At 32.4% G+C, this 72089-nt stretch overlaps 2 protein-coding genes and 2 long non-coding RNA genes across 4 annotated transcripts; 1 reads left to right on the top strand and 3 right to left on the bottom strand.

Annotated features, from left to right (window-relative positions):
• Nucleotides 1-30123: 30123 nt before the first annotated feature.
• Nucleotides 30124-31418, top strand: LOC139502544 (uncharacterized). The gene is made up of 3 exons (XR_011658876.1): nucleotides 30124-30228; nucleotides 30427-30657; nucleotides 31320-31418. It is a non-coding gene; the product is annotated as an uncharacterized lncRNA (long non-coding RNA).
• A 659-nt stretch (nucleotides 31419-32077) lies between these two features.
• LOC139502421 (proline-rich protein 36-like) lies at nucleotides 32078-46964 on the bottom strand. Its single transcript, XM_071291874.1, has 10 exons — nucleotides 44540-46964; nucleotides 43218-43332; nucleotides 41380-41537; nucleotides 40131-40281; nucleotides 38879-38950; nucleotides 37618-37783; nucleotides 37203-37249; nucleotides 36571-36630; nucleotides 33067-34242; nucleotides 32078-32609 (listed from the first exon to the last, which is right to left on the bottom strand). The coding sequence occupies exons 1-10, from the start codon at nucleotides 44618-44620 to the stop codon at nucleotides 32452-32454; spliced, it is 2184 nt and encodes a 727-aa protein (XP_071147975.1). The 5' UTR covers nucleotides 44621-46964; the 3' UTR covers nucleotides 32078-32451.
• Nucleotides 46965-53636: 6672 nt separating this feature from the next.
• Nucleotides 53637-60987, bottom strand: LOC139502995 (fibrinolytic enzyme, isozyme C-like). Its single transcript, XM_071292664.1, has 7 exons — nucleotides 60866-60987; nucleotides 60252-60316; nucleotides 58770-58924; nucleotides 57899-57977; nucleotides 55976-56150; nucleotides 54897-55051; nucleotides 53637-53852 (listed from the first exon to the last, which is right to left on the bottom strand). Exons 1-7 carry the CDS (start codon nucleotides 60906-60908, stop codon nucleotides 53679-53681), a joined length of 846 nt encoding a protein of 281 aa, XP_071148765.1. The 5' UTR covers nucleotides 60909-60987; the 3' UTR covers nucleotides 53637-53678.
• Nucleotides 60988-68505: 7518 nt separating this feature from the next.
• On the bottom strand, nucleotides 68506-71547 carry LOC139503304 (uncharacterized). The gene is made up of 2 exons (XR_011659077.1): nucleotides 71256-71547; nucleotides 68506-68711 (listed from the first exon to the last, which is right to left on the bottom strand). It is a non-coding gene; the product is annotated as an uncharacterized lncRNA (long non-coding RNA).
• Between the last annotated feature and the right edge of the window lie 542 nt (nucleotides 71548-72089).

Here is a 72089-nt window from a genome sequence, read left to right as displayed (position 1 = left end):
AAAAATAAATTTTCCTTTGAGATATCAAGAGACCCTTGTGAACACTAATGTGTTATTACTCCGAACAAGATTGATCTTAGATTGGTACGACCTATTTAAATACTTGTTCAAATCTCTAAATCTGCCGATTTTTCATTTAACTTCCCAAGTCAGGTACTTTGTGATTGTTTTTTTTTAATTTTGTATTTACCCAGCTTTGTGTGTTTTAATGATAACTTGTTTTATACGTCATATCTTTCTTTTTTTTCGTTTAAAATAGATCCGAAAGTATGTTTCTAACATGTTACATGATCATACCGACTTAGTTTTTTGCATCTCTTAGGACTGTATGATAGACAACACATGATTATATAAAACATCTCTATCATGTATATTGTGAGTTTAACCAGCATGGATAATGTATATACAAAAGACTGAAGAAAACAGTAGCTCATATTAGGTGACTTAAAAGGGGAAAAGTTGAAGTCAGTCGCAGTTGTTGATTTTGGATGATGATTTTGTGAATGAAACCTAAAACGTCAGCCGAAAAGAAAAGAAAGGTCGCCTGCTATTTAAAAAAAAAGACAACTATAGTATACCGCTGTTCAAATGTCATGCATAAATAGAAAACAAATTCAGGTTACAAACTTAAACTGAGATAAACACATTAAACCTTAAGCGGGGAAAAGGAACATCAGGAAGACTGAAGTGCAACAAAAACAAACGTCAACATACATAGAAACGAACTATTTGAACAACAGCTACCATATTACTGATATGGTACATGACATTCAAGAAAAAAATCTAATTTTACCGACAAATCGACAGGAACAAGAATAAAGGGCAAAACTGTTTTGATTCAAGAATGTTGGTGTTCATATGTCTACTCCGAGATACATCTCAAAATATAGATCAGAGAAAAGGGAAATTGTTGTCATGTCTGCTCTCGTATACAAGTTATATAATATATGGTGTTTTTCTGTAAGATCGAACAAAATATGTAAATTAATTGACATACGTCAATCAGCATGTTGAAACCTTGCAATGTGTAAATCAAATTTGTCTAGCCTTACTCCAATCAGCTATGCAGAATTTCAATTTGTTTGCTGATGTCTTAACACTATTTGTCACTGTGAGATGAAATTAAAACGAAATCAATCTGAGTTAGCTTATTACAACGTATTTGACCGTTTTTATAAGGCAGTTATATTATCGAAGTTGATACACTTTTGACCTTCGGTTTTGTATTTCATGTTCACATACAAAATGTGGTTTGTCAGCATAATTTATATCTTCAACATCAATGTTAAAAACTTGTACACGGTTGATAAAAACCAAATCAGAAGATCGAAGATATACGGTTATATAGATATGAACAGATGTGGTATGAGTACCAATGAGACAACTCTCCATCCAAGTCACAATTTGTAAAACGAAAATAAGTATAGGTCTTCAAAACGATACCCATTTCATCACTCCAAATTTTTGTAGGGATTCATTTTGCTTAGTTTGTAGTTTCTTTTTTGTGTTTTCTATACTATTATTTGTCTATATGTATTTTCTTGTTTAGCCATGGGGTTGTTAGTTTATTTTCCATTAATGAGTTTGAATGTCCCTCTGGTATCTTTCGATCTCCTTCATATAAATTATGCATCATCATTAATCTGAAATTGTTGTAGCCTGCTATCTTTTCCTATTGGCAAAATATATTTCTCGTATCACACTGCACGTAGTACACGAAGTGTGAAAAAAAAAGATGAAACAAAACAAAATCGTTCATTGATTGGCTTATGCAGTCTAAAGAAACGATATTGTTATATTTCATTCGGTTATTCTTTAGGCCATAGGCGATGTTCAAAGTTAAAAAAAATATATACGTTCCCTTAATGTAAACTGATATCTGTGATTTCTCTGATAATATACAAAGGATAATTGTTCACCAGAAAATATTGTATGTCATTTTGTGTGGATACTGAAGCGTATAAATAATAATTATAATCTATGACGCCTATATCCTACTGAAATATGCACAAATACAAGATCATCTAATCGGAGACTTTTATTTTTAACAAACTCTTTATTAAGTTTAAACAGTAAGAAAAAAATGGTCACATTCTCGTTGATTGCCTTAATATAATCAAAATTAAATAATTATATTTGAAACCAAAAGATATCCAAACAATGCTTGCTATGGAACATACATCAATATATATTCCACAGCTTCAGTTCTATTCACTGAAAAACAATAAATGGTATGTCGGTATTATATTATTTATATTGTTCATAAGCTACAATGTAATTGGTTATTTATTTGTCATATATCTTTCAACTTTAGAAATAAACTTAATGAGAACCTGTTATATTCTTTAATGTTAATGCCTTTTCATATGATTACTAAAAATCATTTTCTATTTAATCCCAATCATACAACTAACTTCTTTATAAATCTGATCAAATTATTTTTGCTAAAGAATTTGAACATTGATAAATCACACAGTATCGTATGTTAATCTATTATGTGCGTTTTTGTATTGCTCCGACCTAGATGAAAGGTCACTTTGCTTCAATTTGAATTTAGAAGCGAAATCAACCATAATTTTGTAAAGACAAAATTAAAAGATGGCTTCTTCTATATTCCAATTACGACCAACTTAAACCAATATTAAAAAAGGCTTCTATAAGCTTTAGTAATTTTCATAAATTATCCTTTAATTTGTGATCAATGATGCTAATGAAACGTAAGAATACCAGAGAGTGAAAACTAATGAAACAATCATCTCCAAGGAATGTGATTGATGATTTACTCATTTATGTCACTTCTAAACTAGTTAACTTCTTTATAAAGAACCCGTTTTGCAATAAATGCATTCTTAAAGGTCATCAGTAAGTATATGCTCTTCTTAATGACTTGAAATATATATGAAAGTACATCTAAGTTGAAGTTTAAGCCACCAGAAGCCCATGTCCGAGGGGAAAACGTGATTTCAGAATGTAATCAAACCTGTACTGGAAAGTAAATATTTAAACTAGATCCTTTACTTATTATGCATGGGAACGTATGGAAAATTTTACCTATTCTGATCTATTCTGTGTGGTTTTTTTTATCAATGAAACGATCTGATATATTCATTACAAACCAGAAGGTTAATAAACATAAAATGAACAATACCTCAATAATTATTATGAGTCTAAAACACGTTATAAAGTTATTTATGTTTTTAAAACATGCATAAAGATCTATTTTAGTATATACATGATATGTGCATGCTTGATATAAATTGAAAATTTCTGTTAAAGTTTTCCATTTCCATTTCAAAAATCGAACGTACGTTTCCCTGTTTTTTTCTATTAATTTATTGGTCATATGTTTTAAAAGAAAGTAGTTTATTTCTGACTTACTGATACATATTGATGTGTAATGCAAAATGTTTTATCTATATATAACCATTGCACAAAAAGATAAATGTCATGATATCTTTTTTTTATCATTTCAGTCATAATTGGTTATTATTTTGTTAATCACTTTGTTAATTAATCAAAATGTTTTTATACATTGTTCATGTTGGTTTATTTTATAAAGAACTCCCACATGGCTTCAATTCATGTTTTACCTCAGAAATAGTAAACAGTATGTATACAGGTCTAATAAAATCATATCGTATATTCTCCATTATTTTTCTGACCAAAAACTTTTCTGAGTGCAAAAAACAATTTGAAAAATGTCGTACCTTGACCTATAATGGTTGACTTTTATAAATTGTTACTTTGATGGAGAGTTGTTTTATTGGCACTCAAACCACATCTTCTTATATCTATTTGTTGTTGATCATCGGTCATAACTAAGACTGACAAATTTAAATATAGATTCATCAATACTCAAACTGTGCAAACTGTATGCCCGTTTTATTGCCCCTTCACCGAGTCCTAAATTATAGATTCTTAAGTGTTTCTTTGTACATATTCTTCTATAACTAGTATTTAACATGTGCGTTTAAGTCAAACAGTTTGTGTTGTATTATGTAAGTTGAAAAATAACAATATCGTTGAAAATATAAATCAAACTGATATGTTTACATTTAATTTTATATCAAATTACAAAGAACAGAATTTATTTGAAGGACAAATTAAAACCAAAGAGTGATACTTTAGTGAAATTAATTACAAGAAAAAAGAATTGAGCCTTGTGTTACTTAACTTTAACATAAAAGCTAAGATGCCCTCAGCTATAATATTTGTTTGGATATATCATATATGTTATTATAAATTTGAATCTGAATCTTAACGACAAAATCCCTCTAGCAGAAAAAAGAATTTTATTACATAGACAACTTACTTTTTAGATCAAATACGCATAATTCAAAAATCGGATTTAAAACCAGTGTTGATTTTGCTGTCGAGACATCATTTACACAAAATTTAAGAATGGAACAGTCACGTATTGTGCTCTTGTGTGTTATTGTTCAAGGCATAAGTAAGTTATCATTTTTTTCTTTATATCAGTGTTTTTTCAAAAAAGAATCTTTTACACGTTAAATTTTAATAGAACTATTTAAACTTTCATTTAGTTTTATATTATACCTTGAGACCCGGAAAGGTGAATATATAAGCAATACGACAATACGTGGATATTTTTCATCAGAAAATTAGCAGAACCATTAATAGGCGAGTGACTTATTTCAAAAAGACGCTTAGTTAACGACTTTAATGCACCCACCTAACACACGGCTATATTATATATCATTCGAAAGCTGTTAATCTGTACTTTCTGTTTTGCCCGGTCGTAAAAAAATCGTACGGTGCAATTTTTGTTAAATCAAGGTCAAAGGTCATGAAAAAACATTCCAATTTTTGCGATTACTAAATAAAACGCCATTTTCTAATTCTTGTACCAGAAAATTTTCCAAAAGATCATATGAACTTTATGGAACATGATACATAATTTCCAAATCAAACAAAAAATAAGAGATTCGATGCTAAAAATTTCCCGAAAAATTGAAATTTATTACAAATCCTAAAAAAATGAAAAATTATTCAAATAGCAAAATATATCTTGGGGAATCGATATTTGTATGCTAAAAAAATAGATAATTGTATATGTTTTTGGTCAAGGAATATTTGTTTTGTAATTTTAAGATGCAATTATTAATTATTGTTCATGGAACAGCCTTCTATTGAAGTATTTGCAGTTGCCCAAAAATCTGCCATCTGCAAATAGCGATCATTTTGTTAATCTATGTTAAAATAGCACATCGCTAATTGTGAATATCAGGGAGGAGAATGATTTTCCATAATAAAAGAAGGGGTCTTTAAAGTAAGAAAAGAATATATGCGAGGTAATTGAGGTTAAAATATGTTTTTTACGAAGTCAAACTTTTTTACTTTTTGTAATCATGTTTAAATGCAAACATTACTTTGCGACTAAATCGTAGGCAACATTGAAATAAGTAACCTTGTTCAGAAACACTTGGTTGTTTAAAGTGGGATGTAAACGAACTAAATAAAATGCGGCTGCTTCTTGTTTAGTTTAAAATCGTGTTATAGTAAGTCAAATTAAATGTGTTTAGAAGTTTAATCGCTTTCATTATTTGAATAAAAGATGCTTTGAGTATTTTCTACATAAGCTTTAAAAATACAAAATCATGTCATTGTGTATGTAAAACACTATAAGCAGTTGTGAAATAACAAAATGAAAAAGTTAAATACCCATCCTGACCTCATAAGATAATTCGCTGTTTTAGGAGTGTTCGTTTTCATGGTATGCTGTCTTTTTTAGACTGTTGTTCGTCTCTTGGACTTTAATTTTATTGTGTTCATGGTTTTAATTAACTTTATTTGATTCATGGTTTGAGATGTTGATTGTCCCTTTGGTATTATTTTACTTTAAAGACATTAACTTGCAGTAATGAAAATCGGCCAAAAAATACCCTCAAAGTAAAGTGAAGAAGATTAACGCAATAAGACAAATATCCGCGAAAATGACTTAATTTGCTCACGGTGATATATATATATATATATAGAACCAAATCGTTATCATGATACATTTAGCTACACTGATCTGTAATTTTTAAACCTACTACTACTTGAATAGTGACGAAATATATCAAAGGGACATCAAACTCATAATTAAAAACGAACTGACAAAGCTGGGCAAAAAACGAACAAGACAAGCAACAGTATACAAAACATAACATATAAAACTACAGATTGAGTAACACCCTCCCCCCCAAAAAAAAACAAATTGAGTGAACTCAGAGGCTGCCAAAGGGTAGGCAGATCATGTTCCACATGTGACACCCGTCTTAGTTTAAATATATTTATTTATAGTGGATTGTGAAACAAGTTTTGCAATTTAAATTAATCGCTTTCCACTTTGCGGGTGCGAGTGCTGCCTTATAGCGGTATTAGCCTGCTCTTTTTCGAAATCTACAAAGGTGTGTTTAACGTGCAAGAGATATGGCTCTCTCTTAACACGGGTCAGACCATACTCACAAATGGTGTCAAGGAAGAGCCGAAAATTCAGTCCCTGAAATTTTCATCACGGAACGGGAATCGAACCAGGAACCTTTGTGTTAGTAGTCCGATTCACGAACCACCACACCACGGCTCTCATTGACCCGTCTTGTGGCTCATGTAAATCCTAACTCGGTGCCAAGCCTTATTCGGTTGGTGACATTCACGGCAGAAATGACGGCAATTTGGTTACGTCGATGGAACTTATTAGTCGTCATCTGGCGAAACAGATAGCACATAATTGTCAACCAACTCGTAGTGGCGTCCATGAAATTTTCAAAGGGATGATTTCAACTTTGCATTTGAACTCTGGTTTCAAACATGCTTAAACCACCATTTTTCTTCAAATGTCTTGTACCAAGTCAGGCATATGGCAATTGGTATCGAATAATCTGTTTCTTTGTATGTTGGCGTTTGTTTTTGTAGCAGTTCTGTGTTTCTGTTATATCGTTGTGTTCCTCTTATAGTTGATGCGTTTTCCTAGTTTTTGCTTTGTGACCCGGATTTATTTCAGTTACTAGTAAATCGATTGATGGCTATTGAATATCGGTATACTATAGTTGCCTTTATTTCAGAGGAGTTGAGGCTCAATGAAATCGGTCTCCTCCTTTAGTAGTATAGATATGCAGGCGTTGCTACAATGTTGTTACATAGAAATGAAAAGTTTATAATTTGGTAGTAAGGGGTGGTTTTATGGGTTGTTTTATGCTCATCTCTTTTGTCGTAAAACTTGTTCTCTTAGAGTAAACTATGTCTGTTGAGTCTTTTATTTTCAATTTCAATGGAAAATACGAGTCCAACATTGTCACAAATTTTGCACTATTCAGTGAGATGACATCATCTATATAATGGAAAGTCAAGTTTCAAGATAATGATAGCTTCTTTTCAGTCGTCATCAGAAACTCTTGCATGAAGTCATCCTCGTATGAAAAATGAACTAGTCATTCAAGCTATTCAGGAAGTCAAGTTGTAAATAGAATCGTTGCGTATTAATGGATATTTTTTCTTCAAAATTATTCTTATTTGATGAATTAATGCATGTAAACAACGAACAACGCAATTTAAGCAATGAAGTAGTCAAGTTTTATAATGTGTTTACTAGTTTTTTGAAATTCTTTGAAATTTCAATTTTCATCAATTTATTTTCTATTTATTTTGGTCTAAATTTTCAATTCACATTAAATAGATAAAAGGTCTTTTCACTACATCAATATTTATAATGAAGCTACAAATCAAACAATTAGAAAAGTCGAAATATGTTTATTTTAGTCTGGTAGTTACAATGCAGATTGCAATCTCTTATTTTCACCCCCTTTATTTCAAGCAATAAGATGATTCGCGCACATATTTTTTCACTCTAAATTTTTTAGATTCTTAAGAATTTGTTTATTAAATCTTATATTGACCACATACAATGTTTAAATAGGAAGAAATGCTTAAAAGCTGTTTTTTCGCAGATGGCGGTATTTTGGGCAACTGTATGAGTTGTTATGATTTGCTGTTTGATTAGAAGTAAGCATAATTTTAGGAAATTTTATGATGTCAAAAACTTCTTTGATAGTCATTACAGGGTTTTACTTAGTTTTAATTGATTAGCATTTGCACGAGAAAGAAAAATTTGGGTTTTCACACATTTTGTTCACTTTTACTCGAATTTCAGCAAACATGTGCTCTCTGTCTAAAAAACACTTTAAATATTAAAAAATGCATTTGAATAATGACTGTTAATCTCTCTGCTAAAAATTTAAATTGTTTGCATATGTGAATTTAGTATATAAAAGTCATATTATGAAATCAGGCTGAAATCTTAGAAAATATGCAATTATTCGTCCTTGGCCTTTGATCTTGATTTGACGGAAATTGCACCGTACGATTTTTTTACGACCGGGCAAAACAGATAGTACAGATGTGTAGCTTTCAAATGATATATAATTTAGCCGTGTGTTAGGTAGGTGCATTAAAAATTTAATTTTATGGTTAAAGTCACTCGCCTATAACACATTACACAAGTTTTCAATGAGACGTTGTTAAAGCACTAAGTGATCTTTTTTATACACTAAATAATTGGTAAATTGGTATATTACTAAAGATATTGATGAAATAATTTCCATATCGTAAAGAATAGTCCGTTATGTACAATGTCAACTACTTCGGCGAGTAGGCTCAAAAGAGCTCAATCTTCACAATTTGATGTTCACGATCTTTTCGATCTTTCTTAACATCTCCTTTCCTTAGATAATTCGTAATTTGTTTCTTCAAACTGATTTCTATTATGTATGTTCTGCTGTATTTTTGTGACTCCGATCTGTGATATTCTTTCCAACACAGCTACTTTTGCATAGGTACTATTTCTGTACTAAAAATCTGTAGTACTGGAAATTTACTTTTAATATTCAGTACTATTTTGTTACTTTAAAATTATTGTAATATTTAGGTACCTGTATTTTACAGTACTTAATTTGTACTTGAAATTTAGGTACTACATATTTTTGGTTACTACCGTTACGTTTTCAGCATTTTGAAAGTTATTCTATTTCAAATCTCTTAAAATTATGATTTTCAAACATGGAATATTGTATTTTTTCTGTACCAAAATATTTAGTACAAATCAAGTACTGTAAAATACAGGTACCTACATATTACAATAACTTTAAAGTAAAGAAATAGTACTAAATAGTAAAAGTAAATTTCAAGTACTACATATTTTTAGTACAGAACTAGTACCTATGCAAAAGTAGATGTGTAATATATAACATTCCTGATAAGTTCTGCATACACATCAAAGCCGGAAACAAATGAACAATATTATGTCAGTGATAAAAAAAGTCCTTAAAACGACCGTTGTTGCTACTTTCTAAAGACAATATTGGAACTGATATTGAAATCCCCCTTTCTGAAGCTGCGAAAGATTCACAGACAGAAAACTTAGTAGCATTTCAGAAAAGTTTCTGTTTTCTGTTTCATTAATTTGTATTTAAATCATGTTAATAATTTCCCAAATTTTTCGATATAAAAGATCAATCAAACTTTATTTTTTGTTCTATTACTTTATACATTTTAAGTGAGACTGGCGGGATATTTGCAACGACAATTATAATACATATATCCGTAATCCTCTTTGAGAACAATCTAACCTCAGTGTTAAAACTAGAAGTAACGCTAACATTGTAACAAAAAGGTATTTTATTCTTTTTATATATATAATGATTTGATATTTGACACGTCAATACTTATTCAAATCAAAACAGTCGGTGTACAATGGTCCTTTTTGTAAATAATATATATTATATATATACATTATGTATTATATGTTCTATGTTATAGGCGTTGAAAAATACTTTTTTTAAAAGAGATAGTAGAACTTTTCAAAACTGGTGTGTCGTAATTTTTAGACAAAGCGAGGATTTACATAGAGTTTTATTTGTTCAAAACTTGTATATCATTCTTTTGTTAGATGATGTGATAGCAAACACACATGCAGGAGTTGATGCAAATGGTGATAATGATCTTTACGTCAATGGAAGCTTTCCTATCATTAGTGCTGGTGTTTTTATATATGATTTAGGTACGTATGAAAAATAATACAGAGCAGTTCCGTTACACCAGATCAAAACACAGAATATTCGTCAATGCTTTGATTGTACAAGATCTGTGTTAAAATCAGTTGACAACACCATGACAAAAGAAAAACACAAAATACAAACATCAGTACACAAACACAAACTAGAAACTTTAGACCGTGCAACAAAAAATAAAACGAACCCCTGAAATAGATACCACAACAAAGTTGTCATTCGAGGATTTCAAATGAAGGACAACTCCTACGAAAAAGAAAGGTAGATATTATTTTAGTGAAAGTGAAGGTTGTGGGCTATCTAATAGTAATCATTAATAAGACATTAAATGGTTTATATAACCGGTACATTAGTCAACACATGTACAACCTTTAGTGCAAATATGTTGAGGTAATCGAAGACTACACCCTTTATGATGATTGTTCTGTACTTTATAATAACAAGCTTTTTAATGGATTATTATGATAACTTGATAGTATAGGAAATAATATAGAAAATTTATTGGTCTGCGGAAATGTTTTTGAGAAATTGGCCATTTAATATATGCCAAAAAATGATTCTTTGTTTGTTTATACATCTAATTGTGACAGCTCTTTGTAATAGTTTGCACTAAATATGGACAATGCAATTTCCCACAGGAAATCCCTTTTGTGCCTCAGGCATTACCACTTATCCTATGAAATTTCGTAAAAATATATGATATGCACTACTTAAGTGATTAAAAATCAAATCATACTGCTGTGCGACATTTTTTTAACATAAATATACCCCTATGAACTTTTAAGAGTTTAAACTTATCTAAAATTTTGTACTACCCCTACCTTCAAGTTGAGTCTACCTATTAAGAATTTAAATTTCTACCGTGCCATTTGCTTTTATGGTAACATTCACAAGTTATTACTCTATAACATTAAACACATATATCATAGCTTGGGACCATTACATAAACAAAAACACCATTAATCAATATTACTTATCTCCCCAACAGAGACGTGTCGAGTGAAACAGCTGTATTTACAAAGTGCAATCCAAAAAAACTTTTGAAAATAAGAAGGATTTTATCATATTTTCGAACGTGGGGTTCGTGTTGCTTAGATTTTAGTTTTCTATGTTATGTGGGGTGTACTATTTTTATGTGTTTGGTTTTTTTTCTTTGTTAGCAATGCATGGCGTTGTCAGTTAATTTTTCATCTTTGTGTTTGAATGTCTCTCTGGAATATTTGACTTTTTTAAATGAACGTCTTTTGTCTTTAAAACAACACTAATAAAAGACCATGACTTGATTGCACAATTTCAATTAACAGTGTATAATCTTACAATATAGATCAGGCATCGGAGGTTTGCATACACGTATCTGAAAACGCCTTTTTACTGTCTCTTTTAAAGACATTTCAAGTTCTTCTTCAGATATATACATACATTCAAGGCTAAACTTTCATTATATGTTGTGATATTTTCCAGACTAGAACATACTCGTAAACAAGATTGTTGACATATTAATGTGTACAAACCTTGGAAACATGACCTATATTCTTTTTTTTTTTCAGTTTCCTGTCCAAATGAACTAGGACCGTTTATATGTAGAGAAGGTCGATGCTTTCGGAAACTTGAGTTCTGCTATAACAATTTTGATTGCAGAAGATTGGAAAATGAGATGCATGCATGTGAGATTTTACATTTGATTAGAAAAAAATATAAACATCTTAGTAATCAGAATACAACAATTCATAAATTTGAAACCCTAAAATACCTCTGTCACTTATTTTTAATGATGTAGTCATCAAATCTAACTTGTTATTTTGTTTGTTTTTTAATTTTTTTCTAGCTGTAAGTCCAAGTTATAAACCAGTATTTATATATATACAAAGTCTTCATGCATGTTATTTCGTTCAACGATAGCAAACATTTTGTCGATGTTTTGGTTGTATAGATAACATGGATAAGGCAATAGTAGTATACTGCTGTTCCAAAGTCATAAACCGATTGAGAGAAAACAAATCCGGGTTACACACTAAAATGAGGTAAACACATGAACCATAAGTGGAAAACAATGAAACAATAGAAACACTGAAATGCAACAAAAAACCAAAACATTCATTTAGATCAATGTCAATTGTCATATTTCTGTTTTCTATTATAATTAATATTCTGTATTGGAGAAAAATCTTTGTTTTCATTAAGATAAAGTAAAATGCAAGGTTTAGTTCTTTATCTTCGTTTTCTCTTGGTTTTTTTCTAAGTATCCGGGCGATATGGTACTCTTTTCATTATTCTTGACTTGAATCAGAAATTTCAATATTGGAACAAGGTTGGAGCGAAGCTCGAATCTCCGTATGGAATTAACTGACCCCATATATATCGTATAAGGTCAATAGCACATGATATACGGGGTCAGTAAATTCCCTATGGGGTGAGAGCAAAGGCCTAATCTCTATATGGAATTTACTGATATATATGATTGCATTAGGTCAATATCACACTATGTCACGAATTTATCTTACCTGATATTAGTTTCATTGATCTATACAAAAGCAAATGCCAACAATAACAACTTTAAATGTGTTTTATGTACGTATTTTCATCAGTAATTATTAATTTCATCGTCTGTTTAAACCTTTAAGATTAGGGTGACCAAGCAAGAAAAGCTTGTCCATCATAGGTAAACTTAAAGGTTAACTTTGCCTTGTCTAATACGTTTTCCTATTTTGTATTATAGTCCTGTAATATTATGTTGTCATTTCTATGTTATATTTAACATTGCCATTAAAGTGCGAGGTTTGGCATGCCACAAAACCAGGTTCAACCCACCATTTTTTCCTTTAAAAATGTCCTGTACCAAGTCAGGAATATGGCCATTGTTATATTATAGTTTCTGTGTGTGTTACAATTTAACGTTGCGTCGATTGTTTTCTCTTATTTTTGAGTGTAAATTTACATTGCGATAAGACGTGTCACGGTACTTGTCTATCCCAAATTCATGTAATCGGTTTTGATGTTATATTTGTTATTCTCGTGGGATTTTGTCTGATGCTTGGTCCGTTTCTGTGTGTGTTAGTTACATTGTAGTGTTGTGTCGTTGTTCTCATCTTATATTTATGCGTTTCCCTCAGTTTTAGTTTGTTACCCCGACTTTGTTTTTTGTCCATGGATTTATGAGTTTGAACAGCGGTATACTACTGTTGCCTTTATTTGCATTCACTATAAAATTAAGAAACATACAGTTCAGACATGTAGATGCAGTCGGAGAATATATTACAATATTGATATCTGCATTCTCTAATTCGTACTAACAGAAAAGAACGTCAAATCAAATATCCAACATCTGTCATTCATCTTTTACGGTTGCGCGTACATTTTTGTAGCATTAATTATGAATTGATGCCATGAAAATCAGTAACAATATCCAATCTAAATAAAAATGCAATTGCTGTGGCATTATACTTTGGATAATCTTTTAACATTATTTGATGTTAGGATAAATAGCCATATTTCCTGCTCACTACGTCTGAATCAAATTTGATTTACTGGATATCCAAAACATGAGTTCCTTTTGAAAGTTGTTGTTTCAAAGAGGAGATTGAAAAAAAATTATTTTTGCTATGCAATTGCATTAATGTTTACACAGGTAAAGTAATCCAATGTTATGATATCGATTGATTTCCATTATTTGATTATTTGATTTTGTTATATCTGCAAAAATAATCGAAAACTTACACACCTCAAAAATAACACGCTATACGGTATGATTATGCAGAAAATGGTCTTCTTATCCCAACACTGTATATATATTTCTGAAGTTATCATAGAATATTTGTGTAAAACCAAGAATCGGACACGGTTTAACGGACTAGCCAGGATCTTAAGTATTATCACATTTTTTTTACCAAAAAGGTGATTGCTCAGAAGACTTCCAATGTTCTGAGATTTGCATGGATATGAAAGAGCCCTGTATACTGAATGAACATTGTTCCGACCCATCCCGATTTCCTGATTGTAAGTGAATAATAAATGAACGATATTTGTCGGATAGAAATCAGAATTTTGCAAGTTCACGTTTACATGCACATTAAGACTTCGTTAGAATTTGGCATATAGAAATATCCTGAAAAAATGAAATGTGTATTGTGTTGTATGTTTTCCTGAAATAAGAGATCAATTTTCAAACATTTTCATGATTTCATACATTTTGTTTGCAAACTCGAAACAGGTTAACAAAATAATTGATAATCTTTTGCCTACGGTAGATTCCATCCGAGATAGCTCATATAATAAGTTCCATGGGACATTATTCCTGACTTTTTAATTGCTATTGGTAACTTTGAGATAGATCTGTCATTTTCTATCTCAGTAAATAATTGTATCTTATGAATAAAAAAAATATAAGTATACATTTGTAAGTACCTGCAATTAAGATATGGGCATTTGGTCAAATATTAACAGGAAGTTTTGATAATATTGAAAATCTACTCGAATAAAAAAAAGAACAATGTCAATATGTTCAGGCGTAAATTAAATCTTTACTAATGTAAGTTGATGCAAAAAGTAACATCATAAAAATACCTAACGCTGAGGAAGTTCAAAATGGAAAGTCCCTAATTCTATGTGATCTTTGCTGTCTTGAACTGTTATTGGCATATAACGTTTACGAACCATATTTTTTTTATTCGAGCTTTATAATTCTAGTAGTTCGTGTATTGTTCAGAGTAGGTTTAAAAACATTTACAATCAAATATTCTGTACTCTAGATAAGCATTTATTAGCTGTCCCTATCCTTTAGATTAACAACTGTTAGTTGTATTGAAATTTAAGAACCTTCATTGACACCGGAGCACGAATTTTGAGGTAATGATGTGTCATTTGTAAGCAAGAATGACAACCATTTGTACTAAGCGTTCATTGTCAGCCTTGAACAGGTTCATAATTTAATTTTAAGAATAGTCATAATATCTTGTCTCAAATATATACAAAATTTACAAATTTTATAGGTCTAAGTAATAAGCATTTGTTTTGAAACGTTTAAACAGGTATATAGCAATATAAAGAATATTTCATAATTTTCTATATATTATTTAGTTAATTATAAAGTTTATTTTTACTACCGATCTTGCAATGGCCCTTGTCTTCAAGATATACTAAATGTGAATATAGCAGTCTATGATGTAAAAATACTGTAAATACCGATAGTACCTCTGCCTCAAAATAATCTTGATATTGCAAATTTCTAATGCTGTATTAAAGATAATACATTAAAAAAGTTATTATGTCTACTCTTTATTTGAAATGAACTAGCCAGGTGAATAACACATATTTTATTTTGCTGTCAAAAACATAATTTCATGTTGAATTTAATAACTTACATTTTTAGGCAATCCTTGTGCTGATCTACAGTTTACATGTGTCAACAATACGTGCAAACGCTATAATCCACAAGTTTGTCAGCCAGGCCATTGTTCATATGAAGGCATTAGAAGCTGTAAGAATTTGTAATGCATAAGACTAATATCTTAATGTGGCTCTTCGTCTGAATATAATGAAAAAAAAATAGTATTTGGTTTTTAAGGATAGCATTAATCCTGTTATTACATAAAAAGGTATTGTATTAGTATTCCATATTGTCGATAAAAGATCCAGATTGTCTTTTTTGAAATTATTTTAAGGCACGAGAAGCTGTTCATGGATTAATATTTTTATGGGGGTCTTCCTTATTTCCTCTGATTATAATGGACAAAAATTGCTTTTAAGGATGTCATTAATCATGTTATTACCTAAGACCGTATTGTATCAGTATTCTATATTGTCGATAAAGGATCCATATTGGTTTTTTTTTATTTCAAATTATTTTTGCTCATTTAAAATGTCATAGATCGATCAATAATACTAATGAAACAAAATGTAAATTGTTTTCTTAAAACAGAAGACGATGTACACTTGTACACTTGTAATATAAACAACTCCAAAAAGGTAGGATCAAAATCAAAAAAAAGAATCAATGAAGATGGATATTATCAAATAAAATGGTACTAAACATTGCATTAGCGTATAAAGGTGAAACTAAAATAATACAAAACAAACAAAAATGCTTAGCTTGGTAGAGGGATTTGATATTAAATAGTTTGATTTGTAAAACTACATGCAGACGATCAATAAGTGTATTCGAAATAAAGAAGTAATTCAAAATGGTGCAATAAGTAAAAGATGAATTTATGAATGAATTTGAAACAAAATATGTTTTGAAAGAGGGAAGAAAGATACAACAGAGACTGTCAAACTCATAGATCGAAAATATACTGGCAACGCCATGGCTTAAAAGGAAAAAGACAAACACACAAATATTAGTACACAAGACACAACATAGAACACTTAAGACAACGCAACACGAACAAATGACGAACCCGACCAAAAACTGGGGTGAATTTGTCAAATGTCATTAAGATACCTATCATGTTTAACTCTGCATGATATAATCGATAAGAAGATCAAGATGACTCGACAGGTTTCGCCAAAAGGCTTCAGGACAAGTATTATTAGATATATTTCACTTGCCTTGGCGACGGGATTCAGAAGTTCGTTCATTTAATATCAATCCATCTATTTACAGGAGTTTGAGGATAAACTCGAATTAAGTGTCCAGTTATTCGTCTCATATCATAAACTTAATTCTTGTGTATATGCATTTGGTGACACTGATAGGTGATTTTAATTTAATAATGATTATAACGGCAATCATCCTTATCACACTCATCTTCAAATAGACTGTCTTTATGCAACCTGAAATATAAGCTCCGCCCGATCAGTTGAAATAAAATTGATAATATACATATGAAACCAAACAGTAAAGGATGAATGATTTGTGTTTTAGAATATAAGATTTATTTCAACGTACAAATTGGATAAAGCAGATATATGTAAAGTCACTTTATTTAGTTCTAAAAACATCACACCTATCATGGTACTAAATTGTCTTGTTACCTCATGTCGTTTTAAAATTTCGATTTAAAAAAGCAGATGTGGTATGATTGTAAAGAGACAAGAGACCAAAAGACACAGAACTTAACTTTGCCTTTCAAATCAATTTCAGGTGATGACGAAACAACAAATGGGTCGCTGCAACTGGCATCAAATGATCGACCAAATCCGCAATCATCCAATCCTAATCTTGATAACGGTAAATGTTTTCGATGTATAACTGTTTCGGTTCCAATACATCTTTGGTTTTCAAAAATTATTAAAGTGTTTGTATCGATTCTTTGATTGGTGATGCTAGATATCAATAAAATATGGATTTTTACCAAAATATCAGTCCGAGTTTCGTTACATGTTGATAGTGAAGAAGAAAAAACGGTCCTTCCGGGTCATTAAGTTCTTCGGCCGTTATTACAATTTTTGAAAATACTTGTATATTCCTAATGAATTCTTAATGTTTTACGGAGGAAGTTACATTGTGACCTACAAAGTTCAATTCTCGATTATCGGTATATCCTGTAGTTTTTTTTTTATTTGTTTACTCTGACTTTTAATTGCTTGGATTCACATTGTTATCTGGTGGATAGTATCTCATATTTAATTATACACTACCTCAAATATTTTATATTATTAAACTGAATTTAAAGTCCTTAAACGAACTGCATCAAAAATGCATTTAGTTATCATGAACATTTTAAACAAACTTTGAAATCGAAGTCAAAACATCTCTTAGTATATAACAATGTCAAAAATACACTGACCTGTTTTGCACAGCAATACTACAATGATAATACAATTCCAGCGTAATGAGTATTTTGTTCTTCTAATTTCACTGTATTAGATGCCTATTCTGTAAAATCATTATTATCAGCGGGATACTAATTAATAAACGTTTATTCCTAATGTTAATGGAATATCCAGTTCAAATGATAAACATGATAAATGAGTACACCTTTTTCTTTAGGCCAGTGTAGAGACCTTAAATTATTACTAAATTCCCGTTTTGAAAAATATTGACACTACATGTATAATTGATAAATAATGAGAGTTTAAAATAAAACCAAAAAAGACCGGTAATAAATTCGATGTCTAGTTATTCTGCATTTGGTCTAGAATTCTCGTGACACCTATACATTAAAGAAGATAACAATAGATAATGAAAACGAGAAATGTATTTAATACTTGCATAATTCAAACAATTTTGTTCAGGAGCAGTATTTCTATTTCAATTTCGTAAAAGAGAAATAAAACAAAGCCAGTACATAATGAAACGTATAAGAAATCGAAATAAACTGCCAATGCCATGGCAGTCAATAAATTAAAAAAAAACTAAATGACAATTAAAACCTAATACACATAATATAACACTACAATGCTGAGCAACACAAACTCCATTTTGAGCCGGTATGCTCTCAGACGGTACGGATAAACTTAAAACTTAAAACCTTTCATTATGTGAATTCTTTTAGATTCTTAACTTTAAATAAATTCACAAAAACACATCATTTATTACCCTAAGTGTATTATGAGCTACACGATTAGGAGATTTGATAGTAGTTCAGGATTGTATTAGAAAAATATCACGGGGAGATAATTTGTTTAACAGTATATAATGAAATATGCACGATGATATTTTGAACATTCAGTACCAATGGTATAAATGCTCAATATGACATAGAAACATTTCATTAACACAAATATTTGTTTATTAAATCTCGTAAGTTAATGTTAACAATTGCAATGATTATTCTGCTATATTTTTCAGGTGTTGGTTATGTGGAAAAGAACAGTTTAACCACTAAAGTGTTTTTATTTGCAATATTTTACAGGGTTACCCTTATTTTCTTTTCAGGTTAGAACGAAAAGATAATATGTCTTTGTGGCCTCAATTTCGCTTTAATTGACTTGTCTGACTGTCTGGTGTCGTTGTTAATATATTATGTTTTTAGTACTAATACAAAATGGGTTCTCGGACAAATGGTTACAATTATGAACTTAGTATTTGTATGGGCAATTTAAAAGTTCTAAACTATGTCTATATCTTTGTCAATGTATATATTCAACCATCTTCAATATCATCTTCCAAGTCAAAACTGCTTACCTTACGGGGAACTTTTTTTTTGTGTTTTCTTAGTGTTAACAAGCGGGGTAATTATATATAATCTATGAAGAAATTGCTGAAAATATCGGGTGTTTTAATTAAAAAAAAATTAAAGATAGAGCAGGATATTGTCAAGTTTTCAAACGTGTTTTGCATCCGGTTATGTGTTCATGTTTTTCAAACATTGTTTTGCTCATTGTTGAAGGCCGTTCGGTGACCTATAGATGTTAATGTCTGTGTCATTTTGGTCTCTTGTGGACAGTTGTCTCATTGGCAATCATACCACATCGTCTTTTTTATATTGTTGTTTTGTGGTTATTAACTTTTGTATGATATTGTTTTTTATGAGGTTTCTCATTTTGCAATGGTGTAGTATGCCTTCTTCTATTGATAGAACTTTTTTCTTTTACAACCGATTCAATAGAGTTTGACACAGAGACCGGGTTTCAGAATGACTGTTCTCACATTTTTTACCATCAAATCTGCCACTTGATATTGACGTTATAATAGAACACATTAAAGTTATAAATGAAATAGAATATTGGTCTGGTAAATAAAGATCAAACGTGAATCGTTTAAAATTATTTATTTAGTATGTATATTTTTGCAATGGTCGTTTTTCCTTCATATATTGTACAATTAACCATTAAACTGTGTTACTGTACACTTTTGTTTTATTACTATTAAACATCTACTAAAATAGTTAACGTACTGCACTCACAGAAAATATCGAAAAACAATGAGGGGTCAATATTGCATTACATTATGACAGAACAAGAAGTTTTACACGGTTAACATATACTGTTGATTCATTAATAGTCATGGTTACCTGATGGAATTTTCGTTTATTTTGTCTGCATTCCAGTCACGTAAAATTTTAATTTAAGCGGCATTTTTAATATTGCCGAATAAGCGGGAGGTTTGGCTAGCAATAACTTCAGGTTCGACCAACCATTTTTTCCTGATTGATTTATACCAAGTCAAAAATATGGCAGTTGTTTCTATATATGAATCCTTTGGTTTTAATTTAAAACCAGAATTTGTTTCAGTTGAATTGATTGATGACTATTGAACAGCGGTATACTACTATTGACTTTTTCACCCATTATTGTGAATAAAGGAACAATCGTATTTTCGTAAATATTTAATTACATGGTTGTGTAAACATTTGTACACAAACCTATAGTGCATTAGATCTTCTTAGTTCACAAAATAAAAAGTTTGTAATAACGAAAAATAATGACCCCACAATATTCCTAATATCTACTTTTTTTTCAAAACCTAGACTCCGCTGAAGAGAAAAAAAGCATAACAGATTCAGATTCAGATTCAATAGTTTATTAAAGTCTCACCACATACAACATGATTAAAACAAAATACAATTATAAAATTAATTATACAGTAAACATAGTTAAAACAATTAAATACATGTATGTGCCATTCTTAAAAGAATTATGAATGACTATTAAATTACAAATAATACTTATTCGTTTTATAAAATACTACAAATACAGTAGTTAATGATATAAAATACTGCTTCTCCTTGTTAAAATGTTATTGCAGGTTTTGGCAACAATATTACAAATATTGGTATTTTTAAACATATATATAATTTTTTCTTCATCAGACAAGTTTAAAAACATATCATTATGACACAATATATCAATAAAAAGTGCATGTCTTAGATCTTCATACAAGGGACAATTTAAAAGTACATGTTTTTCATCCTCTAAAATATTACAGTTAAAACAGACTCTTTCGTCTAGATTTTTTCTTTCATATCGACCAGTTTCAATTTTTAATGGTGCTACACCACATCTAAACTTTGAAAAAGCGCTATGGCATTTTCTGTAGCAAATATTGCTCAGTGTTATAAGTATGTTTAAAAAATTATATGTTCTCAATTTACAACCGGTACTATATGAAAAAATTCTTGTACACCAGTCTTTTTTATATTTATCAAACATTTTCTCTTCTAACTGAGATATACTATAACTATCAAGAAAATTTTGGTTAACATGATAACAGTCCTATAAATTAAAAAGGTAATTCATATAATTCACAAATAACGATGAATAGGGACAAACAATTGTCTAGAAACCCAAAAAGAGAAATCTAAAATTCCTTTTTAAATCGTCTGTAAGCACTAGTAAGTTTGAGAACCCTTCGATTTCCGAGGATACAGTCCGTTTTCACATTCTCTCAATACTAATTGATGTATCTTACCAAATTGTATCAAACCAATTACCTGGAAAAAAAACCAATCCAATAAGGAATGTTAGGTCGTCAAGGGGGACTGTTATTGTGTACTTTATTAGAACTAATAGGCTTCACGTCGGGTAGAGATAAGCCAGAGAGATATCTACAGATTGGTCAACAGGTCCAAATCAGGGACCACTTCGGCCAACCAAGGCCAAAACAGTACTCATTCTAGTTTAAAAGCCAGTATGGCTACATCGGATGTGTGTTGGAGAGTGACACCACCCTGTCAATGCACTGCAAAATGTATAGATTAAACCTGGGCCCCTCGGTACGGTAGCCATTGACTCTACATACTAGGCCACGAAACCTCGTGTCTTTTGTTCTAAACTTAAGTTTGTCTTGAGGTCCTTTTGATTTGCTGTGGAGGTGTCAGTATATCTTCGACTTGTGAGTTTGAATGTCTGTTGGTATCTTTCGTTTCTCATTTTAGAGTAAATACGTTGTCATTGTAATTCAGATACTTTAGTATTCCATAACGATCAATCAAATCGCGCTCACGTGCGTGACATTTTTAAACGAATGATTTCAACGTAGAACTATGGGTTTAATAGCTTCCTTGTTACCAATCACCATCTTTCAATAAATTCATGGTAGGGAACACATGCACTAGAATATCAAATCAACTAAAAAAAATACTTCAACTGCATACGATGCTCGGAAGTTGCTACATAGAAATGAAACGTTCATAATCAGGAGGCTGGCATCATCTCTTGAGTAGTAACGTTGGTTCTCAACCGACCCCCATTGTCAATAGTTAGATTAAGGTGAACTTATTGTGCCGACTAAATCGTATCCGATAAGTCATTTATTTCAAGTTCGATGGGACATATCTAGATGCGATCAACTCGGACAACCGTTTTTAATTATTATGGAATGGAAAATATTTGTGTAAATTGTAGAAAGGTCATATATTCGAATATACCATTACAAGATGAAATGTCTTTTATATTACGTTTCTTAGTATCCACAACGAAAAACGAGTTTGTATTATATTCAACTTTAATATCCGAGTTAAATGGTTTCAATTTGTAAAGCATTTGCATTTTATATCTGATACACATATATGTGTTAAGTTTTTTGAAAAAAAAACAATTTTGATAGGTTGTTTTGTATATGGAGTGGCCAATGAAACAACATGTTTGCATAAGAATCTAAAATTAATGACCCGACAAAAACAATTACAGTCGACTCTCGTTATCTTGAAGTTAATCGGACAATACAATAATGTTGCAAAATCCGTAGTTTGACTCAAACAAATACCGAAAGTTTGGCAGACCAAGAGACGCAACTGTTTTCAAATATCAAGTTGAACATAACCTACAACTTTGTCACAATATTTCTTTACATGTATCTTCATTAATGTAAAAAAAAAAGATAAATATGGGTTCATGCCTATTGAATTATGGACGTCATGTAATTTAAGGTTTATTGCGCTTATTCATGTTGGAGTTGAAAAAGATAACAATTTAGATTACAGTTGCACAAATTGTTAACGTATGGGCAGTTAAACATACCTTATATATACCTCAACCACCCGACGTCAGCTGCAGATTCCCTGACAAAGAAACTAAAAACAATTAAGTTTGTGTATATACTACGGTATAATGACATTAAATTACTAATTTTACTGTACCAAACATTTAGACAATCAATGACTTTTCAGTGATGCTGATAAAATGCTATTGGTATTTATTTCATTTGTGATAATTTGATCTTAAAATATAAAAAAAGGAGGGTTTAATCACATTTTCACATGCATTTGCTTGAGCTTTTTGGTAATTATTGAAAATATTTTCATATTTGAGTCTATTGAAGACTTTGGTTATAAGGGCATGATATGTAAGAAGGATAAAATAAATTGAAAAAAAACATCAGTTTTGATTGATATTTGTTAAAAACATTTCGACACATTCGTCTATTAATGTGTTTATACACTAAAAGTATGGTTCACATTTTAAAAGGTTAAATAATTTGATAAAGATTTTGATTTAAAAATAAGAACAGAAGTTGAAACACACAATCCAGAAGCTACAATAATGATTTAAAAAGTAAAACATTTATTTTCCCTAAATGCAACGATATCAATCTAATTTTAATCGGTTTTTCGAAATATTGTGGCATGTCCATTGGCTGCTTTTTTTATTAAATCAAACATGCAGGGAACAAGTGATCTTCCAACAAATTAGATGACAATATATAAATGTCACGTAATCAGTTGATCTTGTGAATTTTCTGTAGATAACCTTAATACTTTGCAAACATGGCATATGTCGGTAAGTCAAAAACGTATTACTTAAATTTATAACTATTATAGACCAAAATGGCAAGATGTTTTACTTGTATACAAAACAAACATATTCAAAAGTGTCAATTATTGTTCAATGTATTTCATTTTGGTAATGTTTTGTTTTGTATACAACGAATTCATTCTTTTAGGCATTGATATATTAATGGCTGGAAATTTTTCGATTTATACTTAGATTGTAATGTGCCAAAATACAAGTTATAGCATGTACGAAAGTACCTCGAACACGTTATTATATGTACAACATATTGCTTTAAAATGGTATTAACCTGTACATAATTTAAAAATAATAATAAAGCAGAATATACATTCAAGGACGCCTACGGGTGCGGGAGTTACTCGCTACATTGAAGACCCATTGGTGGACTTCGGTTGTTGTCTGCTCTATGGTCGGGTTGTTGTCGCTTTGACACATTTCCCATTTCCTTTCTCAATTTTATTCACGATCGATATAAAGCCCCAGTTTCACTAGAGCACGATCGATATAAAGCCCCAGTTTCACTAGAGCACGATCGCACCACGCTCACCGCGATCTAAAATAAATACAGATCGTGGTGAGGTCGCGGTATGAGCGGCATGAAAATATAAATTTTCGTTGCTTTCACGATACTACTACGTCCTCATAACGCTTCTACAACGATCCCGCTACGATTATACCACGTTTTCACCGCGCTTCTTCTGCGACCTCACTACGCTTATCAAGATCCTTCTACGCTCATCACGTTCTCACTTCGACCATACCACGAGTTATTCGATTGCAACACGAGCTTACCACGCTTCTACTGCGATTATAGCACGTTCTCACCACGACTATACTACGTTCATACCGCGATCTTACTACGTTCTCAGCAATAACGTCAACATCATATTCCATATCAATACAGTTCCATTCCTTCTACTTCTGATTAATACTTATATTTCTCGGAAACAATACAGCAGGCATGCCATACATATCTACTAGAACACGTGGGCGTTGATGTAGAGGAAGATGTCGGACCGACCAATCCAACGTAAATTACAACCTATTGCTGGTCCATAAAGCTTAAATGACGATTTTTCAGTGTACGATAGCAGAGATGACACAGATGTGTCATAGCACCCGATACGACTCAGGTTTTCCTATTCAATAGATGTTAGGTTATGTGGGGTTATGCTGTTCAGCCGATAACATAGTATACTATGTTACTATATAGTATCGGGTTATCCTGTTGAATAGAATAACCAAGAGGAACTATAAGGTCTTTTCGAGCATGCGCAATTCCGTTTAGCTAAGCACGCTGCATTCAGCATCACTGTTTTTGGCGGCCATTTGTAGATTAAGAAAAAAGATAAAAGTAAGTGCCCATATTTATAAAAACACCTTTTTATCTGTAGGATAGTCTAAATATTTATGATATGTTGAAAGGCTGTTATATTTTTTTTCTTTGACGCCTTACATCGACGCTGGGAACAGTATATCTAACGTTAATAAGGATATATGTTCCTGATCGACGGACAGCGTTATAGCAAAAATAGAAAATATCCTTCCAACAAGACGTTACAAGGTGTCTAGTCCATATAATTATGACGTCTTGAAAGGCTATTATAATTTGTTTCTTTGACGCCTTACGTCGAAGTAATGCGTCAAAGAAAAAAAATATATATATAAAGACGTCATAATTATTTGAACTACAAGGTATCCAGCTAATCATGCCGTCTGCTGCGTGTATTTTTTTATTTTGCCTTTGTTTTTTTATCCCACATTGACGAGGAAGGCGTCAAAGCAAACAATTACAATATTAGCCTTCCTTGACTAATTTGTAAGGGTGATTGCCACAGGCACTTGTTTCTATCCATCAGTGTCCATGGAAATAGTCCAAATCGGTGGCGGATCCAGAAATTTTCATAAATGGGGGCTCACTGGCTGCCTAAGAGCAGGCTGGCTGCTTCACGCTTCAGTGAATCCGTAAGCAACAATAAGAAAAATCTGAAATGGGGTCCCTCCCCCCCCCCCCCCCAATGTCTTTGAGATTATTAAAGATAATCTATAATTCCGGGAATGACATAGCTGCAGAACTGTACATGTAGCTCTTGGGTACATGTAGGTTCTAGTGTTATTATTTGACTATTTGCGGACTATACACTTTATCGCTATTAACCTTATCGGCCGGCTGACCGGGCCGCTTGAACTTTTGACGCATACAACAATCATTTTTCCATTGTGGCGTCAGATATTTTGTTTTATGACGTAAAAATTTTACGGGAACCTGTGTGATATCCAGTAATGGCGGACAATTAGCGATAAGGTGTAATAGAGACCATGGTTTGCAATTTATAGTAAAAAAATAATAGATGGGCCTAAGTGGGGGGTCTGACCTTTACAAGGACTCTGGTATCGGGATTTGGGAATTCTTTTTATTTGATTTCTTTTAATTCAAAGACATTTTCAAAATATTGCATCTATAATACTAAAATGATAAGGTCCAATTTGTCAGCCGTCATCATGTAAAAACGACGTATCAAAGAATTTAACTTTATATATAACTAATATAGTACAAAGGTGTAGATTAGAAATTACACCATTCCAGGCTCTTTTGTTTTCCACGTAATTAAAATTGCCAATAATTAAGAAGTTCCGGATCGAGTCCAATACCTATACCAATAGTAATATATTCACATGTTACCGGTTACCTTATTTGTACGTTCCGCATCTGACAGGCGCACCACAAAACGGTGTATTCAGTATTAATATGCTGTATTTATACACGGGTCATAATCGCAGGGTTGACACTAGGCCACATTTTAAAGAATGTCTATTTCCCCTCCCCGGGTCTACCCTTTGTAAACAGACCAGGAAGGCAGGTTTTTTTTTTACTGGACGTGCTTGTCATTGCATGGTCACATGAATGGTTTGATTTGTCCAGTCCAGGCCACTTATCAGTTGTTTGTGCTCAATTTGAGTGTATTTATTTAGATTATCAATCCTTCTGCTTTCAAGCACTTTCCAAAAATGGAAACAAATTATTTTCAGGAAAAAAATAATTTTGATTTTTTTGTGGAAAATAATATTTTGACCCGGGTGGGGGGAGGGGAAACAAACATATTTTTAATTTTGGCCCTACTTAATTGTCAAATTGTTACCTATTATAGTATTTTAATCAGTAAGACTTTTTAAGATAACAATAGGAATACTTATAGGTACAGTTTTCAATTTGTTAGCGGGCATGATGTAAAACAGCGAATCAAAGAATTCAACTTTATTTATAACTAATAAAGCAGTCTTCACGCTGAACTGCTAAATCTACAGGCCCGCAGCTCAATTTTTGAAAATTTTTAGTTAGATTCTGTTGGCCTGTAGGTCTAATTTTTACAGGCCCGAGAGCAATTTCACCAGCCTGGGCTGCCTGGGCTGCCACTCGACATGAAGACTGATAAAGGACAATGCTGTTGATTAAAACATACATGTACTCCATTCCATATCAGTGTTCTAGGATTCCCATTACCCGTTACCCGGGGTAAGTGGATTAGGACAACGGGTAAGTCATTTTTTAGCCTTTGTCACCCGGTGGTAAGTCAATTTTCAATATCGGGGAAGCCGAAAAACTCTTGAAATTTCCCGGTCCTCTTCAATTTTCCCATATCTGCTTTTTATTTTTATTAAATCACGAGAAAAAACTTTGATAAAAGATCGAAGATTTTGTCGATGTCTATCGGCGCTTTTATTCAAGCACTCGTTTACTAGGTGTAATCAAGCGCAAAAGAGACCACATTCTTCTCCTATCATTCTAAAAGTCGGTCACGGTGTCGGTAAAATCGGAAAATCCGGATTGATAACTGGTGCTTAAATCGGGACATAAACGATTTTTTTTTCTTGTCATCGGAGGAAAATAAACTTACAGTTGCATTTATTATAGCTCTTAATAAATGACATAGTAATAACTATAACATATTTGTCAAATTTAGTAAGAAATCGTTTTTTTTAAATTTTGTATAAAATTCAATCGTATCCGAATCCAGCTTTGTTCAGACAAACTTCACAACATATAATTTAAAGCATGTCATAAAAGTTTTTTGAGCGGCCCCCAGACCCCCGGCCATAAGGGCGACGAGCTTTAGCTCGCCGCAGCGGACGGCGCTTTGCGCTGTCTGCATTGGTTGGCGGATTTAACTTTTAGATGTGGGTAAGTAATTTTTATATTGATCTTACCCGTGGTAAGTCAAGGTGCCAAAAAAATCCTAGAACACTGCCATATTTGTTCCAGGACCTTTTGTTTTCCAAGTAATTAATATTACCAATGATTGATAAGTTCCAGTTCTACGGGTTCAAACAGAAAGATTTAGATTTGAAAGCAGAGAAAACTGTGCATCTTATAATCATCATGACTTTATCAGATGACAATACTAATACTTAAATAAGGCTTGCGCATAGTTATATACTTTAATTCAGTCACGGACCCGCGATATAATTGGTGTGTTCTAGTAACTATTAAAAATACACAGGAAAATACACTTAATAGTTTTATGAACATTTCATTAAAGACTACTTACATAATATTTATTTAAAATTAACCAATGGCTCTGTAATAACACTGCACAATTAAAATAGCCCATGATCATGATGATTGTCACAATTGTAACATTTGAACATCATGAACTGAATGATATTTTAAGATTGCAGTGCATACCATGAATTATTTTAAAAAACACAACTTTTAACAAAGAGTTATCAATTACTTGTTTTACTTCACATTTATTACTTTTTCAGATGAAAAGGATTCACTTAACAACAAAACCACCCAAAATAAAGAGGACTGTTTTTGATGGGGCATCTTCCAAATTCCAAACAAAACATGTCAGGATGACATATAATGGTTCTGATGTTAGTAATAGCAACAATATCAACCAAGAAGTGACTAACCAACTTGCCCAAATAGACTATCCAGCTGACCAATTTGATTTTCAATGTGAAGGTATTTTTGTATTTTATATAATTGTCTGACATTTAGAATTTGTATTCTTGAAGAAATATTCAAATAAATGTTCTATTTACATAAGATATTTAAGGTACTACAGTTATACTTATGGATTTTTACCGGATTTTCTACTACAATGTAAAAATTTATTGTACTACACACCATTTTCACTATATTTTTTATTATTGCATCTGTGGACAATATCTTGTAAAGATTGCTTGAAATTAGTCACAAAACGCAATACACTCTGACTCAAGAAAGATGGCTACTGTTTAAAGTAATTAAAAGTATTGAATAACAACAACGGTAAAATTGTCTGATTACACATTTTGTATTTTACTTTTATACACCAGTTTACAGGACGTATTATGATATTCTGTGCCTGGTGTGTCTACTCGATCATGTTAAACCAACAAATTGAAAACCACAAATTAAAAACCTGCGGCTGTATGAGTGTTTATTTGTCTTGTTAATTTGCCTGCTTTGTGAACTGATCAAATTACAATGATTATGATAAATTGACTGTTTTTGCAGATAATGTGAACAGTAATCCTGGAAGAATCAATCTTACGTATGCAGAAAAAAGGAAAAGGGTAAAGGGAGCATGGGACTTGCTGAGAGACAAGCTCATTGAAACCAGGTTGGAGGAACAGTCCCCAGCAACTCATTGTTGTTGCTTTTGTGAATCATCTGTTGATGATGTTATTTTTTGTCAGGATTGTGGTCCCTCTGCATATTACTGTGATACTTGCTGTAAGAGGATTCACCAGAACATTTTGTTCCATAAACCACACCAGTGGAAGGTAAAATATGGCCACAATATATAAATAAAAAAAGATGTGGTATAATTGTTAATGAAACAACTCTCCACAAGCATACAAGAGACCAAATGACAAAGAAATTATTTACTATAGGTTGCTGTACAGCCTTCAACAATGAACAAAGCCCTGAAATGACAATGTAAAACAATTTAAATGAGAAAACTAACAGCCTAATTTTTGTTAAGAATATGAACGAAAAACATATGTAACACATAAGCAAACGACAACCATGGAATTACAGGCTCATGACTTGGGTCAGGCACATACATACAGAATGTGGTGGGGTTAAAATGTTAGCAATATTATCCCAACCCTCCCCTAACCTGGGACATGTTGTTATAGTTTAACATATGATGTATATTGATCCAAAGATTTTTTATTCCATAAAAAAGAATAGGTTTGTTTGTCCAAACGCTACCTACCCAGAAAAAAGCTAATAAACACCAGATACTTCAATTTCTTTTTTTGAAGAAAAAAAAAGAAAACGCCTACCTACCTACTCACCGTCTCAACCTTTGGGTAGGGTTTGGGCAAACCAAAAAAAATTTGATTGTGACTTTGCCCTGTACTAATATATCTTTTTCAGGTTTATATTTGATCGTATTAACCTCATACAATAATACTATAATTTATATACATACTTTACCTCTATTACAGCAAACAATGTATGTACCTATTCAAATGACTAATGAACTTGCCAGGAAAGACCACATTTGTGAATCATCATACTCTACTTCCATATATGCTGTTGATGTAAAGGGTAAATATTTTTTTATGCTGCCCCAAAATAAATGTTCCAAATAATGGGTTCTGTATGGTTACTTTAGTATCCTCTTTTTCTTGATTGAAATTAACTTTATACAGATGAAATAATAATTTTAAAGGGAAAGAAACTGAATTTATTACTCTTTAGAGCCTCTAGTTCTTCTTTATTTAATATTTTTTTCTCATTTTGCAGGTTTACAACATACATGTAAAATCCAGCTATGCAGATGTGAAGATCCTGCTGTCACTTTTTTTGCGTTACAGCTTATGGCCAGCTACACCTACAAGCCCTAAAATTGGCTTTGATCTCAGATTTATGGAGCTATTGTCTGTTTTGCAACTTGAGTGCTGTTTACCTGCAAAATCTTTTTGTGATGCTTTAGATACTATGCACTCTAACTACATCAAATTAATCTCCAACGTTGTAAGTTAATTTTAACAGTTTTCTGATGTTGGAAAGTGTTTTGTCTCTGACATTACTCATTTGTTAGAAATGCATCAATATAGACAATAAAAATGTTGATATATTTTAAAACTATTTATTGTCACAATGTGCTGTCTAGATGTAGAAAAAATAAGAAAAAAGATGGGAATTGTGGACTAGAATGTAAAGATATTTGGTTCACATCTTGCAAATTAAGTTTGTAAAAAAATGCTGGTATACCCTGTATATTGTGGGTACATTAAGATTTGTTTTCAACCTCATCAATGTATATTGTAAATACTTGGTATAAAACATAAGAATAACATCTTTCAAACATAACACCTAAATTATTATATCAATATAGCTCCTTGCTATCATTGGTTTAGTTTTACTCACTGGTTTACGCTACCGCCACTTCCCTTTGCTCAACCCTCAAAGCGAAAACAAGTCGCCCTGTTGTTTACAATACTCGCTTTCAGTAGCTTAGTTACACCATCAGACATATGTAAAAACCTTAATTTTTTTATTGATAATAAAAGAAATTCAAACATAAACAATTCATTTTCTTAAGAAAAGAGGTTACAGCATTGACTCTACAGTGTGTAGCAGGTTACTTCATTTGAATCTGTTTTAATAAAATTCTCTTCTCTTTCTTTTTTTAGGAAAAAAACATATATAGAGCTGTGGTTGGTGATTGCCTCACTGAGTACAATTACCATAGGTATTCACTGAATACCCAAGCAAACATAACAGAATCTTCTTTTGCCACTGAATGTCCAATATGTGTTAAGGTAAGTTTCTAATATAAATTTATATTATTTCTTTTTGAGTTGATTTGTTCCAACAAACTTTAACTTATCATATCATTTCGGAAAACATATTAGCGATTTCATGTGTCATGATAAATTTTACAAATACAATTTTGTAATTGGTCTGTCTCGTTTTTCAAATCTGAAACAACGTACGCTATAATTGTTTTAATGGTGGCGAGTTGTTTTATTTCTTTATTATTCAAGGTCAGAAAACATACAATTACTTAAATCCACAATACATTTTGGAGAGCTGACTTATTGTAACAATTTATCATTGTTGACGGCCAGATAACTTTTATTTGCTTAAATCCATATACTCTGTGGATAATTGCATTTTTGTACAGATTATTCATTGTTGAATGCACAATATCTGTTGGAGAGTTGTTTTATTGTTACTATTATTCATTGTTTATGACCAGCTATGTAACATTCATTTTCTTAAATTCACTGTCTCTGGTGGCAAGTTGTTTTATTGTAACAATGCTTCATCGTTGAAGGCCAGATTACATATTATTGCTTGAAATCAAGTATTTCGGTGGATACTTGATTTAGTGTACAGATTATTTATTGTTGAAGGCCAAATAATGTACAATTACTTAAATCCATGATAACTGTTGAAGAGTTGTTTTATTGCAAATAATGTTCTTTCTTGAAGACTCTATAACATTGTATGCTCAGTTTTCGATAGAAATACACTTTATGCAACTGGATATCTGTTATCCTATTTTGGCTGGAAAAACAATCTATATCAAAAGTCTATAACTGTTAGAAACTTTAAGTTGTACTAAGAACATTAAATATTAGATATTTCATATTTGAACATGTTGAATGTTCCTAAAACCAATCACAGCTGTTTATATGTACATATAAATGTGTACTAGCATAAGGTCGATTTCTATTCAACGCAGCTTATATATTGGCTTAAATCCAGGATCGCTGGTGGTCAGTTGTTAAATTGTATTTATTATATAAAAAATTTAATTCAAATTTTATTGGCAAAAAACTGTCCAATTAGACTTGGAGTCAAATTACATTCTGGCTCCCATGAATCATGGTCATGGCTAAATCCATCCCAATGAATCAAATATTGTCGTGAATTTTCTACTGTTCTTGTGGCAATGATGCCTTTCACTCCCCATTCTGAAAGAAAAATAAAACATTGTAGTTATATGAAAAATAAAGAAGTTCATTTATTTCATAGCAAAGTGATCTATATGAATCTTAGTCATCTTTTTGGTGAAACTGACCTAAGTCTATATGTACAGCAATGTTAATGATGAATTTAAACAAAAACGAAATGTCAGTTAGTCAAAATATCAATTTTAATAGTTTGTTAATTAGAAGAAGTTAATTTTAACATTCAATTGCATTATTTCTAATCAAACATTTATATTTTAACTATGCCATAAACATCAAAAACACAATTTGTCAAGATATTTGACATGTTATAAATATACCAAATACATAATATCATATAAATAATTTCTGTTCAAGTGAATTATTAGAAAATAACAGATGACTGATAAATCCAGATAATGCAGAGCTTTTTCTGTGTCATTCTAGTTACAATTGAAATTCTAACTTGCACTTTTATTACCTTTGTTGTTCTTTCTCTTTTTAGTGGCTTTTGTCCTGTTAGCAGCTGTCCCCCTTGGTCTTTTGCTGGTATGTGTGACTGGTGGTGATGTGAATGCTAGTGTGACTGGTGGTGATGTGACTGGTGGTGATGGTACTGTATGTGTGACTGGTGGTGAAGTGAGTGCTAGTGTTACTGGTGATAATGTGAGTGTATGTGTGACTGGTGGAGATGGAAGTGTTTGTGTGACTTGTGGTGATGTGACTGGTGGTGATGTGAGTGTATGTGTGACTGGTGGTGATGGTAGTGTAGTTGTGACTGGTGGTGATGGTAGTGTATGTGTGACTGGTGGTGATGGTAGTGTATGTGTGACTAGTGGTGATGGTACTGTATGTGTGACTGGTGGTGATGTGAGTGTATGTGTGACTGGTGGTGATGGTACTGTATGTGTGACTGGTGGTGATGTGAGTGTATGTGTGACTGGTGGTGATGTGAGTGTATGTGTGACTGGTGGTGATGTGAGAGCTAGTGTGACTGGTGGTGATAAGAGTGTATGTGTGACTGGTGGTGATGGTAGTGTATGTGTGACTAGTGGTGATGGTACTGTATGTGTGACTGGTGAAGTGAGTGTATGTGTGACTGGTGGTGATGGTACTGTATGTGTGACTGGTGGTGAAGTGAGTGCTAGTGTGACTGTTGGTGATGGTAGTGTATGTGTGACTGGTGGTGAAGTGAGTGCTAGTGTGACTGGTGGTGATGGTAGTGTATGTGTGACTGGTGATGATGGTAGTGTATGTGTGACTGGTGGTGAAGTGAGTGCTAGTGTGACTGGTGGTGATGGTAGTGTATGTGTGACTGGTGGTGATGGTAGTGTATGTGTGACTGGTGATGATGGTAGTGTATGTGTGACTGGTGGTGATGGTACTGTATGTGTGACTGGTGGTGATGTGAATGCATGAGTAACTGGTGTTTTTTTTAGTGTGAGTGTTTGTTTGGCTGGTGTTTTTTTTAGTGTGAATGTTTGTTTGGCTGATGTTTTTTTTAATGATATTTTGACTGTTGTTTTGTTTGGTTGTGTTTGTGTGACTGGTAGTGATGGGAGTATGTGTGTGACTGCTGGTGATGCAAGTGAATAAAGGTTTTCTTCAACCTCAGGAGTCACCAGTAAATTGTAGAGTAGTTCTTCACTTCCAGGTTCTACAAAAATAAAATCATTAATATGGTAATTTTCACTGCATCTCCAATATTTACTTTTCATTACCAAATTTTCTTGGTTTGAAAAAAAAAGTTTTTATAAAACAAAGTATTGTCCCTAAAGCATTGCTAAAGGAAATATGCATAACATTATAATCATTATCTGTATCATTGTGTATGAATTTGAATTTGAATTACAGTGCCATAGTTAGTTTTCACATCGTTTTTTCAATTAAGTAACAGAAATGTCTGATTTGATCTCCTGCACCGTTCAAAATACAACATATGTTATGCACATGTTTACCATGATCTATTTGAATTGAACATGGCCATGTTTACAAAGCGAAAGAGGAGCATCTTATAAGAATTTGTGATGTTCACTACATTTCCCCATATCCAATCTTTTGCTCACTAAACACATCATTTTTTAATTGTGATAAATATATTTTAAAAATGTTAAATCAATTATTGAATTTTCAGGCTAAGCAGGATTAAAAACCTGGTTTAAAATCTCAGAATTTTTGAGGCAGTGTATTGTAGTCATGATCCATCAGAAAATAATACATTTTCTATTAACTAGACTTGGGTAAAAGATATTTAGAAAATAAAAACCCAATTCACATTTAACTTGTAACCATGAAAACAACATATGACGAAAGTTCTATTATAGTTTTTTTTTTTTTTTTAAATGGGGAATGTGCCAAAGAGACAACAACCCGACCATAGAGCAGACATGTTTGGTGTCCCAAATTTCGTTCCCAAATTTTTGTGCTCTAGGTGTAACACCACTAATTCGGGCCCAGCAAGAAAGCACATACCAGAAAGTAATACATATTTAACACAAAATAGTTCCTACGCATGGACATAACTTTCAAAATATTTAGATTTTTTTATTAATTTTGTTATCAAATGAAAGCTGCATGACTGGTGATCATTGTAGAAAATTTTTTGACTGATAAATTTGAATAATACACAAATGGCATGAAATTTAAAAAGGAGGGTACATTTTGCCTTTTTGTCAGATCAGAAGTACCTGTTTTGGTACATCCCAAGTTCCGGGAACCAGTTCTTTCTTATATGCCATTTAAGGTATTTTAATTTTTTCAGTATAGGACACCAAAAGGTGTTGCTTTGACATGCAATGATTGTCACTTTATTTGAACTTAAGATAAATTAGCTGTGACCACTCGAAATTGAGGAATTTAACATAGAAAGCAATGGGGCCATGAATTAGTAGTGTACTTCCTATTACAGAGAATCACCAGAAATCCAATTTTTAGAAGTTGTACCTATTCCAATGAAAATAAGTCAAACATGATGTAAGTAATCATGTTTAATCTTCTGTTTTGGTCAACCGTCCTGCTTATGGGAAATTTAAGCTCTTAAATTGGCATACTCAAGTATGTTAGCCTTTTATGGTCATACAACATGCATGCAGTTAAGACTTGAATCCATGTTCTTATTTTTGCATTTTTTCTGATTGAAATTAATAAAACATGTATTTTCTGACTTCTATATGGAACAGAATAGCTCTTGGTCAAAGTAATCTTATGATTTTTCAAGTTTTTTTTTTATGGTAGCCTTTTACAATCTAGGCAAATGGTATATACTCATATAAGAATTCTAAAATCTCACTGTACATGCAATTTTGAACCAGTTTAGCAAGTTATCTAGCTGAGGGATATATAAATTGCTCTTATTAATCTATGTTTTACCACAGAATAATGAATTATTTAATTGAGTTACTTTTTGAGTGTTATATTTTTTAATGTATTTTAGTCTTTCTTGTATGCTGTTGTTGTTGTAAGGTTAATTTTAGGAACTTTTGGAATGTTTTTTTTAGTTGATGTATGGTCAGATGTTTGCAGCAGACTGAACAGGTCAATTGTTCAGCAATGTAAACAGATCAGACTAGATCAGAGCTGATCAGAAAATTTAATTTCACTTTATAGATGTATGTTAAGATATCAAAAGGTTAAAATATGATCATATAAGGTTAATGTATATAGGTCAGTATCATCATTGGATAACTAAATGAATATATTTTTTGCCCAGAAACTCATTACATATATAACTTAAAGTCCTGCTATTTTTTGTTAACTTAAAAATAAACTGACCTTCTGATAATGTAACAACAGTTTTATGAAGAAATAAATATATTTTTGTGGAAAATATATATATATTTTGGTACACATATAGCAATGAATGAAATTTGATAAAAACACCATTATGTAAAACCGGTTGGCAGATTTTTTGGGAAATTTGCTTCAATATTTTTAATGTTTACAGATGTTATTATGAACTAATCACTAAATAAAATAAAATTACTACCAATCAAGTTATCCTCCTCAACAGCCTTCTGCACCTTCATATTCAATTCTGTTTCTATAGCTGAAAGATAATTGATAATAGCCATAAACTAGAAGTTTTAATTCCAATAAAACTGCATGCACACAAATAATGCCCATTACAACCTGTCATTATTGTTTCAATCAAATCTCTGACATTAACAATTAACAGGTGGTTGCATTTTCATCTGAAAAAAATTCGGAAGTTACTTAAATAAGAGAATGGAAACTCACATTTTTGTAATTTTTCCATTTATAAAGAGGCATAATTGTGGAATGGTTAAAGTGACGCTTCCTAAGTTCAAACTTGATTTGTATTTTGTGTGTATAAGGTTTCATAATATTTTGTTGAGGTACACTAAAGTAAGGGAATGGAAACGAAAAAAAATTGAAATTTTTCCATTTATAAAGGGGCATAACTCTAGAACAGTGACACCACCAATATTCAAACTTGATCTGTGTTTTGTAGTAATAAGCATTGTGTATAAGTTACATTTTGACTGAAGCCTGCAATTAAAATAGGATTGATTGTCATTTGCTGTGGCAAATATTTCAGGCATAATCAGGACAAAATTTATAAAAGACATTTAAATAAAGTATGTTATATTTATTTACCATTGTCAACTGGTAATGATAATACCTCATATTCAGGAGATGTGGGCCTGAAATAAACAATAAAATTGAAAAACTGGTAAAATTTACTTCTAAAACATGCATAAATTTCTTAAGTATGTGCATTAGTTTATATACCTGTCTGTCAAAGGGCAATAACTATAAAAATGTATTTGTTGACTCTTTTTATATAGCTTTAATTAATTATAATTTTAAAAATAATTTGTGACATTGAAGATGCATGGTTGACAAATGGTATTTTATATCAATAAGCGTAAAATGATGTTGGTTTTCTAGTGTACAGGACGGAGACTTAACTAACTTGAGAAGATGTGCAGACCAAAAACACTGTTCACCATTGTTCCACTCTATTAATTGCAGGATGGATATAAAAGTTAAAATGTCTAATTGTACTTACACTTCTACCGAAATTTCCTTTATGTTTAAAAACATTTTCATTTTTTTCTCCCCATAATCTGACATAGGTTTAAGGGGGAGAACATCAAGGGGGATACCATTCACTTCTATTATTCCTTTTTTAACTTTTGTGTACGGGAAAGCTTGTTTTTTTCCCACTGCTTTTGCTAAAAAAAAAATTATATAAAACAGTATTTACTAAAACACATTTGATTATTTTTGTTGAGCCTTTAAGTTTAAACAAAAAAGTTAGACAAAGCAATCCTACATTCTGTTTCGTCAGCGTCCACAAATAGTCACTCTGTGGTTAAAGTTTTTTGAAATTTTAATAGCTTTCTTAAACTATCCTGAATTTGTAACGTGGACAGAAGCTTATTTATGATCATTAAATAGTATCCAGAAGTAAATTTTGTAAAAATAAAATTCAACTTTCCGTATTTTACACGAAATAGACCCTGTTTTTCTGCTTGGAAACATTAAATTCAATCTGTGTTTAAAGTTTTTAAAATTTAATGACATATTCTTGTAAATAGACTTAGTTTTTCTGCTGGGAAACATTAAATTCACTCTGTGGTTAAAATTTTAATGACTTTCCTCAAATTCTACCAAACTTGGACAGAAGCTTGTTTATGACAATGAGATAGTATTCAGAAGTCAATTTGTTAAAAAGAAAATAAAAAAATTTCTGTACATAATTATAAATTGACTTAGTTTTTCTGCCAGGAAACAATACATTCCAGAATTTGAAGATCTATTGGTGACCTTTTGCTGTTGTCTGTTTATATGGTCGGGTTTTTGTCTCTTTGGCACATTCCCTATTTCCATTCTCTATTTTATTTCTATTTTGTGGACAAAGTTTTTAAAATTTTAATAACTTTTAAGCTATTCTGGATTTGTACCAAACTTGAATAAAAACTTGTTTATGATCAAAAGCTAATATCCAGAAGGAAGTTTTGTTAAAACGTTGTACCTGTTAATCCGTATTAAACTTATAAATGGACTTTTTTCTTCAAGGGGCCAGCTGAAGGACGCCTCCGGGTGCGGGAATTTCGCGCTACATTGAAGACCTGTTGGTGACCTTCTGCTGTTGTTTTTTATTTGGTCGGGTTGTTGTCTCTTTGACACATTCCCCATTTCCATTCTCAATTTTATTTTTTCTTCAAGTTAACATTATTATTACGAGATTTATAAACTCAGCATTAAGGTTTTCCACATTGCAGCTGAAATTTCATATGAAGTAGAGTAAAAGACATTACACTTACAATACAACTTGTTCATGTGGGTTTGAGCCTCCTGTTGAAGACTTTTTAAGTCTTTTGGTACTTCTTTGGTTCCTACAGAAAAAAGTAATGTCAAGTCACAATATTAAAACTAGATTGTTAACCATACAAAAAGAAAAATAACTAGAATTGGCAAGCAATAGCAGATGTCACTTCATGATGCCAGGCTACCTTGCCAATATTTTTTTATTATATTTGAACAGTTTCCACGGTAACTAGGTCTATAAAGGACCATTCCATAGTTGGATGCACAACCTCACACATAGGAATGAAAGTACTCTAGTTAAAGTGATTTGACGGTCGTAAATGCAGTTTAACTGGTGACAGGTAGTGGACACAGTAAAACGGATATTTGTAACCATCAAATCAAAATTGAGGTGGCAACTCTTCAACTATAGTACGTACTGTTATTCCAAATCTAATGCATTACAAACAAATAATAAGTTGTAACAGTTGGAAAAATGAATAAACTTGAAATAAAATAAAATTCTGCAAAACTTCATAAATGATTTTGGTGCATAGATTTCATTGCTAAACATGACGTTATACAAATAAAAACTTACAAACTGAAAATAATTTCGTTACTTCTTCTATTGAAATTTGGATAAAATAATACTAATGCCACTAATGAATCCCCTTGAACTTAATCACAAAATAAAACAAGTAAACTAAGCAAAAGTTTCAAAGTCAATAAACCATGACATAGGGACAGAGGAAAATATTTTTCATGGAAATAAGAAATGCCTACACTTATACAACTGCATACCAAAAGTGGTTCACTATAAACTAGATGTAATCACAAACTTATACATTGTTAATGCTCTGCCACCATGTCTGGTTTTTTGGCTCTGTCTAGTTCAGACAAAAAGCGATAGGTACAGGTAGTGACAATTTTTGGTAAACTGAATTAAACTTGTATGTAATTTAAACAAGAATGTGTCCCCAGTACATGGATGCCCATTTGCACTATCATTATCCATGTTCAGTGGACTGTGAAAATGGAACAAAAACTCTAATTTGGCATTATAATTAGAAAGATCATCACAGGAAACATGTATAAAAAGTTTCAAGTTGATTGGAATTTAATTTAATCCAAAAGCTAAAAACCTCAACCAAAAACTTAAACCTGAAGTGAAACAGACAGAAAAACAAACAAAAGATAACAAACAAACAAATGCACAGAGCAGAAAACAAAATGCCCATAAATAGGGCATACAAATGTTAAAATTCTGACCTAGTGAATGAAAAGCAAACAAATTCTGCAGGATGTCCTCTGATTTAAGGAAGGCAGCAGATTTTCCATCTCCTAAAAGGATCTGGGATCCAGTGTTGGTGTCAATGCCTACCAGAGCTACATCTATACCATGCTTTTCAAGTTCAACAATCTGAAGGGAAAAAGAAAAATATTTGATTATGGTCTGACTGAGGATTAAAATAATATCAAACAAACCTAGATAAAAAAAAAATTGTGCACACTCACTATTTATTGATATTTATTGATATTTATATATCAAGAGCCTAGTTTGCGCACCTATAATTTTTTGCTTAAATCTTTTATCAATAACTATTTTTGACTTTCAATATACATTTATTTGTGGCTTAAAAAATGCCTTTTCAGGAGGATTGCGGGTATAAGATTTTCAGAAAAAAATAACATTTGTTTTTCATTACAAATTCTATTAATTACCTTTAGTAGTTGTTACTTTATCATACGGTACAAAAATAATTCCAATAGTTGGCGGCTCAACTGTTGGCCCCATGTGACACTAAAAATGTAGGTATCATTGAAAAAGCTCCAAATTATCTCCCTTTGGTGCAAAAATGCCATTATTTGGCATTAAAATTGAACGGACGAAGATGATGGTGGATGCCAAGTTATGGAAAATGCTCACTTTAGCATGCATCAAAACACATACACATATTGCCGGTAACTGAAAAAATGTTGCAATCATATTACAAGTTGGGTCTTCAGGAAAGTTTATTTTATAAGCAAATCAGAATAAAATTGTTTAAGGAGGCTCGCGGGTATAAGATTTTCAGAAAAAATTCAAACATTCATTTTTCTTTACAAATTTTATTAATTACCTTTAGTAGTTGTTACTTTATTTTATGGTACAAGAATTTTTCAAAAAAATCAATACATGTTGGCCCCAGGTGACTTTTAAAATTTAGATATCATTGAAAAAGCTCCAAATTATCTCCCTTTGGTGCAAAAGTGACATTTTAATGGCTAAAAATGACCTTCATTTAGTTGTCAGTAACAACATATTAAAATTTTAAAAGCTTTGGTTGAACGGTTCATGAGGTAATGCACGGACAACATTTGATTCCTGCCCGCCCGCCCGCCCGCCCGACCGACCGACCCCCCGCCGTACATCCCCAAATCAATAACCGACATTTTTGTCACAAAAATCCGGTTAAAAATCGATTTAGACCCGCGAGCCCCCTTAAATCAAATAATAATTAAAAAAAATAAGTCTCACATGTTCTCTGATTATCTTAAGCCTTTTAAAGGCATCTTTCTGTTGTGGTTGAGGTGGTACCACTGGCTTTTCCTTTGCCTTCTGTTTATATGCCTCCTTTTCCTCCTGCCCTAACAAATTCCAGGCAGGTGCCCAGTCTGCTATGTCATTGAATTGATCTTAAATAAACAAATGTAAAATTAAGTTAATCAACTGTCTAACCTGACTGATTCTTTTAAGAATAAGCAAACACAAGTTTTTCCATTAATTCTTCTTTAAAAAAGGTCAAAAGAAAAACTTTTTAAACCTTCAATTGAGGCTACTATTCATTGATGCCAAATTTCATCAAATTTTTATGAGCAATAGCTCAAGTAAATATTCTTTAGGCTACTGCAATTAGTGAAGTCAGTCAAGCAGGCATGGGATAATCTTAACCAGTTGTAATCGATAACATTTTGAAGTGAAGTCCTCTGTAATCAGTAATCCTGTCATTTCTGATTACAAGTAATCACAATGTAATCAATTACATTGCCAAAAAAGGTGTAATCATGATTATTTTTTTATTCTTTTTAGATTACATTCAATACATAATAGGTGTACAGAAATCATTTTTAGTATAAATCACCATGACTTTATATATATAAATATGTCCACATGTAAATTGACTTCAAGTATACTGTATCCATCAGATGTAGCAAAAATAGCAAAAATAGCAGGCTGTAGAAATATAATAAACTGCATAGAAAATCACACGTACAATGTTAATATAAATATCTGTTCATGACTTCATCCCATCCACGACCAAGGGCAATATAAAATAACCCATTTAGAAAGCCATAACTAATAATGGCTTATATCAAAAGGATTTGAGATAACATGGAGATTTGTTCCATGGCAAATCATAACATCTTTTTTATTTATATATATGCAGGTATAGGTGGTACAATGTATATATTTATCTATAGATTGTCTTTTTCAATGATTAATCATATATAACATTACTATAAAATATTATCACAAAAATGTAAAACTAATTGGAAAAAAAGTAATGAATTAAAAGACTAATTTACAATTTAAATCTTTTTTTACAACACAGACTTATTAATTAATGTATATAATATATATATATGGTTGAAGATTTGAACAACAGTACTAATAATATACAATTATTAACTTTTGATGAGGTTGATATAATATTTTTTGACACCATAACGAAAAAAAAATCATAAAACCAGGAACTTGCAAGACGTCATGAATCTATATTTAGGTACAAATAGTCCAGTCATACTAAGATTTAACCTCAAACTAATTGCAACAGAAAATGTTTTAGTTCTAATCTATAGCATTATGCCCTTTTTATACACAAGAAAAAAGTCCCATAAAATGTAACTTGAGAAAAACTCAAAATCAGCATTTTAAATTTCCTATGGAAATTGACATTGGAAGGGGAGATAACTCTTGCAAAAATGAGTCTTTTTTGGTCCGTCTTTGGTTATTTTTCTTGAAATTCATGTAAAGTATGAGACTTTGATTGGGTTATAAGTATGTGTTTGACTATATTATTTAATCTTCTGCTCATGAAATGTACAAACCAAACAAAACCAAAGTGTTATGGGTAGTTTTATGTTGATTTTTTCAGTACAGGACACCAGAAGGTGTTGCTTTGACATGTAATGATTGTCACTTTATTTGAACTTAAGTTAAAAGAGCTGTGACCACTCGAAATTGAGGAATTTAACATAGAAAGCAATGGGGCCATTAATTAGTGGTGTACTTCCTTTAGATTAACCTCTTGCCATTTTAGCCCCAGTTAAAATAACGATAGGCTATATATATTAACATACATGTATGCAGTTTACCTTTTTTCTCTCTAACAAAACAATTATACCCAGTCATTCCTTTGAGGTATAATGTCCGTGGCTGTGCTTCATATTTCCTTCCCTCCACGACTTTTTTATAATTGCCAATCCAGTCCTTAAATTATTAGTATAAAATAAATTCAATCAGGCACATATGACTCCAAAATGACAAAGGTGAAATTGTAAAAAAATCAAATTAGACTTTTAGTATCTCACAATTATTAAGCTATTTTATCTGAGTGGTTACATGTTATATGTAGAATCATTCAAGGTATATAAGGTCCATAATCAATTTTATTCATATGGATATTTTTATACTATAGTTTTTTTTTCCTGATTTTATTAGAATGACGCTATAAATTATCTATGCAATATGAACGTAGATAACGAATTAATCCCCGGTCTTAGTTTGAATTGGAAGAGTTTTAGGGAAATTTGGGTACAAAGTGTTGCATAAAATCAATGTTTTTTTCATTATCTAAAATACATGTAGTTTAATTGAAATTTGGAAATTTGACATTTTTTTTACAAGGTGTAGGGTACTTACCTTTGGTCAAACCCTACAGGTAGTCAAATATAAGACGTTTTTTAATCCTGAGACAGAGAAAATGGATGGAGTCAAATTTGGTGCTCAATGTTGTGAGAGTTATGTCATAGATAGTGTGACGTGACTGACGTCAAAGTGAGTCATTTGCATAGCTAGGTCAGTAGTCCCATTCCTTCAATGAGGCAGTCAAGTGATGCATTTAATGAAATGAGTGTAAATGATTGGCATAATACATGTAGGACAAATCATTAATGAATTATTAAAATATTTAAATTACAGTCATCATGAATAATCTACAGAATTTTATATTTCACAAGCGTGAAGTTCCCTGGGATAATAGTAAGCAATGTCCAGGAATATGGGTTAGCAACACCCAGGGGCTATGGGTTTTGTAATGACGTGCGTTAACCAATCAAAATCATAGAAGTATATTAAGCCGGGGATAATATTTAATAGGTATGAATTTATTAATTGTTTGTTCAAGATTGGTATTGCATGTGAGCAAATGCATGTACACTGTATTGTAAAATGACACAATGATACAACATACATGTGAATTCCATCAAAACAGTTGAATAAAATATCAAAATCAGAAAAACTATTAACATGTATAAACTTTGAATTAATATATATGACTGGATACACCATGTACAGTGTTTTGGTATTAATCCAAATCCAAATCCTTTGTTACAGTTTAAAAGCCTATTTAATAATGCAATGTATTACATGAAAATTTAAAGTCACCATTGCCAAGTTGGCATATAAATTAAAATACCTTGATAACCTGTAACGGCAGTCCTGTTCTTTCAACAGCCTTGTTGTGCAGCACACTGCTTTTTATACCTTTGCAGTCCATGCCTTGGGCAAACAGCTCCTTCAAAATACCCTTGGTCTCCTCTGATAAGTTTGTTTTCTGAAATATATTTACACTGTGAGCGGTTTTAGTATTAACTTTATCATGTTTATACTAAATACATTTCATATCGAGGTGAAACCTTTAGTCAAAGGAACCTTAAAGTAATGCTTTTAAACAAGCATTTGTTCACTTATCTACATTGGCTAGAGGTATAAGGAGACGGTTCAGATCTCATAAACATGTTTAACCCTGCTGCAATTTTGCGCCTGGCCCAAGTCCGGAGCCTCTGGCCTTTGTTAGTCTTGTATGATTTTTAATTTTAGTTTCTTGTGTATCTTTCAGAGTTTAGTATGATGTCCATTATCACTGAACTAGTATACATATTTATTAAGGGGCCAGCTGAAAGACACCTCTGGGTGCGGGAGTTTCTTGATACATTGAAGACCCATTGGTGGCCTTTGGCTGTTGTCTGCTCTATGGTCGGGTTGTTGTCGCTTTGACACATTCCTCATTTCCTTTCTCAACTTTATTTGTTACTGGTTTTATCAATGAAAAGAATATTACATAATTATAAAGGAAATATGGTTATCAAATAATATAAATAATATTTCTAATATCAGCATAAGGTCATCAATAAAAAAATTCTTTTACAAGCTTAAGCATATTCATTGATGGCCCTTGGCTGTTTTGTGCTTTATAGTTGGTTTGTTGACTCTTTTAAACATTCCTCGTGTCCATTCTTTTAATATTTTTCATGTGTATAAAAAAAGAAGAAGAAGAAGAAGTTGCTGTTTTTCTAACCATTATTAGAATACTATGGATGCAATTTGTTTTAATCTTAATTTTCACACTTAGTGCAGTAGTAGTTCTAATCTTTATTTTTATAAATTCAACAAATTATATCATTGGTCATTGTGTCAAGTTTAAGAGTAAATTAAGATAATTAAAGCAATTAGAAATAAAGGCCTCAAGAGTCAAGATGTTTTCCTCTGCTCAGGTAATTCTGAGTATTATTTTAGATGTCAACACAGCCATAGTTCCTATTAAGTGGTCAGTTTGTTATAATAAGGCTTATATCCCTATGAGGATGTGGATAGGAAAAAATAAAAAAAATAATGAAGTGGGTGGACATAAAGGACAGAAAATATCATTTGAAGATAATAGTAATTCATGTGATTACATAATAGCCAGTGTTTTAAAGATAAAGGATCTCCTGTAGTTGGTGATCGCAATACTGGTATACTAGTATTGTGCACAATACTGGTATAAAAAATTTGTACCAGTATTGTGTTTTCTTAAATAAACAATACATATATAGGTAATTAATCTTTTATCAAAGGTGTCAAATATATATGCATAATGAAATATGACATGACAATTTAATAAGGAATAATTGTATGTTTAACTGATGGAACATTGTGATTGTCATAAAGGAAGTTTTGAATTTTCTGATGTTTTTTCCTTAACATTGCTTAAGGAAACCATACTGTCTCAGCATTTTAACAAACTCTTTACTTTCTTCTATGTTTTCTTTTAGCTATCTCTTTTCAGGTCTCAGTAGTATATTTTAGTGTCTATATTTTATTAAGATGGTATTTCTGCAAATCCTCCCTCCACACTTCCTATATTGATATTTAGGTATTCAGTCTTTGTGTACTTTCTCTTACTAGATTATAAACTTTTTCAGATATCACCTGAACAGCTCTCTAACTGTCGGAGTGCTTGCCAAGTACAAAAATGTATAAGTATTTGTACCACATCTACATCTACATCTATACTATTGATCTGCAGTGGAAATCCATAACGCAGATACTGCTGTGCAAACGTCAACCTGCGTGCTCAGTATTAACAAGTGCAATTAAAGAAGAAGAAGATATATCTGTTACAAATTGTATTGCCCATATATATGGTTCTGAAGTGACTATGGTACTAATCTACCAAAAAAAAGTAACAATACTGGTACAAAATTTGTATACCAGTATTGCGATTACCAACTACAGGAGATCCAAGATAAAGAATAATAAGTGAAAACAATTAACACTAAAGAAATGAAAAGTTTTTCACCCCCATCCCCCATTAACAAAAACAAGTGAGAGTTATTTAACATACGAAGGTGGATAGTACCCCCCCCCCCCTTTTTTTCCATTGACAGAAACTACTGTCTGTGAGTAAACGGTAGTCAATTCTATATCTGATGGTTTAATATGTTATTTTTCAAAGGTATATAAGAAAATAAGCTTCCCGTTTAAAATCCACTGGAGGTCCTCCGATAAACCGCAACTAATATTTTTTGTAGCGGCCACTTTCCTATTACTGGATGTCCGCCATTTTGACTTAACGGTCACGTGACAAAAGTAAAAATCCCGCCGCGGACAAATTCTTAGCATTTTACATTTACTGGAAAACATTTTAAAATCATGTAATAAATCTCATATATATATAATATTATAGATTTTGTATGAGAGCATCATTGGTTGCAAGCGTCTATTTTTTTCAATTTCAATTGCTACGAAGTTTCTAGAAAGTAGTTGCATAGTCTGCATATATAGTGCATCCAGTACGCACAAAGGAAGCAACGTTCATATATCATTATTATAACAAGAAAATCTGCTTAGTTCATAGTACCATTATAGGGTATGGATAACGCAGCACTGCAACATCACATTTCAGTCTGCAATAAAGATGGGCACAGGTTCAGCCCTGTAATATTTCAAATATCTCTAGTCGGACAGATGATAAAACATTAAAATAGCTTACCGACATGTCTAGTTGAGATGTACGAGAAATAAAAGGAAAACTTGATGAAACTTGAACGTGCTTTTTATGTTATTTGAAAATGGCTAATGTTAGAACTCTTTGAAAAGCATGCTGGGAAACTGCAATTGATTGGTTATAATTGCTGCATAAAATCATTCTATTCAACAGGATAACCCAATACTATATAGTAACATAGTATACTATGTTATCGGCTGAACAGCATAACCCCACATAACCTAACATCTATTGAATAGGAAAACCCCAGTTGCATCGGGTGGTCATAGATATAGGAAGATGTGGTATGAGTGCTAATGAGACAACTCTCCATCCAAGTAACAGTTTATAAAAGTAAACCATTATAGACCAAGGTACGACCTTCAACACGGAGCCTTAGCTCACACCGAACAGCAAGCTATAAAGGGCCCCCAAAATTACTAGTGTAAAACCATTCAAACAGGAAAACCAACGGTCTAATCTATATAAAAACGAGAAGCATGGCTGAGTCGTTAGAGAAAATGGACAAAAAGTCCTAATTACATACAGACAAACAAAACCTGGAGAGATTCAATATATTTTATGTGAAAATTACAATGAGAATGATGGTCGTAGCACGAACGTAGTCAGGTCGTAAGAAGAGCGTGATTAGGACAGCAAGGGCGTGCTAGAATCGTACTATGGTCGTGAACAGCGTGGTATAGTCGTAGTGGAAGCGTAGTTGGATCGCGGTGAGAACGTGATGGTCGTAGTGAGATCGTAGCGCAGACTCTCCGAACAGAATAACGCTTTCGCTACGTTCTCACTACGATTGTACAGCGACCTTTGCGATCTTACTACGATCTTAGTGCGCTCTCACTATGCTTCTACTACGACCTGATTTCGCCACGACCGCACCACGATTGTTTTGAACATGTTCAAAGTTGGCCACGCTCATCACGATCTTGAAGACCTCACTACGATTGTGATACGACCTTACTGCGATCTACACGATCGTACTACGATCAACAAAATTTGCATTTTTTTCACAGATCGTAGTGCGATCGTGGCCTAGTGGGACTGGGGTATTAATGAACAATAATCAAATGCAAAAGAACATGAATTGTTTACAGTATGCATAAATACTGCATTTTCATACATTTTAGAAACAAGTTTGTTTACATGTTGCTACAATACAGAGACATGTGACACCTTTCAGTAGCATAGCTGGAAGTTATAGCTCCTTTTCTAAACCAATTTCATATGGTGAACATTATATGACGCATGTTAGGAATAACTAGTTGGGTCTTTGAATGTACAGAAACGCACACAATTATGCATATGGATATCCAGCGGGAATCGGATTTAACCCTTATACTGCCAGCGGGCCGATCTGGGCCGATTAATTGACGTTACCTTTAACTGCCAATGGGCCGATCTGGCCGATTGACGTTGTCTTTAACTGCCAAGGGGCCGATTGGGCCGATTTATTTGTTCTTTAACTGCCAATGGGCCGATATGGCCGATGGTTAAGGTTAATAAAATAAATATTGATTTTAGCAATAAAAGCATAATTTAATGATGTTCTGTCAATGCCATTTCATTCTCGTTTCATTTTTTCATTTTTCATGACGTCATTTAGCCATTTTTATGACGTTACAATGATGTCATGTATATTTAGCTATCAAATCTGAATTTTGCTGTTCGTTAATCAATCCGTTGGTTGTTTTTTTTTGGTTTTTTTTTTTAAATGTTTCACACTTTGTCATTTCGGATTCTTACGTGTACGATATGGGTTTTGCTCGTCACTGTTGAAGGTCTTGAAGGCAATTACGATTTCATTCATCACGTCAAATGGTCTCAAAGAAGATGTTTGGTAATTGCTACATTGGGGTAATTTCTAGCTGAATAATAGGCAATCTGGTGCCACATTTTCACAGGTTTATTTCTTCAATTGGTTATATTTTTGTTGTGGAGCTTTTTTATTTTCTATTGGGATTTTTTTTGTCCAAAAAAAACCTAATTTTTTGAGAAAAAAAGTTGTTTTTACATGAAATAAATATATGGCCAAAAAAATAGAGGTGACGAATACTTTTGATCATGTACTGTCTTCACATGTTTCGCTTCTTAAACATTCTTTGCTTTTAAATATTTAATTTTAAGAATTTCTGCATGATGAAAGTAAATCCAGAAAAGGTCTACGGAAGCATGAAATTTATCAAGTGTTTTACTTAAAACAGACATATATTTATAATTTATGATATAAAGGACCCATTTTTCTTGTTAATTTTTTCCCGCTTTTAACATATATTCTGAAAGTATTTCTTGATCTTTTTTTGTAAACTTATGCAACAGTGAGGTGCGGCCATAGCCATTACGAAGTCATGGATACCGTTGACGGTCAACGAAATCCAGTCTTTAGGTGATGACCATTTAAAATTCTGAGGATGGAAGAATGGGGGTGGTAGGTAATGTACTTAGCCGTGACCAACAAGGATGAGCACTAAGTCTTGGTAAAGGGTCATGTCCTGAAGTCGTTTTGATTTGTTCATGTTTCTGACTATTCAAGAAACATCCCGAAACAGGAACGGACATTATATAAAATATATAAAACGAAAAACAGAACAATCTGGTGATGCATTGATAAAAAGTTTTGCTAATTTGTTTGCTTGTGCAAGAATACATGTATAGTACTATCATGCCGATAAGACAATTGTATGTACAATTATATGATGCTTACCGGTATTTCAATCCGTCCGGAGTCCGCTCATTGGACTTAAAGGCACACGAAATTGCCGGACCGTGCTTGAACTATATATACAAGCCAAGATTTTGGTCACCTCACACAAATTCAAGAGCCACTCAAATATAATATTTAACCAGTTTACAAGTAACTTTGCATACAATATTCTAAACATGATTAGATCAAAGTATTCTCCATCAAATGGTTCCATTTTGTTATACCTATGCCAAGAAGATACCCTAGAATGGCTGTCTAAAATTTCTTATTCATTTCTGACATCAATTTAAGTCTTTTATCACTCACTCCCACAGACTAAACGTTTTTCTTTTTTTCGAATCTGCATGCAGTGTTAATTGTTTACCAGAAGAAATGACAAAAAGTTAAGTTCCCGGAAAAAGTATAACTTAAAAGTATTTTTTTAAAATTTCCTTTGTTGTATTAGTTATAACAGTATACATATAAATATGTATAGTTGCCGTCAGGTAAAATTAATACCATGGTTTTGGTCGAAATTTTTTAAACTACCAACCGCATTCATTCGAAATTAGTGTTTCAATAAATTAGCGGAATCAATTTTTTTTCCAAAATACCAGTACTGTCCTATCTTTTGTTGTGATTGCACTGTATAATCCTGACCTTCACATTATCGAAGATTATTTTCCATTGTGAATCCGCCATCGTGGTTTCTATGAGGGTCCTTTATTTGCATAACATTCGTTACTCTCAAAAGGGCTGCATTCGTTTGCATGATTATTATTCCTTTCGAACGTGTCCCAATTTATAAAATTTCATAAATAAACTTGACCTGATAATGTATACTTTTTTTAAGGCAAAGAATGCATAATTGGACAATATTTTCTTGATTTATTTTTGAAATTAAACGCAACATTCAACACCCCTGTCTTTTTTGTGATGCACAGTTTTTATAAGAACATGAAGCAACAGTTCCATGAGAAAAAAACACAGACTCGGCAAGAAAAGAAAAACTGACCTGACTATCCAAGTAAATTAGGATCGGAGTCGAACTCACTTTCAAGCAAGATTTCAGATTTTGTTGAAAATTAGTACGCATTTATATAATTCGTTAGAATCGTCAGAATGTTAAAAAAAATACATAAATAAGAAGTTTTTATACTTCCAAGTTTATGTCGATTACGTGCAAAGGATTACTGAAGGAAAACGCGTCAGAGAATATGCTTTTCCCACTTTAAATTGAAATTTTCCGAAAATCTGTCCACAGAAGTCTATTCAAAAATAATATTCTGTTGCTGTAAACATTTTCATTTTAACGATAGGAATATATTAGGGGGTCACCGGATTCATATTTGCTGTCTTCATCATTTATGTATGAGTGATAGAATTTTACGACGTTAAAATTATTATTTTTTTACCTTTTCCACGCTACGAAAGTGAGACTGATTATTTTCAACTGAAAAAAAAAAAAGGAATCCGGTAACCCCCTTATATTTTCACATAATTTTAACGGAAATGTTTAATAGCAACAACCCATAGGTTTTAAACAAAATTCTGTAGACGGATTCTCAGGGTATCAAGGGTAAATGCACATCTCTTTCACTATAAATATTCGTAATCGTTACATTTCACACATATTCAGGATATTGTAGCCTATAATTATAAAATTCTTATTTACTTTTGAATATTAAGAATTAAGTAGTTTGTACATTAGTGTATGCCAAACAAGATTTGCATCAATTCAGTATATTTTGAACTTGATTTATTGAGGATGACAGATGTGTGCAGCGTAGCGTTTACACTGCATTTGTACAAGGTTTTCAATGGCATTCGTCGACGTTGTAGTAAAATTTAGCAACGTCATAGGTGTAACGTTATTTTGGATTTTGAAAAATTTTGGCAGCGAAAAGGTTAAGACTGTCAGGATAAAATAAGCATGTGACTACTTTTCAAATATAACAGGCTGGAGAGGTTATGTTATACTTCTCTTTATCATATGTTTAGTAGTAAATACAGTAGTTTTGCATATTTGATAAATAGCCTGCTGTTTAATCCATATCGCGCAACTTTGATGCGCACCCTTTATCGCATACCCTTTATCACACCCCTACCCTTTATCGCATACCCTTTATCACATCCATACCTTTTATAGCATACCCTTTATCACACCCCTCCTTTTCTTTTGTTTTTCTTTTTTTTTACATAAAGTCAAGTTTTGTTTGTTTTTTTGCCTCAACAAATATTTCTCAAAATTTTTTTGAATGACGTCATTGTTTGGTATGTGACGTCACGAACGTCAAGTTTTCATATTGTATGTGACGTCACGAACGTCAAGTTTTCATATTGTATGTGACGTCACGAACGTCAAGTTTTCCTATTTTTTGGCACACTAAATGGAACTATAAAAATTACAAAACACTCAAATAAATACAATAATAAACAAAATATTTTTAAAACAACAGCATGCAAATTGTAAGGTAACCAAGGTGCTTCGGAAAAGTAATTGAGCAGTTCTTTTAAGGCTTTTGAAACAAGACAAAAGTAGAACTGAAGGTAACCCAGTGCTATGGATCAGAAAACAGTTCATATAATATAATACTCTTCTGTTGAAATATATGATAAAGCGTATAATACGTGGCAAAATCCGTATCACATGCCGTATCACCCTCGACCAATTCCTCGGGCCTAAAGGCCCTTGGGCTGATATTGATGTCTCGGGATGATACGACATATGATACGAATTTTGCCATGTTTTATTCTCTATGTAATTGTAATTTTACAGCCTATTCAATTGATAATTGTAACTTGCAAAAATAATGTTTAACCAATGCAAACAGCCTTGTACAAGGAGATTTATAGTATCAGCCTTATCACTGAACAAGCCAAGCTCTCCTCTTGTTGGAAATTTAGATTACTACTAAAATTATTAATTCATATGTAAGCAAGTTGTAGATGTACCGTGTAGAAATAGATAGAAATATTGCCATCAGAATATGTCTTAACCCAGGTGTGTTATACCAGCAATGGCTTTAAATGTAATATAACTATGAAAGAAAGGTGGGAGTTAACGTACAAATATGTATGGTCACGACATGTAAAAAAGCTAGAAGATCTTGAATATTTGAAAAAAAAGTCAGAAACAAAATATTGTACACTCTCAAAATGTCAATTGTCCACCTGTTACTGCTGACTAAAATTTATTCCGGATAGATGCTGTTGTTTGAAAAATATTTCACTTTATACAATGTTATTAAATTATTCTCAATTCTGTAGTGTTGGTATTATAACTATGTGAATTTAGTGTCATCTACTGATTATTCGTTGCCTAGGTAGGATATGGCGATATTTATTTTTCTTCAAATGAGGCTCATCGCAGACATTGTACTTGCCATAAGTGGCACAATGAGTGTTTCATGTTGAGCATGATCTGCTCATCATTCCAAATCATTAGTTTGTTTGGTTCGTGGTGTTTATTCGTTAGTTTTTTATGTAGTGTTGTGTGAATTTGTTTGTTTTTCGTTGAAATGTTTGCTGTGACGTTGGTTCTCTCGACGAAATAAGAAAAAGCAATAAATGTTCCAGAAAACTTTATTACGTACTAATTTTAAGGTATTAAACACCCGACACGTATAGTCTGATCCATGAGAGGAATGATGTTACCCGTGTATACACGCTAGGGTAATCAGGCAGACATCCTGTGGACTGAGACGAAATGACCCATGATGTCACACCAGCCACGTACGTCTGACCACTTACTGTACATGTCATGGGACCACCACTATCACCCTAAAATACAAAAGATATCTTTAAATCATTACCATCATCTCTTCTCGTATTTGCCTTTTAATAACTGCATTGATTGTAATAGAAGGCATCACACTGATTTAAATGGAAGGCATTACACAAGTACTGATTTAAATGGAAGGCATAACACTAGTATTGATTTACATGGAAGGCATAATACTTGTACTGATTCAAATGGAATGCATAACACTGATTTAAATGGAAGGTATACCACTGACTTATATGGAATGCATAACACTGATTTAAATGGAAGACATTTCACTACTACTAATTCAAATTGAACGCATAACACTGATTTAAATAGAAAGTATACCACTGGCATGATTTGAAGGCACACCACTGGTTGAAATGGAAGGCATAACACTGATTTATATGGAAGGCATAACACTGATTTATATGGAAGGCATAACACTGATTTAAATGGAAGGCATAACACTAATTTAAATAGAAGACATAACACTGATTTAAATGGAAGGCATAACACTAGTACTGATTTAAATGTAAGGCATAATACTTGTACTGATTCCAATGGAATGCATAACACTGATTATACAACTGAATTAAATGAATGAAAATATTATTGATATATCTTTGACTGATTTATTGTTTGACATGTTAACCTAACGATTTCAGTTTATTTGAACTGATGGATAGTTGACTCATTGGCACTCATACTACATCTTTATTGTTGTTACAAATGAAGGTATTGATAAACCAAACTTTGTTGACATATCAAAATAACATAAGAATATGTTTTTCTTATGTTTAGAACATTATCAGAAATATATGATAATGAAAGAAGGATAGCAATCATTTTTCTTGTAAGGTATATTTAAAAACACTTAGATCACTGTCGGATAAATTGTCTGCTGTATTGTGACGCATTTAGGTAATATTTTTCTCATTCATTTCTACATTCATTTATTTATCTATTTAGATAAAAGAACATGTTTTTTTTATTATTGTATTTATTTATTTGAGATAACTCTTTACTATGTTATTAACACGTATTTCTGAGGTACTTACGTTACATGCGCCGTCCTGGGGGTTGCTGTTTTGGTTGTGAACACAGATATGACTTGACAAGAGGTTCACTCCACTTATTGGTCTCATGTAGTTTGCACATTCGGTATTACGAAGGGCAAGTGTGTTCAGTTTCTGTAGGGTAGTTGGTAAACCACCTGAATAATGTCAAATGGAACAAATACTTTGTTTTAATTAATTGATCAATAAAAAAGTGTTCAAATCACTCCGACGTATTTGAAAATAATACTTTACCAATTTCATGTTTTCGAAGCGCTTTTCAAGCACGCTAAAACCTTACAATTTGATAGAAAGTAATGTGTAAATAAGTCGAAATGCTAGAAGATATATGATCATAGAGGTTCTCAGAATAATATCCAAATTGATATGAGGTAATATAAAAGCTTTATCAAATTATTGTCATAATAACTCATATGAGTTTCAAATGCCCTTTGTACTTTTGATAATATATGATTAATACATTAATGATCATACTAGATAAAACATATGTACTGTTTAGTTAGCAATTAATAAACATGTGGCCAATGATTGTAATATTTACACAAAAGAAGAAGAAAATGTTCTCTCGTTTCAAATGATTGTAATGTTGTCTTTGGCCCTGTTATGTTACGAAATTGGTGTATTGTATTCTATGTGACAAGGTCATTCAAGTGTTAGTTTCAGCAATGTATTCAAATGGATTCATATACTAGTTGATTCATATTCTATCATTATTACTTTATATTCAATAGCCAACAAAATCAATGAATAAACCAACGTTTTATAGTTGACTAGTTTCTGGTGGACAGTTATCTCATTGGCAACCATACTTCATCTTCGTCTTATGCTTGTTCTTCGATAGAGGCTTAGACTTGTACGAAGTAAAACAAATCGCTAGTCTGTCACCTCTAAAGTTATGAGTTTGAACCCTGCTCGTGGTAGGTGTGTTCAATTCTTTGACAGTTTTCCGGACTCTTTGGTCACTCTGGGTAGATCCAACAATAAAAACTATGCCAATAGTGTTAAAAGCGATGTTAAAACACAAACATTCAATCAATTAACAAAATTTAAAACACACTTACATGTTCCACAAGTTCTTCCCCATCCAGTGATTACACAAGATGCACTCTCGAACAGTTGTCCTGCAGGTGGGAGTGATATGGGTGCAACTGTTGAACCGAAAGACAAAGAAGAACTCAACTCAATCAAGGATATATCGTTGGAAATTGTCCCGCTGCCATCATTGTAATTTGCATGCTAAAACAATATTTGGAAATGATAAACTTAATTTGTCAAAGTTTTATATCATTGGTCACGGAAACTGTCCCACTGTCATCATTCTATTGTGCATGTTTAAACAATATTCGAGTCTTATTTCAAACTTCACAACAACCTCAAATAAACTCATCATAGATACCAGGATCAAAATTTTATACTCACGCCAGACGCGCGTTTCGTCTGAAAAACACTCATCAGTGACGCTCGAACCAAAAAATGTTTAAAAGGCCAAATAGAGTACAAAGTTGAAGAGCATTGAGGACCAAAAATTTACAAATTCACATTTGAGATAATGCTTTCTTACAAATATAAAGGTATCAATATCTAGCAAACAATTTGGTTAAAATCAATGTTACGGACAGAATGTATTGGACATACAGTTAGATGTACATTTTGACAATTTATATCGTATTAACATATGCAGTGTGACTTTAAGATGATGAACAGCAAGAAACTCGTTTTTGATTTTTTTGTTGTCAAGAAAGGAAAAACATTGTGTTGCTGGCATTGATATAAATTTTATTCAGAAATCGATTATCGCAGACTTTTCTTTCCAGTCATAAGAAGTCGATCCTCAAATGAACATATGTAAATGAAATACAAACAATAGAAATTTTATTCTAACCATTACTTTAAAATGTACTAGAACACACCCGCGAAATCGCGGGCATTCAGAGCGTTGACTAGTTTAAAGTATGTAAAGTGTTGTTGGAAGAATTTTGTGAAATATTGAATGACTGGAGAATTTCAGCAAAATTATCATAAATCATAGGTTATTGGGGACAGGAAAATGTTTTTTTTAATCCCTCCTCCTTTATTTTCAAATTCCCAATGTGTGGTTTTCTATCAATTTCAATATGAATATACATTTAGTATGTTATGAACATTTAAGTAAGGAGCCTGTACTTCAGTGGTTGTCTTTTGTTTATGCGTTACATATTTGTTTTTCGGTCATTTTTTGTACATAAATAAGGCCGCTAGTTTTCTCGTTTGAATTGTTTTACATTTTTATTTCGGTGCCTTTTAAAGCTGAGTATGCGGTATGGTCTTTGCTCGTTGTTGAAGGCCGTACGATGACCTATAGTTGTTAATTTCTGTGTCATTTTGGTCTCTTGTGGAGAGTTGTCAACATGGCAATCATAACACATCTTCTTCTTTTTGTAATCAATGAATTTTGTAAAAGATTTAATGACTGGAGAATTTCAGAAAAGGTATCAAAAGTGCACATGAATAATTTTAGCGCTTATCTGTATATTATGAACATTCACTATATAAATAAAGTGTATTTACTTTCAATTCTAAGTTTTCTAATCGATCTATGGTGGTCATTGATATAGTATACAGACCCTCTCTATTTTTAAAATAAACTCTGTGACCACCGTGGATAGTAAACTTGAAAATGATAGCAGATAGAATTCTGAAAATACACTTTATTCGTAGTACATGTATGTTCAAAGTATACAGAAAAACGCAAACCGGAAGTATAATCTGATTTAAAATTTTGTCCAATGACGGGACAATATCCGGATGCCCTTTTTCTCGATTTTCTCCCAAAATAACTCAATCTGAATAATCATATAAATGGATGACAAATGCGACTACGCACTGTACCTATAGGACACAGAGGCGTGTTGATTAATTTATTGTGGAAAGAAGAGAAGCGACACCAAAAATGAGGTCTTCTCGTTTAATAGTATAGATATCTACCAAAAGTGTGATATACTCACATTGATTACTCTTCTAACTTGATATCTCTCACCGTTGTTTCGGTTAGTGTCTCCTACTCTGATTGTGTAACCAGAACCTCTGAAAGAGTAATGAGACGTGTGGGTAATCAGTGGCGGATCCAGAAATGTTCATAAGAGGGGGCCCACTGACTGCTTTAGAGATGTTTCGCCCCAGTCATAAATCAGTGTTTCCCTATATATGCAAACCAAATTTTTCTCACAAAAAGGGTGGAGCCCGGCCCCCTGAAAATCCTTCTAAATCCGCCTCTGGTAATAATTATCTTTCATTATGACTTAATTAATCACAATTTGATATGCTAAACTTTCAGTTACTGTACAATAACGCTCTATTTATAAAGTAAGCTTCAAAATGTAATAAATATGAAATAAGAAAGATGTGAAATGATAGACAATGAGAAATCAGAAATCAAATGGGGACACAAAAGTTATCAACGATCCACATATTGTGAACCCTGAAATGTCATAACGTTTTATATACCAAATAAAAATAAATTTGAGAAAGGAAATGGGGAATGTGTCAAAGCGACAACAACCCGACCATATATAGAGCATACAACAGCTGCAGACCATCCAATGGGTCTGCAATGTAGCGAGAAACTCCCACACCCGTAGGCGTCCTTCAAAGCATTCTGTACATTTTCAATTTTCACAGACGAAACGCGCCTCTGGTGTAAAAAAAAAATAAAACGTGTTGTATCATTGATATCTATTTCTTTTCAACTCCCCCTACGTTATTAGTTTTTATACGATACCATGAACTTAGCATCTAAAATAATGTACTGTTATATAAATGAGAAGAATACCAACAATGCTTTATGTTTTAAAGTATTAAAATGTATAAGATATTTACTGTGTGCAATGGGCAGCTGTCAGAATCCATGTATCGGTGAGAATGATCCCTCCACATGTGTGACTGTCACTGGACGTTCTGAGGGATACCTGCCATGGGAAATCTGCAATATCTGCATCCTGTCCCTGGATGATTCTACTGGTATTTGTCAAATGCTAAAAAAAGAATAAATAAGAATTATGTATATATCATATATAATATGTTTTTACACTTGTAAAACTCAAAGTTAAATTTCTATTAAGTTCGCAGTACTCTTTTTTTTATGGGTTGTTGTTCTTATGGTGTTTTGTTTTATTTAAGAAGAGCCAACAAATTAACACTTAGGGATGTACACCTCTGAGGAGTAGAAAAATTCTAGATTTAAACTTTTTTTCTAAACTTGATTTTTGGGTTTATATGACTGTAAAAAAATGATTAGTGAAGAAAAATTCATATGGTGGTGCGCTTCTTTGTTGCTACGGCCCTCTGAAAGTACCCAATTTTGTTGATTTTTCCATTTTCATCAATTTGTACCCATTATTGGGCTATTATCGTGAAAAAAATCACAGTTCCACAATTAAACTTTTTTTCATACTCTCAATAAAGATGAAGGAGACCAATCTGATTAAATTCAACTAAAAAAAACTATAGGTAGGTGTTAATATAAGAAAGTTTTATCAAATGTTGATGCTTTTTCGTGTCAAATTTACCATATTGTCAATTTTGTGAATTTGTGATTTTTCTCTGTTTAAAGAACAAAATGCATTTTTTTTTCAACTTCCATGTTATAAATGATTGATCTATGAAATTTGAAAAGAAAAAGTTATATGGGATGTTTATATATCTGGAGAAAAAAAAATTGTACCCCTCACCCATTTTTGTTCTTCAAAATTTCACTAAAAAGACTGACTTGATTAGTAATAAAATTTGAAAGTTTTATTACTCAAAAACTACTTATTGGAAATGCACAATTCTTTCACAGAGTTGAGTTTGATTATGATTATTATCAACTTCGTTGCTATTTTTCAATTATATCACATGTTTTGGAAATAATTCCAGAACGGGATTTCAATGAGTCTGAACGAGACTGAAATGTCAGTCGAATACATCCTTAATGACGTAAAAATAATTCTGTGTCAAATCGCATATTTTGATGTCAGTTGATATTGCTTACAAAATATTCGACAGAGATTTGCTTTGTTTTTCGTGTTCTGTATTTAAAATGTTACAAACAATGTTCAATATTCATAATCGTTATTGTGCAATAATATACAAATATATTTTTTGAGGTATTTCAATTATCAAAATGATTTAAATGAAACCTTAGTTTTTGAAACACTTTATGAATAAAAAAAAAGTCCGTCTAACAATCGTCTCAAATTGATTTTTCGCGAACAAGCGGATTTCAAGTTCAAGTATAATGCTGTTTTATCATATTTATTCTGCATTTAGACAAGTAAGGGATTGAAGTAGTCGCACAGACTAGTGAATTATAAGTTTTACCTTAAGGTTGTCTTCATTCATGAGATCTTTTCCAGGTTGCCATATCTGTAAGACCTCGGCATTACCTAGAATTCAAACTTTCAAATTAAGTAACAAGACTGAAAAAATTGCTGACTACACACAAATGAGCACCAATGTCCTCTTATACACGTTTGCTTCTAAAGCTATATAGCCAGTTTTTCTCTTAGAAATTAAACCAAAATTTATTTTTCCGATTTCTTTTCGTTTTTTTTTATTGTTATTATTTATTTTAATTAACATGCATCTCTATATTATTTTACGAAATTATCAACTAGTTTGTATGTTAATCAGATCAATATATAAAAAGTTTATGCCAAATGAAAAACAAATCTTAAAAAAGGTCACGAGTCACACACACAAAGTTTAACATTGAAACATACAAACAAGCGAAATACGGAAAAGACAAAAACTCCCATAACAATAGCTCTTTTAATAACTTTTCATCACAAAACAAAATTAGAATTCATTTAAAGATTTGTCATTCCTCTCATATCATGCATAGCAAATGAGGACCATTTCAAGCATATGCACACTTGAATGATTACTAATTATACGTGTATACTGTAAATAGTAAAAAAAAATAATAAACATACCAATTACTACCACACAGAGAAGGAGGACAACGGTTTGCATCATGATTCTGTTCGGATTGACTACCACCAATGTACATCATTCGACAAACCTTGGACTTTTATATCATTGCAATATAAGAAGAACGTGATATTATCTGTCTTCTGCGTGTTTTCCCAGCTACTTCAAATGACAAATTTATATTGCTATACAAGTGAATTATCAAGCAATAGCATTATTTGAACTATGATACAGGTTTAGATTACATTTCTAGTCCTTGATATCTATTTTTAGTAAGATTCGTGTCGCTTGTTCACACCACATGTTAAATTTCACAGTTATTAAAAAAATCAAATTTAAGACCGGACTGGTCATTTTTGGTATCGTTATCAATTGCAAACATTTAATTTAAGGAGAACAACCACAACATATCATACAAATCAGGTTTTAAAAGAAGATGAATATAAACATGATAAAGACAATTAAAGCACAAAAACTAGTGAATAGTTATTTAATTGGATTTCTATCACATTTCATTATTAATAAAAAATAAAATAAAAAAAATACTCCCAGATAGATATTTACTACAAAGACAGATAATTCCAAAACAAATTTCATTCAAAACTTTTTAAATCTAGGTTTAATTGTCTGTTCTCATTTTAAAGACAACTGATCCTCGTCATTCAAAGTATGAACACAGTGAAATCGCATCAGCTTAATTCGCTTATAGTGTTAATCGATTCCTGTATATTTCCTGTTTTTATATAACCTATTCTCATCACTTGTCGTCCGTCGTTGTCGTCGTACGTCATAACTTTCTACAAATTGAACTTCTTTGAGAGAACCACTGAATGGAATGGAACCAAACATGTTCCTTATGAGGAACTTACCAAGTGTTGTTACTTTGAAACCAATCCATCATCCAAAATGGCCGCCAGCGGAGGGACTAAGATTTTCATAGGACACTGGGAAATACATACAAATGTCTTCTTTTAGAGAACCACTGAATGGAATGATACCAAACATAGCATAAATATTCTTAATGAAACGCTGACAAAGTATTGATACTTTAAAGCCAACTTTACATGTTCCTTATGGGGTGCTGGTGAAGTGTTGTTACTTTTTTGAAATTTTACTGTTCAAAATGGCCACCAAGATTTTTTTATCAAATAACAGGGCCAATATTAAACAAAAATTTGGCCCAACTATTATTTAGGTATCTTATGGAAAGCCACAGTCAACCCCTCGATTATTTTTATTTTTCCCATTAGAAATGCATTAAAAATAATTATTCGGCGGCCTTCCAATTCCCGCCGCAAATTATCATTATTCCCGCCCGCAGATTATTATCATTCCCGACCGCAAATTATTATCATTCCCGACCGCAAATTATTAATCCCGCCCGCAGATTATTATCATTCCCGACCGCAAATTATTATTATATTAAATATTGATTTTTTTTTTGTACTCACTTTATTCCTAAGGCTTGTGTATTTCTCTGGACGAACAGTACCATAACTAATGCACGCAATTCGTAGTTTCATCATTTCATCTGAATGAACTACCCCTAAATTATAAAAATCATGTCTGTCCAATTTGCAGATAATATCCGGTGTATTTTTTTCTTTTATAAACGTTTCGGACAAATTGCCTAAATTACAGGACTTAAGTAACTGTTCCATTTAAAATTTTGGTGGTGAATTATCAATTTTTGTCTTATATTTTTTGACCGGATTCGGCAATGTCCGATAAAATTTCCGAAGTTTACCGAATCATCTCATCATACATCAATCTCATCTATATTAATCTCATCATACATCAATCTCATCATCATCACCGATCATCACCTTCATCAACAAAAAACGTATAATGTTGTGAGCACTGCATATAATGTTGTGAACACTTCATATAATGTTGTGAACACTGCATATAATGTTTTGAGCACTGCATATAAAGTTGTGACCGCTGCATATATTGTTGTGAGCACTGCATATAATGTTGTGACCACTGCATATAATGCTGTGAACACGGCATATAATGTTGTGATCACTGTATATAATGTTGTGATCACTGCGTATAATGTTGTGAACACTGCATATAATGTTATGAACACTGCATATAATGTTGTGAGCACTGCATATAATGTTGTGAGCACTGCATATAATGCTGTGAACACTTCATATAATGCTGTGAGCACTGCATATAATGTTATGAGCACTTCATATAATGTTGTGAGCACTGCATATAATGTTGTGAGCACTAGATATAATGCTGTGAGCACTGCATATAATGTTGTGAGCACTGCATATAATGCTGTGATCACTTCATATAATGCTGTGAACACTGCGTATAATGCTGATTATTAACATAAGGCAGTCATGGCGTTCCATATTTTTAGGATCCTGGTATTGTTGATGTAGATGACTAAAAAACATTATACATGTATATACATGTCTTTATTCTGCAGAGTTTATGATTTTTGGTCCAACGAAAACTAATTTGAATAATGTCTGACAGATGAACTTCTTAGATCAAGCCTATCATCATGATTATAAACCTTATATCTAAATACAAATTTTGAAATTAATTGCCTATTTGTTTAAGATAAAAGAAAACTGACAGGTCGTGTTAATGCATTTGTAATCATTGTAAAATTATAACGATACATTCATGTATGTGACTATTTTTTTATTGGTAAATCTCATGTCTTATCATGTAAGTTGATTATTGTAGGTCTACATGCATCGTTACTGTAATAATATTGCAATTGTTTCAACAGAATGATATTTGTGTCAAGGTTTATCTGGGTAGCTGGTATCATGTTTCAGATTCAGATTTGTCTCAATATTTAACATCCTCTTACATAAAATAAGGAGATGTGATGTGATGGCCATGAAACAACATTCCAACATTGTTCAATTTGAGCCATTCTTGACACGAAGTCATTTATGAAAGTTCCACGAAAAACTGTATTTGGTAATCAGTACTGTTATTATTAGTCCCCTACCAACAAAGTTGAACCGAACTTTATCAGTCCATCAAATCATTTTTTCACATTTTTAGCTCACCTGGCCCAAAAGGCCAAGTCAGCTTTTCTCACTGGCGTCCGTTGTCGTTAACTTTTTACAAAAATCATCTTTTCTAAAACTACTGTCACAGTGCCAAATTTAACCTATAATAGCCACAATCATCATTGGGTATCTTATTTAAAAAAATATGTCCGATGACCCAGCCAACCAACTAAGATGGCCACCATGACTAAAAATAGAACTAAATAAAATGTAGATGTTGGCTTATATCTCTGAAACCAAAGCATTTAAAGCAAATCTGACTAGGATAAAATTGTTTATCAGGCCAAGATCTTTCGGCCCTGTTATCATGGTTATTTTCAGACAAATCGGACAACCCGTTGTTGGGTTCCTGCCCTCAATTGGTAATTTTAAAGAAATTTTGCAGTTTTTATACTACTGCAAACATTCATAAAAAATGGTCGTATATATTGGTATCACGTCGTTGTCATCGTCGGCGGAGTCCTCCGAAGACGGATGGTTTTCAGGAAATAACTTTAGTATAAGTAAAAAGAAATTAATAAAATTTTGACATAAGGTTTTTAACCACTAAAGGAAGGTTGGATTCGATTTTGGGGTTTTTGGTCCCAACAGTTAAGGAACAAGGGGCCCTAAAAGTTAAACTAAGTATTTTTCTAGTTTTGAGATAATAACTTGTGTGTAAGTGTATGGATCTTTCTGAAATTGTATCACAAGAATTCATTCCAAAAAAGGAAGGTTGGGATTGATTTTGGGGGTCATGGCCCAAACTATTTTGGAATTTGAATTATTGAGGTTCTTTGATATGCCGAATCTAAAAATGTGTATTGATTTTTGATTATGGGCCCAGTTTTTAAGTTGGTCCAAATTGGGGTCCAAAATTAAACTTTGTTTGATTTCATCAAAAATTTAATTTTTTGGATTCTTTGATAAGCTGAATCAATCCATGGCCATGTATTTAGATTTTGGATATTGAACCATGATGGAATAAAAAAAAATTAAGTTCATTAGACCACATTCATTCTGTGTCAGAACCCTATGCTGAGTCAACTATTTAATCACAATCCAAATTCAGAGCTATATCGAGCTTGAATGTTGTGTCCATACTTGCCTCAACTGTTCAGGGTTTCGACCTCTGCGGTCGTATCAAGCTGCAATTTTCTGAGTATTTTATTGGTTATTACCCGGTATCTTTTGTTAGGTTAGACGAAACCTGCCAGAATGACATGTAACCATAACACTACACATATCTGACCTACTTAATTATCTGGGAAACTGACGTAATCATGTAGATGTAACTTTTACCTGGGTTCTGATCAATAAAATCAGGTCGAGGTCAGGCAACAAAGTCTTACAGACATGTACACATTGAAACACTAAGGATTTTCTTATCCCAGGACTAGATTACCTTAGCTCTTCAACTTTGTACTTGTATGGCTTTATAACTTTTTTGATTTGAGCGTCACTGATGAGTCTTATTTAGACGGAACGCGCATCTGGCGTATTAAATTATAATCCTGTACCTTTGATAACTACTGGCATATTTAAATCACTTCAACCCATATACCAAACAAAGTTATCAAATTCCTCATACTAACAGAAGTTTCCATGACAGCAAACTATTTGTTTTCAAGCCTACTGAGCAATAAAAGGGAGGTCAAGGACAATATTGATACGATAGACGAACATTTTGTAGCTGGAGGTATCAGCATACAAGGTATAAAACATTAATGTCGTCTACCTCATGGAAACAAGAGTGCACACACTGAAATGTCTCGCCTTCTTTAAAAATCAATGATATTATGTTGATAGTCCTAAGTATTATGTATAAAGCTTTATTTCAACTGTCACTTAAACTTGACATTAACCAAGATAGCTAAACAAAGATCAATGAACCATGAAAATGAGGTCAAGGTCAGATGAACCATGCCAGACAGTTATGTACAGCTAACAATGCTTCCATACAACAAATATAGTTGACCTATTGCTTATAGTGTAAGAAAAATAGACCAAAACACAAAAACTTAACACTGTGCGCTGAACTGTAAAATTGAGGTCATGGTCAAATTAAACATGCGGGACTGAAATATAGATCATAATATATTTCCATACACCAAATATAGTTTACTTTTGGCATATGATATAAGATAAAAAGACCAAAACTTAAACACATAACTTTGACCACTGAATCATGAAAATGAGGTCAAGGTCAGATGACATTTGCCCACTAGACATGTACACCTTACAATCATTCCATACAACAAATATAGTAGATCTATTGCATAAAGTGAGAAAAACTGATCAAAACACAAAAACTTAATTATAACCACTGAACCATGAAAATGAGGTCAAGGTCAGATGACACCTGCCAGTTGGACATGTACACCTTAAAGTCCTTCCATAATCCAATTATACTAGCCCTATTGCTACATGTAATAGTATCTGAGATATGGACTTGACCACCAAAACTTAACCTTGTTCACTGATCCATGAAATGAGGTCGAGGTCACGTGAAAACTGTCTGATGGACCTTGCAAGGTACGCACATTCCAAATATAGTTATCCTATTCCTTAGAATAAGACAGAATTCAACATTACAAAAATTCTAAACTTTTTTTTCAAGTGGTCACTTAACCATGAAAATGAGGTCAAGGACATTGGACATGTGACTGATGGAAACTTAGTAACATGAGGCATCTATATACAAAGTATGAAGCATCCAGGTCTTTCACCTTCTAAAATATAAACCATTTAAAAAGTGATCTATCGTCGCCACCGGATCACTATCCTTATGTCGAGCTTTCTGCAACAAAAGTTGCAGGCTGGACAAAAACTAAATATTGACCAATGAACCATGAAAATGAGGTCAAGGTCAGATGAACCATGCAAGGCAGACATGTACAACTAACAATTCTTCCATACAACAAATAAAGTTCACCTATTTCTTAATTATAGTTTAAGAAAAACAGACCAACACACATTTTGACACTGGGCAATGTACCTTAAAAATGAGGTCACGGTCATATAAAACCTGAGCGACTGACATATAGGTCATAAAATATTTCCATACACCAAATATAGTTAACCTATTGCATTTAGTATTAGAAAAAAGACCAAAATTCAAAGACTTTACTTTGACCACTGAACCATGAAAATGAGGTCAAGGTCAGATGACACCTGCCAGTTGGACATGTACACCTTACAGTCCTTTCATACACCGAATATACTTGACCTATTGCTTATAGTATCTGAGATATGTACTTGACCACCAAAACTTAACCTTGTTCACTGATCCATGAAATGGAGTCGCGTTCAAGTGAAAACTTTCTGATGGGTATGAGGACCTTGCAAGGTACGCACATACCAAATATAGTTATCCCATAGTTCTCCCATTACTTATAATAAATGAGATTTTAACATTACAAAAAATTACTTTTTTTTTCAAGTAGTCACTGAACCATTAAAATGAGGTCAAGGACATTGGACATTTGACTGACGGAAAATCCTTTACATGAGGCATTTATATACAAAGTATGGGGCATCTAGGTCTTCAACCTTCTAAAATATAAAGCTTTTAAGAAATTAGCTACGCCGCCGCCCGAACACTATCCAAATGTCGAGCTTTTTGCGACAAAAGTTGCAGGTTCGACAAAAACCGTTATAATACTAAAAGCGTACTACACTGCGGACACCACATATATAGTATCTTTACATCTTGGCTTTTATTGCATACAGCAATTTTATTCGTAAGCGACAACACTCCCATGATGAACAGGAACCAAATACATCAAATGATAGGCTCCCGACTTTATACAAGCATAATTATACAGAATGTGACCGTGTTTAATTACTCAACCCTCTTAACCTTAATTGGACAGTGAAGACACAGCTCAACATGAGAACACACTGAACTATTGAATAGGGCTTAACCTATGATCATCAGATTGATACAGAGTATACGTAACAATGTGACACGACGTATCAATCTGAGATTCTCAACTACTGCTCTATTAAACCTAGACTTTGATCCACCACCTTCAAAATCAAATGTAATGTTGGTCATCTCAAAAGGCCAATACCAAACAGTGGCTAATCCAAAGTGGGGGACCATTGACTGCATAAGAGGGAACCTTCTCCGGTCATGCTTCAGTGATTCCCTCAAATAATCAACCACAATTTTACCGAGAAAAGGGGATCCGGGAACATTGGGCCCCCTCTTAATCCGCATCTGACTAATCAGGCTTCACAGGGCAGACCTTGAATTACAGAGTTTTGATAAATTTATCAAAGTTCAGACTAACAACAAAACAGAAACACGTTTAACCCTGCATATTGCGCCTGTTCAAAGTCAAGATCCTCTGGCACCCATCCCCCTCCCAAATAAAAAAATTGCTTCAAATTTCAATCCATCAATAGCTGTGGTGACCTTGATCTGCTTCCATTAAACAAGATTGCATCTCCATTTGATTATCATGATAAAACAGCATTATATATCATACTATATGTTTTGTATATGACTCCAAATAATTTGTTCTTGAACCTAATATGAGATGATTTTGAAAGCTATAATAGTTCATGTTCTGACCTTAGAAATTTAACAAATTAAGTAGCAGATGTTCAATATAGTATTTTTTAATTCAATTAAATTCAAACAATAAAATGTTAGGCATAGTTATTCACTCCTTAAAAAAATTGGATTTAAACTTTATTTTTTTTTAAATTGAAACAGATTCAGGTTGTGGAATTCATGGATCTGATGTCAAATTCTCCACCATATATATACCACTTGTAACAGATGACATTTCTCTTCTTTTAGCTGCATCTGAAAAACATTAAAAATATATATATTACAGAAAAATCGTTTTCACTCCTCATACGGTCCGAGACCACAATTATTTCGTAGTGCACTTCTTTTAGAACATAAATGAAAATAAAAAAAAATCCCACCTGTGCTTTCTCAAAGAAACTTTTACAGTGTGTTGAACTACATTTGGGACAAATTATATCAAAATTATAGAAAACTTCATCGGCTTTAACTCCAAATATGGACAATTTTATGTTTAGGGCGTCTTGAAATCTTTTGACTGCTTCCGAAGTGCTAATTTTAAACCCTTTTTCAGCTAGATCAAACCACTACTTTCCTTTAAAATTCTGGAACCAAATGTTTTTACAGTGTAATTTCACCCCCTACTTGCAATTTGAGGCATTAAATATGGAGAAATAAATTTGGAAGGGGTATAAAAATAAATGGCAAGTAACCTACTGTCAACACTAGGGACTATATTACGAAAATCAAGGGGCGACAATTGTGGTCTCGGACCATACATTGTATCTGTAAAACAGAATCTAAATAATGAAATCTTTGTATCAAATTTGTTTTTTTCACGGCGACAAACTTTTCCTTATCAACAGGGCCTTGTATTCTTTGTTTAGATATATGTAAAACTTTGGATGTATAGAAGTTATATACATATATACATGCAATTCAGTCAATAAGCCATGACTGAAAAGACAGTCAGAGCCAAATGAAATCAATGGAAATGAGAAATGCCAATACTAAAAGAAAAAGATTACAAAACCAATTGACTATATTTTTTTATATCATATTTAGTATTTCCTTTTAAACTAACATTAACACAAAAATTTGGAGTGGCTATTAGGGACCCCTGTACATCCCATCGAATATAAGACACATATTATGCAGGACAGACGGACAGACTGACAGACAGAAAGGGGGAAGGAAGTGGGAGTACTTAGGTAGTGCAAAGTGGGAATTAGTGACCCCTATCCATCCCATCAAATAAATGATAGATATCAGTGTAAATTATGTTAATGCATTAAATACCAAAGAAAGTGGGAAAGATTGCAAATCTAAAGTGCCCTCCACAAAGTAGGTAGGGGGCTGTATCCCTTTTATAAATAAATGGGGAGGGAAGTGGGAGTAGTTTGGAGTTTTTAAGTGGGAATAAGCATAAGGGACCCCTGTCTACATGGTCTAGCCCATCCCAACAAATATATGATACATAAGTCACATTATATATGTTGTGTACAAGATGTAATGTTGTACAAATTATAATTTGTACAGATATTTTGTACAAGTTGTCAGTGTTTTATGAACATCTTAACAAAAATGGTTGATGCAAGCACACAGTCTTTTGTTTTGCATATTTCAGTTATATTTCTACAACTACTTGATACATTGAAAATTACTGAGTATTGATACAAACCCATTATATCAAGAACACAAAAAGAAATGTATTTGATTTTTGTATAAGGAGAAAAATAAAATCAGATTTTAAACCATTCAGGTGTCCTCATTTCTTGTTTTAAGACAATCAGAATAGCACTAAATGTTATGTTGAAGTATTTAAATTTGAATTAAAGACATTAAACCGATACATTTTAGAAGATAAATTTGTATCACCTGGTGCAAGAAGGTGTGTATCAAAAACCTTATAACTTGTACAAAAATCCTGTACAAATTATAATTTGTACAAACTTATATAATTTGTACAAACTTACATCTTGTACACAACATATACATGCATTATATACCACAGAAACTAACCATGGAGATAAATTGTTAATGTCAAACAGGGACCTTCTATGTAGTATAGATCAGTATAGAAAGTCACTGCTTCAATAGTATAGGACATAATTTATTTCCTGTACATTCCTATGACTAGGTTATTCCTCACAGTGGGTGTCCAGAACTTTTAATAAGGGGGTCCTCGTACTGACCTAAAAAAAGTGGGCTCCAGCCATGCTTCACTGATTCCCAATATAATCAACCAAATTTCTACCACAAAACGTAGGCGTTCACACCCCACCCCCACCCACCCATATCCGCTCCCTGGATCTACCTCAACTCTAGTCCGAGATTTATAATAGCCTTTCAAGACACCATAAAAATAAAATTGAGAATGGAAATGGGGAATGTGTCAAAGAGACAACAACCCGACCAAATAAAAAACAACAGCAGAGGGTCACCAACAGGTCTTCAATGTAGCGAGAAATTCCCGCACCCGGAGGCGTCCTTCAGCTGGCCCCTAAACAAATATATACTAGTCCAGTGATAATGAACGCCATACTAATTTCCAAATTGTACACAAGAAACTAAAATTAAAATAATACAAGACTAACAAAGGCCAGAGGCTCCTGACTTGGGACAGGCGCAAAAATGATTATTTGGACTACTGTTTTGCCAGACAAGCTGGGACCATGGGACGTCGGACACTCACCCCCTCCCCTTTCCCCCTTTTATTTCATTCATATATTAAGCATCGAAACCTTCGCAAATTATAATGCACAATATATTTTAACATCTTTCTCTTAATACTGAAAGCTACATTACAATAACATATACCTGAGAGTGACCACAGTGGCTGAAGAGGTGGTAGGGTCGATCAGCAATGTCTGCCATGATTGATACGAGGATTGATAGCCATGGTCTGAAGTAAATCCAATGTGCCAATCCTAAACTGAAGAGCTTCGTTCCGCCTCTGCATTCTCAGTTGATTTGATATTAATCATACTTCACTTTTAGTTTGACTTTAGTATTAAATAATGTACAGCATCAAAAGCCGCATTATTGCAGGTGTTTATTCTTTTGGTTAGAGGCTTCCCGCCCGAAGATTTTTGGTTGATAGTAATAATCTTTCGGCTTTGCTTTTGGTTTAGAGGATTCCCGCCCGATTTTTTTTTATTGGCTAGAAATAACCTGTCGGCTTTGCTTTTGGTTTAGAGGGTTCCCGCCCGATTTTTTTTGATTGGCTAGAAATAATCTTTCGGCCTTTTGTTAAAAATGCGGGTTATGTGTTGAAATAATCTGTCGGCCTTGTGTAAAAAAGCGGGTTTTGTGTTGAAATAATCTTTCGGTCTTGTGTAAAAAGGCGGGGTTTGTGTAATAATAATCTGTCGGCATTGTTAAATTAAACTGCGGCCGCCGCAAAAAGAATAGAGAAATATGAATATGCGGGCTGGAAAAATAATAATTTGCGGTCGGGAATGATAATAATTTGCGGTCGGGAATGATAATAATCTGCGGGCGGGATAAATAATTTGCGGTCGGGAATGATAATAATTTGCGGTCGGGAATGATAATAATCTACGGGCGGGATTAATAAAAATCTTCGGGCGGGAATAATGATAATTTGCGGGCGGGAATTTGAAGGCCGCCGAATAATTATTTTTAATGCAT

This window comes from Mytilus edulis, chromosome 14 (genome assembly GCF_963676685.1).
Source record: "Mytilus edulis chromosome 14, xbMytEdul2.2, whole genome shotgun sequence".
Classification (NCBI taxonomy): domain Eukaryota; kingdom Metazoa; phylum Mollusca; class Bivalvia; order Mytilida; family Mytilidae; genus Mytilus; species Mytilus edulis.
This window is presented reverse-complemented; position numbering and strand designations above follow the sequence as displayed.

Coding starts and splice junctions, on each gene's coding strand:
- LOC139502421 (XM_071291874.1), bottom strand. CDS start 44,620: ATGGACTGCAAAGGTATAAAAAGCAGTGTGCTGCACAACAAGGCTGTT. Junction 36,631..37,202: donor ATCATTACCAGTTGACAATG/GTAAATAAATAT, acceptor ATTATCTTTCAG/CTATAGAAACAGAATTGAAT. Junction 34,243..36,570: donor TGAGGAGGATAACTTGATTG/GTAGTAATTTTA, acceptor TTATTTTTGTAG/AACCTGGAAGTGAAGAACTA.
- LOC139502995 (XM_071292664.1), bottom strand. CDS start 60,908: ATGATGCAAACCGTTGTCCTCCTTCTCTGTGTGGTAGTAATTG. Junction 55,052..55,975: donor GGGAAGAACTTGTGGAACAT/GTAAGTGTGTTT, acceptor GACATTATTCAG/GTGGTTTACCAACTACCCTA. Junction 53,853..54,896: donor CCCAGGACGGCGCATGTAAC/GTAAGTACCTCA, acceptor TTTGTATTTTAG/GGTGATAGTGGTGGTCCCAT.